General features: G+C 35.4%; 2 protein-coding genes across 3 annotated transcripts; both read left to right on the forward strand.

Annotated features, from left to right (window-relative positions):
* The first annotated feature begins 22,485 nt into the window (after nucleotides 1–22,485).
* AXR4 (alpha/beta-Hydrolases superfamily protein) lies at nucleotides 22,486–24,728 on the forward strand. The gene is made up of 2 exons (XM_079020171.1): nucleotides 22,486–23,803; nucleotides 24,330–24,728. Exons 1-2 carry the CDS (start codon nucleotides 22,625–22,627, stop codon nucleotides 24,552–24,554), a joined length of 1,404 nt encoding a protein of 467 aa, XP_078876297.1. The 5' UTR covers nucleotides 22,486–22,624; the 3' UTR covers nucleotides 24,555–24,728.
* Nucleotides 24,729–25,515: 787 nt separating this feature from the next.
* Nucleotides 25,516–27,741, forward strand: LOC145076901 (uncharacterized). Of its 2 annotated transcripts, none has more exons than XM_079022698.1 (5): nucleotides 25,516–25,694; nucleotides 26,096–26,403; nucleotides 26,865–26,913; nucleotides 27,087–27,140; nucleotides 27,214–27,741. In XM_079022698.1, the coding sequence occupies exons 2-5, from the start codon at nucleotides 26,177–26,179 to the stop codon at nucleotides 27,469–27,471; spliced, it is 588 nt and encodes a 195-aa protein (XP_078878824.1). In that variant the 5' UTR covers nucleotides 25,516–25,694; nucleotides 26,096–26,176; the 3' UTR covers nucleotides 27,472–27,741. The 2 variants fall into 2 exon arrangements, with proteins under 2 accessions (XP_078878824.1, XP_078878823.1); XM_079022697.1 differs by having other exon boundaries at nucleotides 25,517–25,694; nucleotides 26,865–26,914; nucleotides 27,082–27,140.
* Nucleotides 27,742–72,089: the final 44,348 nt, after the last annotated feature.

A 72,089-nucleotide genomic window follows, 5' to 3' on the forward strand; every position in this document is an offset into this window, starting at 1 on the left:
ACGCAACTAGTCCACAAGCAAGAAACCTACTCTCCTATTCGATGAAGCTACGTTCCAAGCTGCAGTCTCGGCAGCCGTAGCAGCTGTCATGGCTCACCTGAATGCTAACAACGCCAATGTTAGCAAGGGCCTTATCGGGATTTCCGATCCTAGCAATGGACAGCAGCAACCAACACCTGCATACCCAGCCGCCCACGAACCTCACTCAAATCCACTGAAGAGAAAGATCAAGATCGAGGAGGGAAGTACCTCGGCTCAAGGACCTTCCGAAGGGCAACGAGTTGAGACAGTCAGTATCCCTGCCAACCCTTCCATCCCTACACCTAGGAGACCATACTTAGGAAACCTTCCCCACTGCAGCAAGTGCAGCTACCATCATCATGGTGTATGTCGGGAGCTCTATTGTGCTAGGTGCCACATGTTGGGGCATACTGCTCGTGTCTGCAGAACCCCGGTTGAGTTTATTATATCAACCACCAATGTGACGGCCAATACAGTTTGCCATCTATGTGGTGATATTGGACACTTCAAAAGAGATTGCCCAACTGAAGGAAACAACAAGGACACAGGAGGATCCTAACTCTACTGCTTAGGGAGGAGCATCAAGGAACCCGAAAGATTTTGGTACGTCTCCCGATCTCAGATAACTAAACTAAAAACATTAAAAGGCTAATTAAAATGTAAATACTTCCCCATTAAGGCGAAAGTCGCAGCACTGTTATAAATTTTAAAATTCATTAGGTAAAACTATAATGGCTAAACATATACGTTACGACCATGTATAGTTAAGATGGATAGACCTAGAGTGAGTGAATGCCGCCTCATTTCCTGTTCCTCGTTTGGTTGTGGATTTAGGGCGGAGTCGCTCAGTCAACAGTCCTCCCCACCTTAATTATACATGACTAGTATATGTTAGGCGATTATAGAAATGCCTCGTGAGAATCCATTCCTGAAAAGGTACTCTACTCAGAAACACTTAGAACACTTTATAGTTCCGCGTTGACTCTATCGGTCCGAGTATCCGCGACGGTGATACACAGGACGAAACCCAAGACGCCTAGAACGTGTGTTCTCGTTCGGCACATGACTCTATCGATCCTCGTTTTATATCATGTCGAAGTATGCCAACTTCGACGACTCTATTGATCATGGTCCGAATTCGTGCAACCATGTGTACATCCTTAGTGCTGTGTAAAAAGAACTTTCTCCGTAGCCATGTCGGCAAATAAAGGTTCTTCCTAACCTAAAACATAATACAAATAAACAAACCTAATGCGATCCTTCAGTCGTCCCTCTTATCTCAAACCTTCTGAAGTACCCAGGAGAAGGGTACCGCGTGCTGTTGACCGACCCCTCTTAGTCATATGGAAACCGAAGCGAAGGACACTGCAAGATACTCCAGAAGACAATGACCATCTGAAGCATACTCCGTAGATCCCCCAGAAAGACCCTTCGCACCTCGCACACTAGGTTCGTGAACCCAGAGGATAGAACTCATGGGACTGGCCACTATAACTAGGTATATGCATAAAGGTGGTATATAGTTGAGATCAAAAAGATTTAAGATGTGTGCTTCCTCCCTACTCCCTGTTCCTCGTTGGGTTGTGGGTCTGGTGTGGAGTCACACAACTGAACATCCTGCCGATGTCAATTATATACGGCCTACATACACCAAGTATTAGTGGTTAAGCCAAGTATGAGCTCTACCACGAACCTCTTAGTAAAGCCCTTCATCCTATTCCATAAAATAGGAGCTGGAGTCAAGAGAACCGATGCGGGTTGAGCTACTATAATGACCACAAATCCGAAATTTGTTGTCATGTCGGTTAAGCCAACACAGTAGCTAACACCCTCAGTTAGTAAAGAGATTAAAGTTCCGAGTGATGGGAACCTATACTCACTAGATTTGACCTAGACCGAGAAAACTCAGAACCTTCGGAAGAGTAGTTGCAGTAGATGCCCGCACTACTCAGGCACTTCGTCCACCCTGTTACAGACAAGTAGTGCCTATAACCCTCCACCCTCTCGTATGGAGGAAATCGTCGTCGCCCCGTAGACGATAGAATTCATTCCCCGAAGTAAACACTAGAATACCGAGAACCATAGGATAACCTCTGCAGCCAGGAATACTTGATCAAAGTGCGAAAGTAGTTGCGTTAAGCCTCATGACCCATATCCCGAAGAGATTATAGACTCGACACCAGCCTTGGTGTTAGTCGAGGGGTTATGCAGGAGCATGCGCTTTCGGCACTAGAATAAACCAAAGACTTTGAGATTCAATGGACTATTAGGTGTTCCACGAATACTATCTCGCGTAGAAATAGTAGAACCACCTCCCGAGATAGTCGAACACTCGTCTGGTGAAACCCTATCTCCCCGACCCTGAGGGTTTCCGTATCTCAAGATTCGTTAGTGCAGGTTCATTTTGCACGAGCTTGAGATAGACACTCTAAAAGCCAATCGACAGGAAACGCAAAACCAAAGAAAACTCGAGCTTCCTAAGAACCAACCTGAAGGACTACACTGTCAGTATGAGAGAGAACGTTAGGAACTTCGGGATGACGATCACGCCAATGATGATCTTGCCATAGCAGTACACTATGTTCTAAGTACTGAAAAGCTCTACCCTTCCGAGAGCTTAGGACCACCCTTCGTATCCCACTCATCTTGATAGAAACCATTGAGAACCCTAACCTCGTAGATACACCAGTCGGAACCTACTAACTACACGAGACGAAATCCGCATCCCGTAGGTGAAGGTTTGTTGGAACGACAAACACAGGCCAGAGTTCACTTGGGAGTGCGAGGACAAACCGAATAGGAAGTACCCTCCTGCCTCTACTCGGTCATTCATACCTATTACCTTGCCTAGACCTGAATTTCGGGACGAAATTCCCTCTAATGGGGGGATGATGTGACAACCCAAAGTTTATTCCGTTACATTACCCCGTTTCCGTTAATGGAATATTCCACTGTATAAAAGTTCCGTTAATAAGAGGTCTTCAAATAAATAAATGTTTTATTTATTTATGTTTTATGTCGTGATAGTCGTAATAAAGTAAATGAAAACACTTAAATTACATTTCCATAGTAATTTAGAAAAAGTTAGTTTTTATTATTACGACCACTAAATCGGGTGAGACCAAAAGCCCCGTATAACGGCAGTATTGGGTAGATTTCCACCGAGCTTCAACTCCAACCCCTATATAAGGGAGAGTAAACTCCATTTCCATCTTTTTACTCTCTCTCTACAAATTTTTCCCAAGCCAAAAATCGTCCGTTTCGAGCCCCAAACGAGTAGGTAAACTATCTTAACTTGTTGTATAGCCTATCTAGCATGCAAATTCGTGTTTAAATCATAAAATAGGGACAAAATGATGTGTTTATGGCCCAAGAACACTCTTGGACCGTGAACACCATTTAATGGGGGGGTTTTTAAGCCCCAAAACCCCTCTAAATTGCCCCTAAGGCTTAGATATGACTTTCAGGCTTACATATTCGGACTTAGAACACCTTGAAATGAGTTTTTGAAGAGTAAACATGAGTTTACTGCCCAAGAACATGCTTGGGCCATAAACTCCTCTTCATGGGGAGTAAACTCATATTTGTGTGTTAAAAATGCCCTTAAACACACCAATGGCCTTGGATTAAATTCTAGAATCAACCACCAACAAGCTAGGGACCTTAAACTCAATTAAAACAACTACATAGGGAGTTCACGGCCGTAAACCCCTCATGAAAGGGCACCTGGGCCGTAAACTCCTATAAGGGGGATAAATGGCGCCCTAAACTCCCCATTTGACTTGGAAAAATTCTTAGGACTTTATCCTCTACCATTTAAGACTTCAAAACATCAAAAGAATGAGTGTATAGGATCTTACGGTCGTAAGCTCCCTTGCTTAGGGCCATAAACTCCTCAAATGGTCCAAATGATGCCATAAATCCATTCACACCTTTTATATTTGGACCTAGGAAAATTCTATAATTGATATGAGACATTTTAGCATCCTAGAACACCCTCACCATGAGTTTACGGCCGTAAACTCATGGGAGTTGTCCCAGGGCCGTAAACACTAAGTATAGAGTTTACTCTTGGAGAGTAAACTCCATTCCTAAGCCATTCTAGCCCTTAAATGTTACCCGGGACACCCCAAACACTTAACCAAAGTGTTTTCCGCTCTTTAGGGTGCGTGTACTTATTTAATTAGTATTATATATACTAATTGTATGAAAACATATGTTATCATATGTTAAATAGGTCACTAAGTGTGTCCAAGTCTTTACTTGACACCGGGCACTCAACCGACACCTTCGTCGGATCCACTTACACCAGGTGAGTTCATACCCCTGAATGAACATTTTAAATGCTTTTACATGTTTTATAGGGGGGGAATACAAGTTAAATATGTCAGTTATCATATCAATCACATGTGATTGATAACCCGCATGCACAAGGATTTACCACACTGTAAACTGTTTTACCAAGTAGGATACTATAAATGGTTTTCTAAAAGGTTTTCACTTGTTCAAAAACTCTTACTTATACTGTTTTATCAAAGTTCATTTTAAACTGGTTTATGCAAAGTTTCCAAAGAATTTCTAAAGGTTTTCAAACTTATTTTACCAAATAACACCAAGTTGTGATTTTCTCAAGTAAAAAGGTTTTCTTCCATGTTTTGATACTCCCTCTTAGTTTAAACTCCTACTTGATAACGCTTTCACTTCGTGATGCGTTTATACTTGTTATTGCCTCTATTTCGCTTATACTTGTAGTCGCTTATGCCTATTAGACGCTCTTGCTTCACTTGTTGTCGCTTCTACTTCGTGATACACTTATATTTGGTAACGCTTATACTTCACGATTCGGCTATTCCACAATGTACGCTTATACTTCACAATTCGGTTATTCCACATTGTACACTTATACTTCACGATTTGGTTATTCCACATGATTCGGTTATACGTCACGATTCGGTTATACTTCACGATATGATTCCACTTGTTATACACACTCAAGCGTAGTTAGATGTATGTATGTGCTTGTTTAGATGCATATAAATAATGATTGAAGGACTTAGGAAGGCTTGTCCGTCCTATTTCCTTTTCTTCGTTGAGATGTGGTCTGGTGGGATCGGATGTCCATCCGAAGGTCGTTTGATTCATTAGTTATATATTATGTACACAAGCATAGACATATAGGTTTACATTAGTCAGTTCAGTTAAGAGTCTCTACCACCAGTTCAGCACTTACATTGGAAACCCTCTACCCACTATTTAGGATGCATCTTCGGGACACGGCCTTCTCCGTCGTCTAGTTGGTAACCAGAGTCTCCTGTAGGGAGAGCGGACATTGTGTGTATAGATCTATACGGGATTGACACCCCCGCACCCTGACTGCTAGCTACAGTCCACGGCCTACCAAGCCAAGGGGTGACAAATGTCATATTTTACAGACGCTTGTAGGGCATCAGGTACTCTAGTGTCGGTTAGTATGGTTACGAGTATCCCAGGTTACCTTATAATTCATGGCCTTAAGGTAACGGTATTTCACCAGCAATTTACACTGTATGCTGGAAACCCACTCTCAGAGTCACACTGTTTTTAGACCTTACTAGCTGTATCTTTCATTTGATACGGTCTGCGGTCTGTATCCACTGTTTTTAGACCTTGCTAGCTGTATCTTTCATTTGATACTGTCTGGGGTCTGTATCCACTGTTTTTAGACCTTGCTAGCTGTATCTTTCATTTGATACTGTCTGGGGTATGTATTCACTGTTTTTAGACCTTACTAGCTGTACCTTTCATTTGGTACCGTCTGGGGTCTGTGTCTCTTTTTGTTAGACTGAGCCAGGCATGTCGTTCATTCGATACCCTCCTGATGTCTATGATTCTTTTGCCTTAGTCAGCAGTCCTCACTGTTGAGGCATATGTTATTTTCCCTGATATTCTCCGACTTTCTTAAAAAGCAAATCCCGTATTTTGATAATCAAAGTGTTTAAGGGAAAACTACTTTTTACCACATAACTCTGACCAGTCTTGGTAGAAGACTACTTTTTAATTAGAAAATATAGGATTTTCTGGAAAGGACTCTATTTCACTATATTCTTGAAAACTACCACTTACATAAAGTATTTGATTAAAATGTCACTAAATGCTTATGAACTCACCAGTATTTGTAAAAATGCTGATACTCGCTTTTCAAATAACTTGGTTAATTAAAATTTTTCCCGTGCCGCGGGTACTGGTGGTCTGAGTGCCGACCTACATCCCTATGATGTAGTCCTGGTAATCAAGGTAGGAGTGTGAGTATCGGAAAAGGCCATAAGATGCGAGTCGTTCCTACTACGTTACCTTTATACTGGGAAAGGTTTCACTCTCCGGCCTGGAGAGATTTGAGAACAGTTCGGAACAAAACCGCGAAAAGAGAGGCTTATGAAGGCTTATGGCTAAATATTCTCAATAGAGGTGCGGGGATCCGCTCTAATCGTGTAACTGGCAACGGGAAACGACGATTTTCCTAACACATAGCGTGAGTAGAGTAACCACTAACTCACTAAATTGTATTATTTTAAGGGTGTATTAGCATGACGAACACGAGGAAAAGACACTTCTCGGGTTCCATGTACTGGCTCCCTCTCTGTCTGCCTCGTATCTTTGACTGAAGTCGGCATTGGTTTCCTTTGGGTAGTTACCTAGGACCTTAAGTTTAATTAATCTCTTTTAGTCACAAAACTAATTACCAATTAATTATTGACTAATATTAATTAACCAATATGATTTCTCCTTTAATATATTATTCTCATAATATATTAATAAATCATATTTAATCCTTTCTCTCCATAATTCATCCTATCAAGTTGCTTTGGTGAAGGCAACCCAAAAGGACCATGCACCATCGGGTCAAGTACATACCAAAATAGTTATGGACTTAGACACTAATCCAACACACATTTCCAATCATACTCATTTCACAACTCCCAATCCTTATCATAAGTATAAGAATATCAAATTCTTGTTACTTATGCTAGATTCTAACATTTTATGCAATGATTCTTTCGTAAAGTCATAGCTCAAAATCATCAAGACTTGGCCAATCTCTATCAGAAACAATTCTATAGATATGATGTCTCTCACTCAAAGTACATTCCTTTGAACATCCTTCTTGCATAAAAGTTTCTAATCTAGACATAGATTCTCAATATCCAACTCCCAATATGGAAACAATTCCATATTTTCCATATGACAATTCATTCTTAATAGAATCTTATCTATTCATAATAATGTCGATATGGTCCATCCAATACCATACTTTCAACTACTCACAAGCAACCAATCCTCAGCGAGCTTTGGATCGTCTTTTGATTATCTTAGTTAAAAACTGATTCTTGTCCTTTTTCCCTCTTAATGCACTAGACATTTGGAAATTTTTAGAATGGTGAAATTTTATAGCATCTACAATCGATCCTTTACCCGAAGCGTATGGGATATGATGCATAATGTCTTACATGCTATGTATCCTTGACTAAATTTATTAACATTCCACAACCTAATCCTTTAGATTTGAAATGAAGCATAATATTCTCTCCCTTAATTATAGCAAAACAACTTTTCAACCCTTACGACTTTGCAAAGTATGACTTTTGTTTTCTATAATTAATATTGCTAACTTGCAATACTTGCCTTAATAATCATACAAGCACAAATTTTATGCTCCCACTATCATGATGATTATTATCATATAAGCATAACACTTATGCTCCCACTAGCTTTGACATGTATTTAGAAAATAGCTTAACTTTCAGAAAACAATGCCTATTGAATTTCTTAAGTTCATATTTCTAATACCTAATGCTTTGATAATCCTTTATCTAAGTTTCTCAAACTTATACACCTTTGCCTTAGATAGCTCATATGTGTGTCTAAACAATTCAGACTAATTGCCAAATCTCACAATTTGAATCATGGAAAGGGATACCGTCACCATAATCGAATTCGAGAATACAATTTCACAATCACTATCTTCTTAAAATCTCTCTTAGTGAAAGCATTTCCTCACAATCATCTTCATGAAGGAGGGAATCTTATGAAACTTAGATTTTAATGGTGTATGTGTTCCTATCCATGCGAATTTGTCAAAACCAAAGTTTGCGACAAATCCAAACTCATATGGACCGAACTTTCTCAATCTTGATTTCTTGCCTTATGGTAACATGAGTGCCCACCATGTCTTCCAAGTAGTTAAGCAGCTCACCCTTTCCTATCAATGTACTTTTCATTGATCAAGGTGCTTACCTTTTACGTGTTCAAATGAGAACTCATAGAACTCACATGCATAATTAACTCAATTGGAATGGCACATAAACAAAATAGCGTCAACATGATAGGTTGTAAACCTCAAGTCGTGTGCTAGTGATGATCGATAAGGTTTATTCTTGATTTGTTCTTGAAACCTTTCAAGACCTTTGAGACTCCCACTGACTCCTTGACATATAAGATTCTCTTGTCAAGAAACATTCCTTGACAAGACAAATATTCAAGGGTTAGTGTAGTTCTTATCAAAACACTTCACATAATTGGTCCTAGTTGGTCTTTGTCTTATCCAAGACATCACAACTTTCCAATTTCAAATGTACAAGAGTAAGAAAACCTTTTCAAATTCCACATTTGATGAATGTTATAAACCTTCTTAAGACTTGTCACTCAATTCACATTCTTAACTCTTAGACTTGTTTTTGGAACGAAGTATGATTGACTTCTTGATTTAACCATTTCTTCAATTCTTGATTCCTCTTCTCAGACATACAATTGCACTAAGACTCGTTTTAGAGGATCAATTGAGATATGGTTCTTAATCATTAAGACCTATCATAAAACATAATAAAAGGTACTCTCCCTTCTTCTTAGAATAGAGAAACTTTTATCTTTCTGCCTACTTGATTCTCCTTTATTCGTTCTACTATTTATTGAAACTCTTTCAATCAACTGAGAATTACACTTAATCTCATAAGTATAATCATATTTACTTAACCTTAGTAAATCATGACGAATATCTTTGTTACTCTTTTTGTGGACTTGATCAACACACAACCTTGTGTACTCGATCTCCTAGTCCTTCACTTGACACTTTGTCAACGAATTAGTCTAATTTCCAAATATGAAATTTCTCGTTCATCATGCAACCAAGTTGTATGATTTCAAGTTTCTGTCCAATTGAAACTTGGGCAATGAGAAACTTTCCCTATTTGGTAAATTCTTGACCTTTCCACAAATAACATAATTAAGAATCAAATCCATTATTGCTAATAATAGAAACTTACAAACATCAATTTTCATACACGCCATTGCAAGGATAAATAAATAATATAAAATCAAAATTTATTTTATTGCGGAAAAATTTGTCCTTACAATGCAATTCAATTGAAAAACTATGTTAATACATATTTCTTAGCAATCTTATTCTAACTCCATGTAGTAGCTCAATATTCTAATCTTCAAGTAATGCGATCGAAACCCATTTCTTCACGATTAGATTCCGCTCACTTCTTCCCTTAAGCTTCCTCTCTTTTCTTGATCCTACAAAACATCGAAATGTAATCTTATCACATCATGTATTAAGAATCTAGAATAGGAACTTAAAAGAGTTAGTTAATAGATTTTACCTATTGTAGAGTCATACGTTTTAACTCTCCCATCTCTTAGATCTCTTAGGTAAATAGGGCTGCTTCGTCTCCAATGCCCCTTCTCTTGGCAATAAAAGCAAATTGACTCTTTTGGAACAACACACAGAACTACTTCTGACTTTGTCTTTCTCTTATGATCAAACTTTTCCGATCATGGCATGCCTTTCGTTGCCATTGCCTATATCCATAGAGGTCTGGAAGGCAGATCCACCAATCAACTTTGTTTTTCTAGTGCGCCAAATCATTGCTGATTCAGTAGTAATAAGCATATAGGTGAGATCAATGAGGGTTACGTCGTGGTTCATCATATAGTACTCTTACGAACTCACTATATGAGTCAGGAAGTGACTGAAGAACCCAGTCAATAACCAGCCCCTCACAGACAACAAATCCCAACATTCTTAATCTATCAATGTGTGACTTCATCTCTAGGATGTGTGCACACACTGACTTTCCTTCTTCATGTTTACTTGCCAAAAGGGCTTGAGTGAGTTATAACTTTTCAATCTTTTGAACTTGTGGGTTAGGGAGAATAATAGGAGGAGGTGGAGGAAGTGAAGCATGATCTCGTGTTCCTCGATCGAATCGTGGAATATCATCTTCATGTGAAAAGCTTGTTCCACGGGATTTGGGAAGACCATAGTTGTCATACTTTGACATCTACAAAACGGGAGAAAAATTAAATTCAATTTAGTTGATTGATTGAGTCCTTAATAAATCACGCAAATGAGATATTAAGGCTAGGACCCAACACAATACTCTACAACCTAGAAAAGGGATGCCGTAATCTAGTTGCAGAATATTTGAAGGTAAGTGAATGACGATTCACTAATTTCCACCATGAAAAACGAAAAACATATTAAGTTTCAAATCTATTGAAAATTCCTAGATCTTTTGATTTTCATTGAACTTTTCAATGGCATGTTTAAATCTCGATATGCCCCTCTAGTTTGTGATTGGGATACCGAGGATCACAAAGCGGGTATGAATAACCATGCAAACTTACATGGTGCCCCCACATGTTATAGTCATCTATTCGATGTGCCGGTTAACCACACACGCTCCACCGAACTATGACAAACATTGAGTCACCCTTTGCTACCTTTGCTTAGAGCCATTTAGTGTGTCGATTAACCACACACGCTCCACTAACGTCTTCACAAGGGCACAAAGTGTAATTTCATGGAATTGCATCAATTCACTTTTGCCTAAAGTAACTAAGATTGGGAATTTGTAAAAGCATTTAGTTACTTTTGTACTTCATTATACTTATAATGGAAGGTTTCTGTCCTATCCTACCCGTTCGGCTAACGACCCTCCACTAGTCAAGAGTGTGGTGGGTAAGAGTGAATACCCATTCAATCGCCATTTTATAGGCAATTTCCTTAAACACCCCTTATAGACTAGCTTTGTGAATAAGGCCTACTAACGGTAAGACTGACTTTTACTCACACATATATATTAGACTTTTAATGTTATATATAGTATAGGGTGTATTTTACACTTTTAAAATACAAGGTGGTCAAATTTAATAATTATACTTTTAATTTAATTAAATTTTAAACCAAAACTTTTATGGATTTATTAAATCTCTCTTAATTATACACTTTAATTAATTAATAAAACCATAAGGGTGTGATTTGAACTTTTCAAAACAATACTAGGGTTTTAGAATTTAACATTTCTAAATTAAACTTTTAATCAACTTTTAAATTCCAAAACTTGAGGGAAAGTTTTGAAACATTTCAAAACATTAGGGTTTCAACTATTTAAATTTCAAAACAAAACCTTTAAGTTCAAATTTAAACCATAAAACTTGCATGGGCACAAATAAAACTTTTTCACAACACAAGGATCAAATAACAAATAATAGAAATTAAACAATTAATTTTGTCATTATCTATATTTGACCTAATTTCAATTTCTTGCAAGATAAGTTACCCAATTAATACAAATAATCAATCTTTAATCATATAAGGAAGTTATTATCTAATCAATTGGTAATTATCTCTTGTTTAATCAAGGATATACTCAAATATAAGATAAAATTCGAATATTAAAGACCCAAAACAGTTAAGGCAAGTATCCTCAAGCAAAACAGCAAGAAATCCCGAAATATGCTCTTACTGACGCTCGAACTCGCCGAGTCCACATTGGAACTCGCCGAGTTCATCAGTCATGGAGCAAAAAAAAAAACGATTTTGAAGCTTGAACAAATAACCAAGGCATCAACACAATAGAAACCAATCAAGGCTCTGATACCACTAATGGGTTTTAGCCATAAGAACATCCTATGTGCTCATGTAAACCCTAATGCTTGGATCTAGGTTTCTCTATTGTACATGCAATTAATCCAATACTTTAAACCCTAGTTCTAGCATACAATTAATCATATTAACATGTGAAAGGGTTTTTAGATCTTACCTTGATTTTTATGTAGTAATAACAATCTCAAATCCTCCTTGTAATGACTTTAGAAAGCTTAGAGTCACAAGTGTCACTCCTCTAATGGTTCACAAACACCAAGAGCAAGAGGATGAAGAATAAGAAGAGAGGAGGTTGCCCAAGAATGTCCAAAACCCTAGAGGAACTCTTCTCCACGTTTTTGGGGCTTAAGGGTACTATATATACATGTAGGCTATTAGGGGTTTCAACTAGGAAACCCTAATTTGACTGCTTAAGCCCTAAGCAACCCATGGACTCTTTTAGAATATCCCTTGGACGATTTCTAATGGGTTTCCCCATAGAATTCATCCAACCTATTATACCAAGGTGATCCATAGCCCAAATGCAATTATCTTATAATTACAGTTCCAGTCTCTTAAGTTTAATTAATCTCTTTTAGTCACAAATTAATTATCAATTAATTCTTGACTAATATTAATTAAACAATATGATTTCTTCTTTAGTATATTATTGTCATAATATATTAATAAATCATAATTAATCTTCTCTCTCTATAATTCATCCTATCAAGTTGCTTTGGTGAAGGCAACCCAAAAGGACCATGCACCATCGGGTCAAGTACATACCAAAATAGTTATGGAATTAGACACTAATCCAACACTATCTCCACGACTGGATCAATGACAGGACTGTTGGATTAATGTCTAAGTCCATAACTATATTTGGTAAGACTTGACCCGACCCGGCATGGTCCATTTGGGTTGCATACCATCATGCACTTGAATGAGAGAAATAAGACACTTATGGTTATTAATATATTATAAGTTCTAGTATATTAATAATAAGAATAATAAGATTATTCAATTAGTATTGATCAAGAATTAATCTAGGATTAATTAAGTGATCAAAAGAAGACTAATTAAATATATGGGTTGATTGTGTAAATCATCCATACTTGTATAGTGGGCTAATGCTCCATGGATAATCAAGTTGGGCTAAACCCATAGGATGGTCCATGGATGCTCCATGGTGTATTTGTACCCATGGATCCAAGGAAATGGAAAGCCATGACAATTAAGAGTGTACCCTAATTGTGTAACTATATAAGCATCTTATTATTGAGGAAAAATCGGCCACTAGAGATAGTGAAGAAAGGGCTAGCCGATTTTGATGAGTGTAGAATTCTCTCAAGTCATTCCAAGTGTTTTGATGATTGTGATTCCATTTGAGGTGTCACACTTGGGGCACTAAGCACTCAAGCTTCATGAAGACTTACTACACCAAAAAGGTATGTATTCTATCCTACTATATCCATTGTTTTATATGCTAGATTAGGATAATACCTTGGAAGTTCTTATTTGCATGTATAATAGAGAAAACATAGATCCAAGGTATTTAGGGTTGCATGTACACTTAGGAAGTGTTAGAATGCTAAAAACCCAACAGTGGTATCAGAGCCAGGTTGTTTTCTGTTATATTGATGCAAATATTTTATTTTCAAAGTTGGAAAAAAAAAAAAGAAAAAAAAAACATGAAGTTTGTCAAATTTTAAGATAATTACTTGTTCTTGTGAAAAACTAATTATTTGTAAAATTTGAATAATTTGCTTTATGAGTTGAATTAGGTCAAATTTAATAAAAGATAAAAATAATATGATTATTTTATTAGTTTTAAAAGTTTGATCTAAAAAGTTTTATTTTTTTGAAACCTCCATAAGTTATGGATTTGAAAAGGTTTTTTAAAAAAAAAAATTGATTCAAAGTTTTTTTTTGGAGTTACAAAATTTGGTGTTAATGTTTTAAAGGATTACATAACTTAAGAATAAGTTATGGATCACCAAAAGTTTTTTGTGTTATCTTGTTTTATGAGTGAATTTGGATTAATGATGAAAAATTAGGTGATAGTTGGTTTTAATCCAAATTAATCTAAGAATTGATTCTAAAATGTGTTTTTGTAACTTGTCCTCAAGTTATATGAAAAGTCACATTTAAGAATCATAAAACTCATAAAAATTGGCAAAGGTTACAAAATGAAGAGTCTAGTTCTAATTAAATGGTTTTATGACTCCATAACTTGTCCTCAAGTTATGGAGGACCAAGAGTCTCTTCATTTAATAAAATAAAATAAAATAAAAAAAGGTGTAACCTTAATTAATTCCATAAGTTATAAAATAAAGAAAAGTTAATTCTTTTATTAGTTTAAAGTCTTCCATAACTTGTCCTCAAGTTATGGAACTTGAAGAGTTTTTGGATTAAAACTACTTTAAACACATAAGTTATGGAATTAATTAGTTTTGAATAGTTTCAAAACTTGCCCTCAAGTTTTGGAATTTGTAAAGTTTTCTCTAATGAATACTTTAATTCCAAGTTAGCCCTTAGAATTTTAAAAGTTAAAATTCAACCCTTATACTTTATAATATTATAAGTTAATAATATATATATGTATAAGAGTAAAGTCAGTCTTACCGCTAGTACGCCTCATTCACGAAGCCGGTCTATAAGGTGGGTATAAGGTTGTTGCCTATAAAATGGCAACTTAATGGGTGTCCACTCTCACCCACCGCTTGCTTGACTGGTGGAGGGTCGTTAGCCGAACGGGTTTGATAGGACTTGAATTCTCCCTTCATTAAAAGTATTAATGAAAAAAATACTAAGTAACTAAACTCTTAATAATACCCAATCTTAGTTACTTAGGAAAAATGTGAATAAGGTGCTAACCCATGAAATTACACTTTACACTTTGTCTAAGTCGTTAGTGGAGCGTGTGTGGTTAACCGGCACACTAACTTGGACTTAACAAGGTAGGTAAAGGGTGACTTAATATTTATCATAGTATCGATGGAGCGTGTGTGGTTAACCGGCACATCGATTGAGGGGTAATTTATTAAGGGTACCAAGTGATTTGCATGGTTACTTCACACCTTGTTTTGTGATCCTCGGCATCCCAGTCACAAAACCTGAAGGGCACACTCGAGATTGAAACATGCCTTTGAAAAGTTCAATGAATCTCAAAGATCTAGGAGTTTCAAAACCAATTAAAACCTAATTATACATTTCGTTTATCTTGGTGGAAATTGGTGAATCGTCATTCACCTACCTTCAAATATTCTATAGCTTGGATTACGGCATACCTCTTCTAAGTTATAAAATAGTTTGTTGGGTTCTAGCCTTAATATTTCATATTGGGTGTTATATTAAGGACTTTAAATCAACTATCTTGAATATCTCCCAAAAGATGTCTGGTTTAGACACCTATGATCTTCCCAAATCTCTTGAAACAAGGTTTCCTAATGAAGATGATGTCCCATGGATATCATACTTCTTTCTCCTCCTCCAATTATTCTCCCTAACCCACAAGTTCTTGAAAAGTTTAAGGTCACTCAAGCCCTATTGGCAAGGCAAGGTCTAGGTGTGATCACATCTTGGAGATGTAGTCACATATTGACAAGCCGGGAGAGTTGGGTGTCAAATTCTTGAGAAAGTTGGTGGTTCAATCACTTTCTAAGTCACATAGTGAGTTCCTTTGGGACACCTATGAAACAGACTATGACAAGACCCTTAATGATCTTATCTATTTGCTAAGATCAACTTCCTAAAACTTTATGGACATTGACAATGATGACATTGGATATCCAGTAAAGCATTCTCTTCCCAATGGAAAGGGATCGGCTATAGTCAACTCGGTTGACCAAATGGTAAAGAGAAAAAGCTAAGTCTGTGATAGTCCTGTGTACCATTATCAAAGGGTCCATATGTTTGTATTGCCAAAGAAAGGGCATTGGTTGCGAAGCTGCCAAATTTACCTAAGGATGTTAAAGTCAATAAGTTTGACTCTACTTCAGGTAAAATCCACTATCTAACTGTGTTAAGTTTCTATTATGAGATTCTTGATACATGATGTGACCGGGTCGCATGGTGATGGTTTAAGAATCAAAGGAAAGTGAAGAAACTTAAAGGAAGGATATGCTGAATCTGATCGCATAGATGGATTTCTATCGCATAGTTTGAAAAATCGGATTCTTGAGCTACTTCTTAGGAGTTATGAGATATTGCTTAGGAATAGATAACAACAAGTTTTCATATGGATTGTAAGGATAGTTTTTCCGCAAAGTTTTAAAATAAAAGGAAATTTTTGATTTTATTTATTTTAAAATATCCTTACAATGGCATCTGTGGAAAATTTTGTTACTTATAAGATTCCATTAGTAGCAAGAGTGGAAGTATGAAGTTGATTCTTTCATTTGTGGTAATGTCTAAATTTACCAAATAAGGAAAGATTCTCATCACCCAAGTTTCAATTGGACCGGAACTTGGAATCATGCAAGTTGTATAGCATGATGAATGAGAACTTTCAAGTTTTGGAAAATTAAGACTAATTACTTGTTCACATGGATGTGTGAGTCAAGTAAAGGACTTAGGGATCGAGTACACATTCTTGTGCACTGATTAAGTCCACCACTAAAGATCGATAAGAAGAATCAAATAAGGCAGAAGGATAAAAGTTTCTCAAATCTGAAAAGATGGGAGAGTACTTTAGTATCAGTTTTGTGATCATCTTAATGGTTAAGAAACCATATCAAAATTAGTTCTCTAAGGAAATCTTAGTGCATTCTTATGACTAAGAAGAGGAACTTGAATTGTTGAAATGGTTAAATCAAGAAGATAAGTCATACTTCGTTCCAATACAAGTCTTAGAGTCATACTCCAAGATTGTCATTTGAGTGACATGTCTTAAAGAAGGTTTAAAACACTTGTCAAATGTAAGAGTAAAAGTTTTCTACTCTTGTACATTTGAAATTGGTAAGTTGTGATGTTTTGGATAAAACAAAGACCAACTTAGGCCAATTGGGTAAAGTGTTTTTCTTGATTAGAATCCGCACTATCTCTTGGATGTTTGACAAGGGAGTCTTATATGTCAAGAGGACAGTGGGAGTCTTAAAGGTCTTGAAAGTCTCAAGAAATAATCAAGAATAAAACCTCAAGTTCTTCACTAGCACACGACTTGAGGTTTATAACCTATCGTGTTGACATATCTGTGCCCATTCCAGTTAAAGTTGGATTTGCATATGAGTTCTTAGAGTTCTCAGTTTGTTGCATAACAACTTGGAAGCAATGGCAGGCCCTTGAGCTGCCAGGTGGCAAGAAGTTAAGATTGAGTTCAATCCATATGGTTTTGGATTTGTCATTATCTTTGTCTTGTGATTATGGTTTGACAAATTCATATGGGTAGGAACTCATACACCATATAAATCTAAGTGTCATAAGGTTTCTCTCCGATTCATGAAAATGATGGTGAGGAAACGCTTTCACTAAGTAGATTTTACGAAGATATCAATTGTGTTATTTGCATTTTCAAAAGTCGTTAGTGGAGCACGTGTGGTTAACCGGCACACTAACATGGACTTGTGAGAAATGGCAAATGCCTAAGCAATTGAGACCATGATTACGGTATCCCTTTTCATGGTTCTTGAAATTGCTTAGACACACAGGTGAGCTATCTACGGAAAGGGTGTATGAATCTAAATTTCAGACTGTCTAGCTGATTTCTGAGTACATGTCAAAGCTAGTGGGAGCATAAGTGTTATGCTAATAATCATCATGTTAGTGGGAGCATGATAATTATGATAAGTATTGCAAGTTAGCAATGTTAATTATAGAAAACAAAAGTTTCAATTGGGAAAAAGTTGTTTTGCTATAATTAAGGGAGAGGAAATTATGCTTCATCTCAAATCTATAAGCTTAGATCGTGAGGTTTTAATCATTTAGTCAAGGATATATATGAATTTCATGTTGGAATGGCTCAACATAAGGAAATTTTGTATATGGGTCCATTATTTGCGTTCTAAAATTCGATTATGATTACGACATCCCTTTTCATAATCTGAATTATGAGAACTTGGCAAATTGAAATGGAAATATTATAGCAAAAGACTGGTTTAGTCTTTATGTAAGACATCATGAATCGTGTCCCATATGCTTCGGATATAGGATCGATTACATGTGCTATATTCATCCGTTCTAAAATTTTCAAATGCCTGGGGCATTAAGAAGGGAAAAGGTTTAGAACTGGATATGACTAAAAGGATTAAACAATTGTCGAGGACAATCTAAGGTTTACCAAAGATTGGTTGCTCAAGGACAATTGGAAGTATAGTGATAATTCTGGAAGGACCATATTGACATAGTCTGTAAGGAGGCAACTCTTGTTCAGAAGTGATAGTCAAAATGGAATCTGGAAATGTTTCAAAGTTAGAATTTTCAATCTGTTTAAGATTAGGAAACTTAATGCAAGAAGGATGTTTCCAAGGAGCTGATCTCCTTTGGAATACTCTGTAATGATTGTTGTCAAGTCTTTCTGACTTTGTGCATAATCATTACAAGAGGATCAATGCATATAAGTTTAGAATCTAACAGATTTCAGTAAATGGCATGAATTTGGAATTCTTGCATTTGCAGTAAGGATTTGGGGGTGTGAAAAGAGAATCATTGAAGTTATGATCAATTGATCTAGTTCACAAAGTAAAGATCATAGAAAAACATAGTATGCATACTTGGTGTGTGGCATGACTAGTGTTTAAGAAAACATAGTGTACATGCTTGGAGCATGGGACAACTATTGTTTTAAATTCAAGAATAAAGTTGATAGCTGAAACAGTATACAATGAATAATGTGTAATCATATGGTGATAAATAAAAGGTGTTTTATTTATGTTCAAAGGGTTGATACCATATTGGATTCAATTATTATTGTGTTTCACTTTGCATGTTTTGACTTCCCGAATAAACTGGGTTATTCTTCCAGAATGACTAAGTTATTCAAACCATCCACAGTCGGTCATATTTTGGAAGTAGATATGAATTAAGACTGTCATGATGGGTTGTAGAGGTCTAAGGTGTTGGACAAGGCTACAACAATCATGAGTGCTCATAAGTTCTGAGTATTGGATTCAACCCGCGCTCATTGGAATCACTTCATGGATTTTATCACGAGTGATCATGAGACGATAATATCTTATATTCTTCAAACCTAGAGATATGAGTTGTTACTATGAGTTGATAGTACATTGATTGCACGAAACCGCATTTGGTAACTCTGTGCTATAAAACGTGCCTTTGTGTATGATTCAACAAGTAGTAGAACAAGCCATATGAGTCGAAGTTTATCCGTTCCTTTTACCTTCGGGATAAAAGCGATATCTGTGGGCCCCTCGATGATTTGATGATGACAAATGGAAGTGCTCGGCCGGGCCAGGACTGATTTGATTTGTTCAATTAGTCAATTGTCATAAATCGGAAATCGGGAAACAACAAATGGACAGAGAGAATGATTATAATCCATGTCTCAGTCCATATGATATCTAGAATGGAGGAATATATGATCCCTTATCTAATGGACAAGTCACTGACAAAGGTCAGAGTTCATCTACAAGGTCAGAGTTCGACAGAAGCTTTTGAGAGCTACGATTGCCAGTTGGTTCCTGAAGTCATACGCAATAATAGTTTTAGACTTATCCAAGTGGGAGACTGTTGGATTAATGTCTAAGTCCATAACTATATTTGGTAAGACTTGACCCGACCCGGCATGGTCCATTTGGGTTGCATACCATCATGCACTTGAATGAGAGAAATAAGACACTTATGGTTATTAATATATTATAAGTTCTAGTATATTAATAATAAGAATAATAAGATTATTCAATTAGTATTGATCAAGAATTAATCTAGGATTAATTAAGTGATCAAAAGAAGACTAATTAAATATATGGGTTGATTGTGTAAATCATCCATACTTGTATAGTGGGCTAATGCTCCATGGATAATCAAGTTGGGCTAAACCCATAGGATGGTCCATGGATGCTCCATGGTGTATTTGTACCCATGGATCCAAGGAAATGGAAAGCCATGACAATTAAGAGTGTACCCTAATTGTGTAACTATATAAGCATCTTATTATTGAGGAAAAATCGGCCACTAGAGATAGTGAAGAAAGGGCTAGCCGATTTTGATGAGTGTAGAATTCTCTCAAGTCATTCCAAGTGTTTTGATGATTGTGATTCCATTTGAGGTGTCACACTTGGGGCACTAAGCACTCAAGCTTCATGAAGACTTACTACACCAAAAAGGTATGTATTCTATCCTACTATATCCATTGTTTTATATGCTAGATTAGGATAATACCTTGGAAGTTCTTATTTGCATGTATAATAGAGAAAACATAGATCCAAGGTATTTAGGGTTGCATGTACACTTAGGAAGTGTTAGAATGCTAAAAACCCAACAAGGACGACGACTCTTCGTCTTTTTCGGTAGCAGAACGACGACGGTGGATGTTCCGGTGCTTCTTTGGTGGTTTGCGACCTCAATAGCGGTGATGGCGGCGCCGTAAATCGTAGAAGTGAGGGTTACAGGACAAAGGTGACGAGTTATATGCATCCGTCCAATCTCAAACATTTTTCCATATTGACGCTTTCAGCCCCTCCCTCTCTTTTCCTTTCAATTAAAATCCAGATTTAACCAAATAGCCCCCCCCCCCTCTACAAAATATTTTCAACTTAAGTCGATATATTACCCTTCAGCCCTCAACATTCCAAAATCCTTTCAATTTAAGTCCAATATTTACCAAACACCCCTGCCTTCTGAAAATCTTTACGAAGCCAATCTGCATTTACACTTTTAATCCCCAAAATCTCAATTATGACATATTCAACCGTTCCTTCTCTAATCATTACCACCGAAATCCCCATTTTACTCTTTAGCCCCCGCTTCCCATAATTTATTACAATTCAAGTCCACATATTACAATAAAGATCCTAATTTACAAAAATTATGTCATTTAGCTCCTTATGACTAACACTGATAACTTACTACAAATTTAGGGTTACTATTCGTTTACTAATTTTATCCATTTATTTATTTAATAAACAGGATGTTACATCTTAACTCCATTACTAAACACAAGCTCAAAAAAATTAATCTTGGAGACATGCAACATTTGTCCATTTTCATGATTGGATTTAGCCTTTTTGATGCTTAGCTTCCTTCTTTCCTTTAGATCCTACAAGACCATGCAAATGTGATCACTACATCATGCATCAAGGAACCACAAATTGAATGTATTTGGAGTTTGACTATTCAAGTACTTTATGTGGAGTTAAACATTTGACTTTACCATCTCCAAGATCTTCAAAGTACTTAGGGCAACTTCGTTTCATATGACCTTTGTCTCTGCATTAATTGTAACTTGCTTCATTTGAATCATGGTTGCATGGAATAGAGGACACACCAATTTCATTCCTTCATAATGAAAAGTTCCAACCGAAACCGTTCATTTCCATTTAGGATTTGAACATTTCCTCTTCTTTCCACCAACATTTAGAAAGGCGATAAGAAATCTAATTCCTTTCCAGTTTTCTCAGTTTGGAAAAGGCTTAAGAATCCCATCAATATTTTCCTACATACTCATATGATAAATCAAGTTGAAGTCATCATAAGAACTAATTAAAGATCCAAGCGCAAGTTCTATAGCAAGACTCTTGTCAAAGGTAACATTGAGATTCTCGAGTTTGTCTATGTAATTGTCATTGATTACATACAAAACTCTTTTCTTCAATTTGCATGCTATTAGGCACTTTTGATATTTTTCAAATCACTCTTGCCATGCCTTTTGGTGACACATTTTACTCAATTGCAAATTCATTTCATATGTTCACATGCTTATAAAATCCTTTTGGAACATCCAAGACATAAACATAATGATGCAAGAGGCCTTATTTGACAAATCTTCATTTTATGGGAAAAACAACTTATCTAAAGTTGACACATTATTGATTTGAGGGAGATGCTCATCATGAACATCTTTCCCAATATTAAAATTGAGGAAAATCCCAAAACAAATGAGTCATTCCCTTTAAAGAACAAATAGAAGTTAGAATTTTGAAAGCGTACAAGGAGGTGGGAGATGATTTCATTTAACCTAAGATAGAAAGTTTAATATGAATCGATTCAATCCTTAATTATTAACCAAATTTTGAATTAAGTCTATGATCCATATATACGATTCGTAACATGAAGAGGGATGTCATAATTACATCGCAAACTACACTTTTGGTATATTCCAAAACCAACTTTTTAATTTACTCTTAAAAATTTAAAGACTTAATCACCATGATTTAAACTTTAATTACATAATTTTAAGATTTCAATTATTAATAAAGTCAATATTCATAGTGTGTTTTCATGTAATTTAGAAAAAAATAGATATTCAAATATATCAATAATAAAAGTAGAACGCCTTTGCCAAAAGAACAAACCAAAAATTGAATGAGTAAAAAGATTATTGATCAAAGTGAATTCACTTTTTATATTTGGGAAGCGCAAAAGAATTGAGGATCCAGTCTCCTTTAACTTTCCCAATTCCTTTCACTATTTCAGCATCAACCTTATTTTGATACCCTTCTCCGCATCTACAGCCCTCGTTTCACTATACACTGAACTGACTCCCCTCAAATTCCTTCGTTTTGCACGTTCGGACACCCATCAATGGCGATCATAACAGAGGAACAAGATTCATCAAACTCTTCTGCAAAAAGACCGACCAAAAAACCCAGGCTGAAACCACCTTCTACTGCACCCATATCATCAAATCCAAACCCTTTCACTTTCTGGTTCTACTTAACCATCTCAGTCTCTCTTGTAACAGTTATTTTCGTCACAATTTCCTCTCTTTCCACGCATCAAGACCCGAAAACATGGTTCCTTGCACTACCCGCAAATCTCAGGCACCATTACTCTAATGGCAGAATTATAAAAGTCCAAGCGACTCCTCACAGTGATTCAATTGAAGTCTTCACTGTCCGAGATGGCCCAAAAGATTCGTCACATAATGTGCTAATTGTACATGGGTTAGGTTGTAGTTCATACATTTTCAGTAACGTTGTAAAGTCCCTAGGCAAAAAGGGAGTCCATGCTGTAGCCCTAGATCTCCCTGGTTCTGGGTTTTCCGATAAGTTCGTAACGGTGGTAGAACATAAGCCGATGGGGGGTTTCGGGAGGCTCGTTGAGATGTACAATGAGATCAAAGAAAAAGGCGTCTTTTGGGGTTTTGATCAATTAGTCGAGCAAGGGTATGTAAACTACGATCACGAAGAAAATGAGATCCGTATGTCGAAAGTAGAACATCTGAATGCGATTGAATTAGGTCCTGAAGAGATGGGTAGAGTTTTGCGACAAGTAATCGACACAATGGGTTTGAAACCAGTTGATTTAGTTCTTCACGATTCAGCATTCGGATTAGGAGCAAATTGGGTGGCTAAAAATCTAGGGTTTGTAAGCAGTGTAACCCTTCTTGATAGCACATCAAATCAAACTGCTTTTCCTTTATGGGTTTTGAAATGGCCAGTTGTTAGAGAGGTTGTTTTGGGTTTTGGTTTCGTTTTTCAGAAGGTTATTCAAACCTGTTGTTTGAAATCAGGTGGTGGGTCTGATTCAGATAGCCATAGACTTCTTTTGAAGGGTAGAAATGGAAGGAAATCGGTTGTTGGAATGGGGAAGAAGATGAATTCTAGTTTTGAAATTGCAGAATGGGGTGAACTTGAAGGTGTGAAAGATTTACCAATGCAAGTGCTTTGGTCGGAAGAGTGGGTGGAACAGGGGCGGCAAGTCGCCGGAGTTCTTTCTCAGGCGACTTTTGTCACACATTCTGGTGGTCGCTGGCCACAGGTGAGGATACCACAGTTTTCCTTTCAATTTTTTTTAAACTTTTCAATAGAATTAAGAATCCAATCGCAATTTCTCAAATCTGTTGTTTAAGTGAATATCTGGTAAAATGCGACAATCTTTAAAATCAAATTAGCGTTTTTGATTACATTTTTAGTGTTGTACACAGCTAAAATGGTATGATCTTTCACTATTAATTTCTTTAACCACTAAACTGTTATTTTTTTTTTATTGATTTAGCCACTCATCTATTATTTTTCATCAATTTTAGCCATTGAACTATTAGTACAATAATCATAAGCAAAACAATAGTTTCAATGGCTAAATCGATAAAATGCTGAAACTATTAATACAATAATCATAAGCAAAAAAATGTTTTTTCTTTTTTTCTTTTTACCATTTTATAAAACAGTGTTTTACTTTTGTACCAATTTATGCAACTAACATGTAATGGAAACAGCATCTTTGTTCCTAAAATAAAGTGTTATTGTTTTCCTTCTAACTTTGACAATACTTGATGAGAGTGCAGGAAGATACTGCTGAACAACTGGCTGAAAGTATTCATGAATTTGTATCCAAAATACCAAAGCCCATCAAAGTCACTGAGAAAAAAGAGCCAATTCCAGAACATATTCAAGAAATACTTGATGAAGCAATATCCAATGTTCACCATGGGTTCAGTAGCCATGACCATGGTCATGGTCATGATCATGGATATCCAAGTGGTTATGGGCCTGGTCATGAATACAGTTAAGATTTTGAATAGTTTGTCATTGGTATGAGTGTTTATTTGGTTTTGTTTATTGTTGTATAAGAATTGATAGCATTTAGTTATAAGTGTAGTGTGTATGGATTTGAAATCTTGTAAGAATGTTGTTGCCATTTTTTTTGTTGGCACTTTGAATGATGATAGGGTAATTGACCTGAATGTTAGATTTTTTAATGGATATATGATCTTGGATGCTAAACGAACTCTGCTATTCAGAAATGAAAATTTCAATAGTGGTAACTTTGAAAGCACTCAAGTTTTTCTCCAAACAACTTTGTTTTATTTCATAGAATCAATGATTCTTTTGTAGACAGTATTACATATGATACAACAAATAGATTAACTATTGTTAGTCAATGACACTTATGATATTTATTATTACAGATGACATGTATCTAATTATTGTTAGTCTATAATAATACAAACACTTATTACACATGCATATTTCACTTATTATCACCTATGACATGTATCTAACTATTGCTAGTCTATAATAATACAAACACTTATTACACATGTATATTTCTAGGATACGTACAACATCTATTATTTACATGATGACAAAAAATCACCATCATGGGTCGTATTTATCTCTTTAAAGCTTGATAATTGTATCAAATAACTCGTTATTATATGATTGCCTTCAAACGTCATTGTTTACGGTTGCCTGAATGTTGCTTATTTGTCCATCGTGGGTCCTAATTATCTCTTTAACAATAAACTCAAAAAGAAATACATATATAATAAAATTATTTTAAAAAATTAATAAGGGCATGATAGTTTTTTTTAGATGGGTCAAAGACCAAACACGCAATAAAAACATACGATAAGGACCAAACATGTAATTTACCCAAACCACTGGACCATTGTGTAATTGTTTTTTTTTTTTTTTTTTTTTTTTTTTTTTTTTAATTTGCCCTTTTTACGTTGATTCAAAGTCTCAACTTCTGTCTGTGTACATAGCTAATTGCAAATCGACGTCGTTTCCTATCAGCCCTAAATCCTAAGTCATTGTTCATCGTTATTGAAGGCAGCCCACTGAAGGGCGCCATCGTCGTCGTCGTTTCCTAGAGCGACGTTCATCTTCTTACCGATTTTACGAATTCAGGGCAAGGAGCAACACAGGTAACAGTAACTTCACTTGCTTATTCACATTCATATCGACCCTTTTGTAAAATTTGTGCACCATAAATCATACAAATAAGATGATCTGTCTATTATGCATAATGAGTTCCTCGTGTATAGGGCAGAATTCACAGATTTTTACCCAGCCTTGTATATTGGGCATAATTTTCAGAAATTGCAACATGACAATGTCACCTCATAGTGGTATTTAGGCCACTCTGCCGTAGGTTATAAGCTAAATATGGCCAACATTGTCATTCACAGATATCTTGCTCACCTTCACATCTGCCAATCGATCATCTGTATGTGGATGGATCTAGATTGCAATCTTCTATGGCATTTTCTTCTTTTTTAGAGTTTTATGTTATGTTTTCAGTTAGGACCTTTCTTTTATGTGTTAGGTGGCATCATTGCATTGAGGCACAAAAGAGTTGATACATGAAAGGACAATTCTGCTGCTTCTTCCACTTTCTTTTTAAAAAATGATGCTGAGAATGAGAAAGATTGCTGGAAGTGGAACATTATCAAAAAGATTTAAGCTTTTTGGCAACAAACAACTGCACATTGAAGCAAACAATAATGGAGAAGGAGAAAAAAAGATGGATGGATCTTTAACTCACCATGACTCTTATCGAGACCTGGATAAGCTTGATTTCATGTCAGCTGCCAAGATTCTCTTCACCACTCCCCCTAAACACAACAAATTCGGGTATCATTTTTCTCTTTTATTCCCACATTTTTATATGAAGCTCATCTTATTCACTTTATAAAAAATATATCTTTTTATTATAATTATATTTGGGTTTCATTCAGCTTTTGTTATGTTAAAGGTTGTGTTTGGCTCGCCTAAGCTAGCTTATTTTTCGAGCTTTGTCAAGACAAAATATGTAGCTGATAAGATAAGCTAGCTTTTTTAAAAACTACTTCGACTGTTTTTTTTTCCCCAACATACCCTTAATTAGTTAAAAAACATATTCTACTAAATGTCCTTTTATATCAGCTAGTTTTTACTACAACGTCATGTTTTGTCAGCTAGTCTACTAGATTGTTTATTTTTTGTAAATTAAATTACATAAATTCTCACTATATGTTGTAGAAATGTGAATAATATTGATCTTTACCTAATGTACTACAATATACTTATTAGTGTCTTTCTGATGATATTCTCAGGCTTGATTTTCATCTGGTTCAACTCTTCTTCGTTTGCTTACCTTCACTTGGTATATATATATATATATATATATATATATATATATATATATATATATATATATATATATATATATATATATATATATATATATATATATATATATATATATATATATATCTTATCTCACTAACTTCAAAATTACACATTATTAATTAATTAATTTCTATCTTTTAGTGTCGGCTGTCTATTTGGTTGCACAATATGCACGTCATGAAATGAAGAAAATGGACGCAGTAAGATTCTTTTGCCCTTTTTTGACCGAATATTCATTTTTTTTTTAATTAATATTATGAAAATGAGTTGCAGGAATTAGAGAAGAGACAAATTGAAGAGGTGAAGAAGATGAAGGAAAAAGAAGGGGAAGTATTCAACTCTAATCCACAGTTAATGGAGATGAAAGAGAGACTCGATAGCTTGGAAAAAACTGTTAAGGAAATCAAATTCCAACCACGTGTAAAAGTTCAGAAGAAAATCGCGGTTTCAATAAATGAGAAAAAAGAAGCCAGAGGGGAATTAAATTTCTGTGGTTGTGGGTTTTGTTTTGAGTGTTATGTTATGGAGTAGAGTTTTAGTTACTGTTGTAATTATTTATGCACCCACATATGATATGCGTTGTAGGAGAAAGGTTTTTATATTTTACCCTTATTTCAAGGAGTAACTTTTGTGAGTTGACACACATTCGGAGAGAATTTATTTTATTCGGGATTTCACGATTTCATTACATGATATGTGTTTGGGTGTTTGGTTTTGGGGAATTTGGGAGAATATGGATGTAATTACAAAGTGTGTTTGTTTTCATCTATTCTTTTTTATAATGATGCCAAGTTTTGCTTATTGGTCCATTTATGATTAATCATACGAAATGCGTTAAATTACCGACACTGGAATCAATTTTGACAATATTTGATTTTGTTCGAAGAAAAAAATAATTTTTTTAAACTGGTCCGGATCGAAGTAAAAATCCATTTTGGGCCCCTTCATGACCATTTATTCTTTCTTTTGTTTTTTTTAATTGTTTTTGAAAATCTAGTATAAAAAATAAAACGTAAATAGTTTTTACCCTAAATTTTTATTTGACTATAAACTACATACACAAAAAAAACTTAATATTCTTTGAAAGCACTATGAATATCTGTTTTATTTGTCATGGATATTGTGGTCATCTTCTTCTTCGATATTATTATCGTTTTCATACTTGATTTAGTCGTGAATGTATTACAAAAGTGTTTTAGTCTTAGTCTTAGCAGCTGGTTGGTAGTATTTGAGTTTTTAAGAAGGTCTGAATTTTTAACATGTTCTTTGGTTTTAAACTCTGAATTGATGCGCTAAATTATAAAATAACTATTTTATCATTCTGAAGTATTTTTGTTGAATTCAATGTTTTTGTTTATAAAATAACTTAATCAACTTCTTGAATATATATATATATATATATATATATATATATATATATATATATATATATATATATATATAAACACCATACAAAAGAATATAAACAATATACTCTTAAGATTATAATTGTAAAACTAGAAAATATATATATCTTTATCATATAAAAATTAATGAAATAATGTATACCAATACAATAATATATGTCCTTGAACATGGGAATGGAAAAATATTGCTAATGTAAAGACCATAATAACAACTTGAAGTCAATCAATTAAACCAATCCAAGAATAATCATCTAATGACGAAAATCTATTATTTGAAAATCCACTACCACATTCACGACTAGTTTTCTAGGGCATAAACATTTTCCATTTTAGTAGTTTCATATATGCATCACATAAAACCTAGTCTTAAACTCACTTTCTCTTTCTTAGTTCAACATTATTTGACATAGACAAACTAGAAAAGGAAATGCAGTTAGATTCTTTTTGTGCTTCAAAGTCTATATTCAAACTATTAATCAAATCTCCATAACACGGTTCTAACCAAATCTCCATAACACGGTTCTGAGGACAAGAAACATTACAACTTTTATCCACATCAGATTACTCAAGTGTCCTGGATAAAAGGATCATCAAATAAAAAAATGAGTAATCCATTGATTTCTCAAAATCTCCAACCTTAATGACATCTTGAAACACATACCTACTTATCAGACCCCAGCTAATTAACACTAAATTCTGAAGCTTTTGAGGACAAGAATCATTACAAGTTTCATTAACTGTATATATAAACACAACTATACACAAATTCATCAATCAAACTTTAAATTTCAAAAACTTTTTAGCAAAATCAGTAACGCTGATTTCAATAGACCTGGCAAAATCTGGCACGACATGACAACCCGGCACGAACCCAACACGAAGTTAGCGGGTTAGGGTCAGAGATTTCGACCCGTTTATGTACACGAGTTGACACGACACGAAACAATAACTAAACGGGTAGGGTTAGGGTCAAGACTTTCAACTCGAAGATGACCCGTTTAATTATATATATATATATATATATATATATATATATATATATATATCATATTTTTATAAATATTTTCAATATTATACATTTCTAGTGGCCCAAATTCAAGAATTAAAAGTAAAACTCAAACTTTTAAAGTGACTTAATTTTACTCATCCTCACTACCAATCTCATTTGCTTCCTAACTCTTAACTCTTTCCATTTTGCTTTCTAAACTTATTACTACATCCACACCATATTTATTGTCCAATTTTGATTGTTGAAGTATTTATTCTTCAAATTTGACTTTAAATATTTTTGTTTTTAATATATAACACTTAATGCAAAATATATGAATGGATTGTGTTTTAAATGACTTTTTATTTTTATAAATTTTATCGAGTAATTTATAGCACAAATAAAACTATTTAAGGTCAAAGCAGAAACTTCAAAAGTAAAAAATAACAATAAATATGAGACGGAGGGAGTATATTTTTTTTTTCCTCCATGACTCTTACTTTTCAATCTTTAAAATGTTTCAATCCGACATAAAACAATATATTTATAAGGTTTAAACCTTAACCCGAAACCCGACACGAAATCGACACGAAAATAAATGGGTTGACACGACACGACATGATAATTAAACGGGTCGGGTTAGGGTCAAACACTCTCAACCCGTTTAATGTCTTGACACAACACGAACCCGACACGACATGACACGTTTGTCAGGTCTAGATTTCAATAAGAAGTTGCTGATTTTATCGAATGCCTGGGGGGGGGGGGGATTAATTTTTAGAGGAAGAACGAACCACATACGATTTCAACATAAAAAACTAAAAATCTACACCTACAAACGAAAATCATATTTTAGAAAAAAAAAGGCCAAAATAGCCCTAATATATTGAACTCGATTTTCAGAGGAAAAAGAAATGAAAACAACATATGATTTCAAATGAACTATAAATAAGCATGGGTTGTTAATAATCCATGTGATGCTACTTCTAGTATCTCATCTTCAGTGTTCTAAATCTCCCCCTCGAGTGATATGAGGTGATGTATTTGTTCTATTCCATCCATTTATTTTTTTAAACCAATGCAAAGTTCCACCAATTTTTGTGTAAGACCCGTTCAATAAGTGGATTTCAAATCTACTATTATGTAGGTTTTGTTCACATGTTTGAAATATTCATTTCGAAGTGTCTAACATCATCGTTTTTTCATCAAAATGTCACAATTTAAGCATGTGTATCTTATATACTTCCAATTTTCTATATTCTAAACCTTTTTATTAGATTTTAATAAAAACCAAAATATTTTTTTTTCAAATTTCCAAAATAATTTATCGGATTTCAGACTTGTTATTGAAATTCCTTATTTTTTGTTCTAAATCCGGAATATACTTTTGTAATAAAAATTACTTTTGATTTGATATAAAATAGTATGGATCATCTGGAAAAACTTGGCTATTTAACAAAAAAAAACTAGATTATTTTCTTATATTTTAAAGACAAAATTTCACAGATGGGTCCTTAAGCGTTTCCGTTTGTCCCTAAAAATAGTACATGTGAAACAATTTTTGCATGGATGGTCCCTACGAAGAAAACCTTATACATAAATGGTCATTCTAGTTTTAAATTTGTCCAACTACAGGTCCTTTTAATTAACTCTATTAATATTTTCAATTAACCCCATGTGAAACTTATTGGATTAGGTGTCTAAGCCCATAAATATAATTGGTATGTACTTGATTTGATAGTAACATGGTTATTTTGGGTTGCCTTCACTCATATAACTTGACAGAATGACAAGTGGAGAGAGAGTAGGATTTATTATATGAATAATAAATTGGTACTCAAATTGGTTTTATTAATATATTATAAGATTAATATATTATTTGGAAATCATTATATTAATTAGTAATTAATCAGAAATTAACTTAATATTAATTTAGGATTAAAGGAACTGATTAATAATAGAAGGGTTGTTTTGCAAATCATTGATAGTTGCAAAACTGGGCTATTGGACTCCTTAATTAGGAGTGGACGAAATCTTATAGTAAGGCCCTATAGATTTCGTCCATGGCTTAATGAGGAGGAGTCTATTGGCTGCTTAGGCCTTAAGCAAGGAATTAGGGTTTCCACCTGAAAACCCTAGCAGCCACAACTATAAATAGACTCTCATACTTGGTAAAATCGACCCCACGCTTATGAAACCCTAGAGTAGCCGATTTTCACCTCTCTCCATCTTCATCCTTTGCATTGGGTGTTTGTGATTCCATTAGAGGTGCAACACTTGGGGAACTAGGCTTTCAGAAGTTAAGATCAAGCAATGATTGTTCTTGTTATTACTACATAACAAGTGAGGTAATGATCAAACCCTAATTTTATATATGAATTTCGAATTGTATATGCTAGATCTAGGGTTATTGCTTTGCAGTTTGTATTTGCATGTTCAATAGAGAAAAACTTAGATCCAAAGCATTGCATGATCACATAGGAATATAGATATGCTCAAAACCTATTAGTGGTATCAAAGCCTAGGATATTTTTCAATTGAATTGATGCAAGAGTGAACTGTCCAAAGAACAAGAAATCGAATTTTTGGCTGTCTGACACATGAACTCGACGAGTCCATGATGAACTCAACGAGTTCAGAGCCCAACTCGACGAGTTGACTCGTCTGTTACCTAAAATTTCGATTTTCAGATCAGATTTTGATTTGGATAATTACCATATTTCATTTGGGTCCTAGCCTTAATATTTCATTTGGGGTGTTATATTAAGGGTTAAATCAACACACTTGAATTTCTCCCTTTTTGTAGATGTCTAGTTCTGACAACTATGGTCTTCCTTATCCTATTGGAAAAAGCTTTCCTCATGAAGATGATATCCCATGTATCGATCAAGGTAAAAGATCAACCCCTTCTTCGTGCAATGGTGGAACTAGAAATCATACTTCTCTTCCTCCACATCCTCTAGTGATTCTCCATGACCCACGTTTTCATCGACTTGAAAAGTTCAAGATCACTCAAGCCCTATTGGCATGTAAGCATTGAGATGGAAGTTCTATGTGTACACACGTCCTCGAGATGAAGTCGCACATTGACAGACTGGGAATGTTGGGTGTCGTTTACCCAAGGAAGCTGGTTGTTGACTTGGTTCTTGAATCGCTTACTAATTCATATATTAAGTTCATTAAAGACTACTATATGACATACCACGATGTGACCCTTATTGATCTGACATATTTGCTAATTGCTGCTGAATAAGAAATGATTTGGCACACTGGTAAAGCAAATTGATTGGAAGATCTACCTCCCAAATTTCCATGGACATAGGCAATGAAAACGATAGTCCAGAAATGATTTCTTCTCCTAAGGGAAAGAAATTGGCCATGGTCAAAAGGTTTGACCATAAGAGAAAGGAAAGTTCTGAGATAGTTCCACGTGTCGCTTCTAAAGAGTCCATCTGTTTCTGTTGAAAATTGAAGGGACATTGGAAGCGAAGCTGCCCTGACTACCTGAGAGATCTAAGAGATGGTAAAATCAAATTATATGGTTCTACTTCAGGTAAGTTCACTATCTAACTCTATTAAGTTCCTATTTATAGATTCTTAATACATGATGTGATAAGATTGCATTTTGATGTTTTGTAGAATCTAAAAGAAAGAAGGAAGCTTAGGGAAAGTAAAAGCTAATTCTGGTCGTGAAGAGATGGAATTCGATCGCATGGTTCGATGATCAAGATTTGGAGCTGCTACTTAGGAGTTATGATAGATTACTTAGGAATATTTAGAAACATAGTTTTCATACGGATTTGCGTTGTAAGGACAAGTTTTTCTGCATTTTTATAAATAAAGTAAAATTTGATTTTATCTTATTTTACGTTTCCTTGCAATGGCCTTTGTGAAAATTGGTGTTTATATTTCTATTATTAGTAACGTTAAAAAATGGATTTGATTCTTAGTTATACCGTTTGTGGTAAAATCATACTTTAACAAGTGAGGAAGGATTTTCATCACCCAAGTTTCAATTGGACAGAAACTTGGAGTTATGTGATTTGAATTGTGTGATGTATGAGAATCTTGATATTTGGTAAATTAAGACCGATTCCTTATTCACATGTGAATGTGAGTCAAGTGAATGAGTAAAGGATCTAGTACACATCGATGTGTACTGGTCAGATCCACCATAAAGGACGATAAAGTCTATTTGTCATGATTTACTAATGGTTCAGTGAATATGATTATACTTATAAGATTAAGTGTAATTCTGATGCATTGAAAAGTTTCAATGTATAGCAGAACGAATAAAAAGAATCAAATTGGGCCAAAGATAAAAGTTTCTCCAATATGAAAGGAAAGGATAGTACTTTAGTATCATGTTTTATGATCATCATAATGATTACAGAACCATGTCACAATTGATCCTTTGAGGACACCTTAGTGCATTTGTATGGCTGAGAAGAGGAATCGAGAATTGTTAAAATGGTTAATTCAAGAAAATGAGTCATACTTGGATCCAAAATCAAGTTTTAGAGTCATACTCTAAGTTACTCCAAGTTGTACCTTAAGTAACATGTTCTAAGTAGGTTTGTAACACCTCATGAAATGTGGAGTAGCAATGTCTTCTTACTCTTGTACATTTGAAATTGGTAGTTGTGATGTTTTAGGTTAAAACAACGACCAACTAAGTGTTGGATTATTGTCTAAGCCCGTAACCATATTTGTCAAGTACTTGACCCGATTGTGCATGGTCCTTTTGGGTTGCCTTCACCAAAGCAACTTGACTGGAGAAATAATAGAGAAAGAGGTTATTATGATTTATTAATATGTTATAAGAATAATATATTAAAGGAGAAATCATATTTGTTTAATTAATATTGGTAAATAATTAATTAAGAATTAATTTAGTGATCAAGTGTAATTAATTAAATTAGAGGGGCTGAATTGTAATTATGTGATGGTTACAAAATATGGTAATGGTTATCCTAGATATAGGCTGGACGAATTCAAGGGATAAGATATCCTTGAAATCGTCCAAAGGATAAGGATAAGGGTTTTCAAGGCTTATCCTATGGTTACTTGGTGGGCAAGCAACTAGATAAGGATAAGGACTGAAACCCTAATCTCTACACCTATATAAAGACCCCTAAGGCCATAAGAATTCGTCCATGCCTTGTATAGGGTTCCTAGGGACGAATTTCATACCTCTTCTCTCTCTCTCTCTCTCTCTCTCTCTCTCTTGTCTCTCCATTTTCTCTTGGTGTTTGTGAGCCATTAGAGGTACTACACTTGTGGTACTTGCTTTCAAGACTTAGGGTTTGAAGATTTGAGTTGTTATTGCAATATAACAACAAGAGGTATGTGATCTAACCTTCTATGTGTATTTCGAAAATACTAGGGCATATTAGGGTTTCTATACGTGTTCATAATGTTGTGTATCTAATAATGAAAACATAGATCCAATTCTAGGGTTGCATGCACACATAGGGTTGTTTGTACAAAACCCATCAGTGGTATCAGAGACTTTGGTTAACTTGTTTTCAATTAGTATTATACAATTGTATGAACTTGACATACTAGGGTTTATATCCAATAAACCCTAGGAGGCTAGAAATTTCGAGATTAGGGTTTCTATACCCTAATTTGCGAAAATTTGAAAGGGTTTTCAAATCCTTTCCTTAAGCCTCAAGATTTCGAAATCTAGGGTTTGAAAAACCCCATGATTTTCGAAATCAAACTCCTCCCCAAGATAAGATCCTAAATTTTAGGGATTTGGATTATCCTATATCTTGTAATTATCCTTTAATGGTTATATATGGTAATTAAAGATTTTGAATTATCCTATCCCATGATTTTCGAAATATAGAGGGATTAAAAGGATTAGGATAAATTAATTGTTTAATTGGTAATTATCCTTTATGATTTAGATAATCCCTTATGATTTAATAATTTAAATTAATAGTTTAATTCAAGATAATTATTAAATCAAGAGTTTTAATATTTAAAATTTTAATTTAAATAGTCTTAAATTCGAAATTTTTTTGAAAAGTTTCAAAACCTGCCCTCAAGTTTTGGAATTTAAATTGTTAGAAGTTTAATTTTGAAAAAAAAATGTTAAATTCTAAAACCCTAAATTTGAAAAGTTCAAATTACACCCTTATGGTTTTATTAAATTAATTAAGTGTATGATTAAAAGAGAGTTAATAAATCCATAATGATAAGGTTTATATTTTAAGTGTAATTTATAAAATTTAAACCACCTAGTATTTTAAAAGTGTAAAATACACCCTTATACTATGTATAACATTAAAAGTCTAATATTATATATGTATAACTAAAATGCTAGTCTTACCGTTAGTAGGCCTCATTCACGAAGCCGATATATAAGGGGGGGGGTATAAGGTTATGGCTAAACGGGTATCCACTCTTACCCACCGCTTCCTTGATTGGTGGAGGGTCGTTAGCCGAACGGGTAGGATAGGGCAATCATTTATTCATTAATAAGTATAATGAATCTATGTAAAGTAACTAAACGCTTTTACAAATTCCCAATCCTAGTTACTTTAGGAAAAGGTGAAATTGATGCAATCCCATGAAATTACACTATGTACCCTTGCTAAGACGTTAGTGGAGCGCGCGTGGTTAACCGGCACACTAATTGGGCTCTAAGCAAAGGTAGCAAAGGGTGACTCAGTGTTTGTCATAGTTCGATGGAGCGTGTGTGGTTTACCAGCACATCGAATAGGTGACTGTAACAATGAGGACACCATGTAGATTTGCATGGTTATTCACACCCACTTTGTGATCCTCGGCATCCTAGTCACAAACAAGAGGGGCATATCGAGATTTAAACATGCCATTGAAAAGTTCAATGAATCTCAAAAGAAATCTAGGAATTATTAATACATTTAAACTTAAGCCTTTATGTTTTTCATGATGAAGAATTAGTGAATCGTCATTCACTTACCTCCGAATTATTTGCATGTTGGATTACGACATCCCTCTTCTAATGTGTAAATATTGTTGTTGGATCCTAGCCTTAATGTCTCATTTGGGTGTTTCATTAAGGATTCAATCAACTAACTTGAAATTCCTGTTTTGTAGATGTCTGATTCTAACTGTGGTCTTCCCGAATCCCAAGGAAAAGGTATTCCTGTTGAAAGTGAAAGCTTGTTCCAAAGTGAAGGATCAATGTGGACTAGCTTGATTTCACTCCCTCCTCCTCCTCCCGTTGTTCTCCCCGACCCACAAGATCGAAGATTTGAAAAGTTCAAGATCACTGAAACCCTATTGGAAATGGAACATGAAGATGGTAAACCCATGTGTGCTCACGTCCTAGGGATGAAATCACACATTGATAGGTTGATTATGTTGGGTGCGTCTTTCCCCAATAAGTTGGCTATGGACTGGATTCTTCAGTCACTCCCTAAATCATATGATAAGTTCGTAAGAGAGTATTATATGATGGATCTTGACGCGACCCTCATTGACTTAACTTACATGCTTTTTTCTGCTGAATCAGAAATGATTTGGCGAAGCAATGGAAGATATTTGTCTGATAATTCAACCAACCATGCTTCCGTGGACACTCTAGAAGAACCCACCTATTTCTGCTGCCAAGAGAAGGGGAAATGGATATGAAGCTGCCCAAAGGACCTGAAGAGTCTAAGAGATGGGAGAGTCAAGAAGTATGGCTCTACTTCAGGTATAAAATCCACTATCTAACTCCATTAAATTCTTATTCTTTATACATAATGTGATAAGATTACATTTGCATGTTTTGTAGGATTAGAGAAAAGAGAGGAAGTTTGATGGAAGAGCAAGATGAGTCTGATCACGAAGAAATGGATTACGATCGCATGGATTCGAAGATCAGATTTTGAGCTTAGGAAGTCATGATAGATTTGTTAGGAGTATTTGATTACATAGTTTTTCGGTTAAATTTTGGATTGTAAGGACATGTTTTCCGCTGATTTTATGAATAAAATAAATTTTGGTTTTGTCTTATTTGTTTATCCTTACAATGGCGTATATGAAAAATTGATGTTTGTATACTTCTATTAGTAGCAAAATGGATTTGATTCTTGATTAGGTTATTTGTGGAAGTGTCAAGAATTTATCAAATAGGAAAAGTTTCTCATCGCCCAAGTTTCAAGTGGATAGGAACTTGGAATCGTGCAACAAGTATCATATGATGAATGAGAACTTTCATATTTGGGAAATTTAGACTAATTTTTTACAAAGTGTCAAATTAAGGACTAAGAGATCGAGTACACTAGGTCGTATGTTGATCAAGTCTACCACAAAAGTGACAAAGACATTCGTCATGATTTACCAAAGTTTAGTGAATATGATTATACTTATAAGATTGAGTATAATTCTGGGTTGATTAAAAGAGTTTCAATCAATAGCAGAACGAATAAGAAGAATCAATGAGGCAGAAAGATAAAAGTTTCTCTATTCTAAGAAGAAAGGAGAGTACATTTTATTATGTTTTATGATAAGTCTTAATGATTAAGAACCTTATCTCAATTGATACTCTAAGTGAGTCTTAGTACAATTTGTATGTCTAAAAAGAGGAATCGAGAATTATGGAAATGGTTAAATCAAGAAGTCAATCATACTTCGTTCCAATATCAAGTCTTAGAGTAATACTCCAAGATTGTGAATTGAGTGACAAGTCTTAAGAAGGTTTATAACATTCATCAAATGTGGAATTTGGGAAAAGGTTTTCTTATTCTTGCACATTTGAAATTGGTAAGTTGTGATGTCTTGGATAAGACAAAGACCAACTAGGACCAATCATGTGAAATGTTTTGTATTGATAAAACTACACTAACTCTTGAATATTTGTTTGTCAAGAAATGGTTCTTGACAAGAGAACATTATATGTCAAGGAGTCAGTGGGAGTCTTAATGGTCGTGAAAGGTTTCAAGAACAAATAAAAAATAAACCTTATCAATCATCACTAGCACACGACTTGAGGTTTACAACCTATTGTGTTGACATTAATTTTGTTTCTGTGCCATTCCAATTGAGTTAATTATGCATGTGAGTTATACAAGTTCTCAATGGGTTGTATAGGGGCAAGACACCTTGTTCAATGGAAAATACATTGAAATAAAGGGGTGGGCTGTTCAGTAACTTGGAAGTAGTGGTGGGACCCTTGATGGCAAGAAATTAAGAAGAACAAGTTCTATCCATAAGAAGTTTGAATTTGTCACTAACATTATCTTGTAATTATGGTTATGACGAATTCACATGGATGGGAATGTATACACCACAAAATCTAAGTGTCATAAGATTTCTCTCATTCATGAAAATGGTTGTGAGGAAACGCTTTCACTAAGAGAGATTTTGAAGATAGCATTATGTGATTTGGGTTTCTCAAATTCAACTATGATTACTGCATACCTCTTCATAGTTCGAATTGTGGGAAATGGCAAATTGGTCTGAACATTTTAGACTTGTTGATATGAGTCCTAGAATCGTTTAGACATATACATATGAGCTGTCCAAGGAAAAGTGTATGAGTTTGAGAGGCTTAGATAAAGTCTTATCAAAGCATCTAGTATTAGAATATGAACTTAAGAAATTGTTTTCTAGAAGTTCAGCTGATTTCTGAATACATGTCGAAGCTAGTGGGAGAATAAGTGTTATGCTGGTAAAGAAATAATCACCATGTAAGTGGGAGCATGATTATTATGGTAAGTATTGCTAGTTAGCAATATTAATTATAGAAAACAAGAGTTATACTTTACAAAGTCGTAAGGGTTGAAAAGTTGTTTTGCTATAATTAAGGGAGAGAATATTATACTTCGTTCAAAATCTAAAGCTTAGATTGAGAAATTTTAATAAATTTAGTCAAAGGATACATAGTATGTTCTTAAATTTCAATTATGATTACGGTATCCCTCTTCATAGTTTGAATTGTAAGAACGTGACACATAAAATATTATGACAGAAGATTGATAGAGTATCGTATCTTTATGTAAGACATTATGCATCGTGTCCCGTACGCTTCGGGTAAAGGATCGATTGCAAGTGCTATAATATTTGACCATTCTAAAATTTTCCAAATGTCTAGTGCATTATGAAGGGAAAAGGACAAGAATTGGCATTGACTAAGATAATTAAACAACTATCAAAGGACGATCTAAAGTTCGCTGAGGATTGGTCACTTGTGAGTAGTTGGAAGTATGGTATTGAATGGACCATATCGACATTATTATGAATAAATAAGATTCTATTAAGAATGAGTTGTCATATGGTAAATATGGAAATGTTTCCATAATTGGGAGTTGAAAATTAAGAGTTTATGTCTAGATTAGAAAATTTTATGCAAAAGGATGTTCAAAGGAATGTACTTTGAGTGAGAAACATCACATCTATAAAATTGTTCTGTAACAATTTTGATAGAGTAACTTGTGATTTCGTTGGCCAAGTCTTTGTGATTTTTGTGCCGTGACTTCACAAGAGGATCATTGCATAAATATTAGAATTTGACATATTCTAAAAGGTGGCAAGAATTTGGTATTCTTACACTAATTCTAAGGATTGGGGATTGTGAAATGAGTTGCATTTGAAAAGTTTCAATTGATCTATTTCACAAAGTATGGACCATGGGAAACCAAAGTGTGCATGCTTTGAGCATGGGACAATTGTGGTTATGATTCGAGTTATAAAGTTGATTATCTTAAACATTAAACGATGGATAATGAGTAATCGATATGGTGATAAATAAAAGGTGTTTTATTCATACTCAAAGGTTTGGGACCATATAGGATTAGTATTATTCTTGTGTTTCACTTTGCATGTTTTGACTTCCTGAATAATTAATTATTTCAGAATAATCAAATTATTCGAATGGTCCACAGTCGTTCATATGTTGGAAGTAGGTATGAATGAATACTATCATGAATTGGTTTGTGGATTGTCTAAGGTGTATTAGACATAGCAAAGGTTTGCTGCAACGTTCATGAGTGCTTATGAATATGATTTTTAGCATTGGATTAAACCCACGCTCACTTGGATCGCTTCATGGATTTTATCACGAGCGATTGGTGAGACGATAATATCTTATATTCTTGAAACCGAGATGTGTGAGTTGTATCTTGCGAATCGGTTACACATTGATAATATGTAAACGCACCAGTAAATTGGTGTTATAAAACTTATTGTTGTGTTTGATTTGGTGAGTGAGTGCAAACAAACATTGAGTCGAAGTTTATCCGTTCCTTTTACCCAAAGTGGGATAAAAGTGATATCTGTGGACCCCTCTATGATTTAGTGATGAAAAACGTAAATGCTCGGTCGGGCTAGGGCTAATTTGATTTGTTCAATTAGTCAGTCGTCGTAAATCGGAAATCGGGAAACAACACATAGACTGAGAGAATGATTTCAATCCATGTCTCACGTCTATACGATATCTAGAATGGAGGAATATATGATCCCTTATCTAAAGGACAGGTTACTGATAAGATCAGAGTTCGACAGCGTCTTTGAGAGCTACGATTGCTAATCGAGTTGTACTTGAATTTGTGGTTACTAGAATTATCCAAGTGGGAGACTGTTGGATTAGTGTCTAAGCCCGTAACCATATTTGTCAAGTACTTGACCCGATTGTGCATGGTCCTTTTGGGTTGCCTTCACCAAAGCAACTTGACTGGAGAAATAATATAGAAAGAGGTTATTATGATTTATTAATATGTTATAAGAATAATATATTAAAGGAGAAATCATATTTGTTTAATTAATATTGGTAAATAATTAATTAAGAATTAATTTAGTGATCAAGTGTAATTAATTAAATTAGAGGGGCTGAATTGTAATTATGTGATGGTTACAAAATATGGTAATGGTTATCCTAGATATAGGCTGGACGAATTCAAGGGATAAGATATCCTTGAAATCGTCCAAAGGATAAGGATAAGGGTTTTCAAGGCTTATCCTATGGTTACTTGGTGGGCAAGCAACTAGATAAGGATAAGGACTGAAACCCTAATCTCTACACCTATATAAAGACCCCTAAGGCCATAAGAATTCGTCCATGCCTTGTATAGGGTTCCTAGGGACGAATTTCATACCTCTTCTCTCTCTCTCTCTCTCTCTATCTCTCTTTCTCTTGTCTCTCCATTTTCTCTTGGTGTTTGTGAGCCATTAGAGGTACTACACTTGTGGTACTTGCTTTCAAGACTTAGGGTTTGAAGATTTGAGTTGTTATTGCAATATAACAACAAGAGGTATGTGATCTAACCTTCTATGTGTATTTCGAAAATACTAGGGTATATTAGGGTTTCTATATGTGTTCATAATGTTGTGTATCTAATAGTGAAAACATAGATCCAATTCTAGGGTTTCATGCACACATAGGATTGTTTGTACAAAACCCATCACTATGACCAATTAGATGAAGTGTTTTCTTGATAAGAACCCACACTAACCCTTGAATATTTGTTTGTCGAGAAATGTTCCTTGATAGAGAATCTTATATGTCAAAAGGTTAGTGGGAGTCTTAATGATCTTGAATAGTTTCAGGAGCTACTCAAGAATAAACCTTTTAGTTAACACTAGCACACGACCTGAGGTTGATAACATATCGTGTTGACATATTCTTGTTTCTATGTCAATTTGAGTTAAGTTGACTATGCATGTGAGTTATATGAGTTCTCATTTGAATGAATAAGGCAAAGCACCTTGATCAGTGAAAGTACGTTGATATGTATGGGTGAGCTGCTCAATGACTTAGAAGCAATGGTAGGCCCTTGTGCTGCCGGATGGCAAGAAATTGAGATTAAGTAAGTTCAATCCATATAAGTTTGAATTTTTCATAAACATTGTCTTATGATAGTGGTTGGAAATGACAAATTCACATGGATAGGAACACATACACCATAAAATCTAAGTGGCAAAAGGTTTCTCTCTACTTCATGAAAATGATTGTGAGGAAACGCTTTCACTGGTAGATTTTAATGAATTGATTAAAGTCATTAGAGTTAGCAGTTGTGACAATTTTGTTCTCAAATTCGAGTATGATTACGACATCCCTCTTCATAGTTCGAATTGTGAGAAATGGCAAATGGTTTGAACATTCGGACTTACTGCTATAAGTTCTGAAAAGGTTCAAACACACACATAAGCTATCTAATGGATGGTGTATGAGCTTGAGAAGTCTAGATAAAGACTTATCCAAAGCACCACGTATCAGAAATATGAACTTTGGTAAGAAAATCAATAAGTATTGATTTCTAGAAGTGTAGCTGATTTCTGAGTACATGTCATAGCTAGTGGGATCATAATTGTTATGTTGGCAAGAGTATAATTGTTATGCTAGTGGGAGCATAATTAGACATAGTGTTACAAGTAGGCAATGCTATTCATAGGAAACAAAAGTTACAAATTTGCAAAGTTGCAAGTTTGGATGTTGTTTCGCTATATAAAGTTATAGGGAGAAGATACTCATACTTCATTTCGTATCTAAAAGCTTAGATTGAAATTTTAATGGAATTTAGTCATGGACATATATGAATATCGTGTTGAAGTAATTCAACATTGGAAATTCTATATGTGGAAATATTATAGCTAAAGACTGGTCAAGTATCATGTCTTTATGTATGACATTATGTATTGAATCCCACATGCTTCGAGTATAGGATTGATCACATATGATATAATATTCACTGGTTCTGATTTTCCAAATGCCTATGGCATTAAGAGGGAAAAAGGACCAGAATTGGATATGACTAAAGTTGTTCAACAACTGTCAAGGATAATCTGAGATTTACCAAAGATTGGTCACTTGAGGACAGTAAGAAGTATAGTATAATGTTGGATGGACCATATTGACATGTTCTAAGAAGAGGTAACTCTTGTTCAGAATTGATAGTCATATGGGAATATGGAAATGTTTCCATAGTGGAAGTTGGTTATAAAGATATGTGTGTAATATTAATAACTTTAATGCAAGAAGGATGTTCAAGGAATGCTCCTTGAACGTGAGACTTCACTTCCATGGAATTGTTTTTAATCAATCTCTAGTGGAATGCTTTGTAATATCATTGGAAAAGTCTTTGTGACTTTGGTGACTTGACATTACAAAAGGATCATTGCATGTAAGTTTAGATATGATAGATTCCAGTAGTGGTAAGAATTAGCATTCTTACACTTACGATAAGGATTTGGAATTGTGAAATGAGCATCATTGTAAATGTGTTCAACTGATCTATTTCACTAAGAAAGAACCGTAGATAAACATAGTGTGCATGCTTGGAGCATGGGATGACTATTGTTTTAATTCAAGTATTGAGTTGATTAGTCGAAACGTTAAACAATGAGTAAGTTCTAATTAATATGGTGATTAAAGAATAAGTGTTTTATTTATATTTAAAAGAGACCATATTGGATTAGATTATTCTTGTGTTTCAATTTGCATGTTTTACTTCCCGAATAATAAGATTATTCAAACATCAACAGTCGATCATACTTTGGAAGTAAGTAGTGAATTAAGACTGTCATGAATGCAACTGTAGATTGTCTAAGTGCTTAGACATAGCAAATGTTTGTTGCACTGTTCATCAATACTCCTGAAATAGGAATTTAAGTATTGGATTAAACCCACGCTCATTTGAATCACTTCATGGAATTTATCACGAGTGATTGTGAGACGATAGTATCTTATATTCTTGAAACAGAGACATATGAGTTATTGTTTACAAGTCAGTTGTGCATTGATAATACGTAAACATATCAGTAACTTGATGTTATAAAACGTATTTTTGTGTGTGATTGGATGATTAAATTGTGCAAGCATATGAGTCGAAGTTTATTCGTTCCTTTTACCCTAAGTGGGATAAAAGAGATATCTGTGGGCCCCTCGACGATTTAGTTATGACATATGAAGCGCTTGGCCAAGCCTGGACTAAGTTGATGTGTTCAATTGCAGTCTGAAGTCAGTCGTCATAAATCGGAAATCGGGAAACAAATCTTGGACAGAGAGATTGATTATAATCCATATCTCGTGTGAATACGATATCATATAGAACGGTGGGATATTTGATCACTTATCTAAAGGACGTATCATTGATAAGATCAGAGTTCAACAATGGCTTTTGAAAGCTACGATTGCTAAACATATTCTGAACTCATACTTACAATAATAGTTATTAGACTTATCCAAGTGGGAGACTGTGGATTAGGTGTCTAAGCCCATAATTATTAATGGTATGTACTTGATTTGATAGTAGCACGGTAATTTTGAGTCGCCTTCACTCATGCAACTTGACAGGTGACAAGTGGAGAGAGAGTAGGATTTATTATATGAATAATAAATTAGTACTCAAAATGGTTTTATTAATATATTATAGGATTAATATATTATTTGGAAATCATATTATTAGTTAGTAATTAATCAGAAATTAATTTAATATTAATTTTGGGATTAAAGGAACTGATTAATAATAGAGGGGTTGTTTTGCAAATCATTGATAGATGCGAAACTGGGCTATTAGACTCCTTAATTAGGAGTGGAGGAAATATTATAGTAAGGCCCTATATATTTCGTCCAAGGCCTAATGAGGAGGATTACATGGGATGCTTAGGCCTTAAGCAAGGAATTAGGGTTTCCACCTGAAAACCCTAGCAACCACATCTATAAATAGACCCTCATACTTGGTAGAATCGGCCCCATGCTTATGAAACCCTAGAGTAGCCGATTTTCACCTCTCTCCATGTTCATCCTTTGCATTGGGTGTTTGTGACTCCATTAGAGGTGCAACACTTAGGGCACTAGGTTTCAGAAGTTAAGATCAAGCAAGGATTATTCTTGTTATTACTACATAACAAGTGAGGTAATGATCAAACCCTAATTTTATATATGAATTTAGAATTGTATATGCTAGATCTAGGTTTATTGGTTTGGAGTTTGTATTTTCATGTTCAATAGGGAAAACTTAGATCTAAAATAATTAGGGTTGCACGATCACATAAGAATGTATATATGCTCAAAACCCATCAAAACTATTAATATACACTTACGATTTTTTTGTGAAGTGAAGGGAAGAAAAGAACATATTTGAACACATATCCTTCCACTTCAATTCCAATGACATCTGTTTATTCTCTAATTTTCCATCCTCATTAACAAAAAAGCTTAAGGACCAATTGTGAAATTTTATCTATTTTAAATTTAAAATTTGTAGTTTTGTAAATATCTTTTTTTTGTAAGTTTTTTAATTACTAATTTTTCTTGTGGGTCAAGTTGGATTAAATTGGCTTGGGCATTAAATTTAGGCTATTTTGTTCCATCGTATATTATTTTAGCTTTGTAATTTGCGAACAACCTAAACATTTTCCCTTTGTCATCTTCAATCACTAACTTGCACTTCTCTCAATTTCTTTAGTTCATGCTTTCTCATTCTATTTCATCTTCAACTTCTTGAATTCTTGTGGTTAGTTTCTCTACGTTTTCAACCTAACATGTTATATTTCTGTCAATTATATTGAAAATGTCATGACCCTAATCCCAAATTACAATCGCAAGAGAGACGATAAGTATATTTGTTTTATATGCTTTCTTAATGAAGTTGTTCATGCATATCATGTTTAGTTAGTAACTCTATTTTGTTTCGACTGTTAAGTGGAAATTATCCCTCTTTTCATTCAGAAAGAATTTTAAAAAGTTTTATGTCGTCATTACAAAGTTTTACTTCATTTTGTATTAGAGGACACATGTGAAATTTCTTATATAAATTTATGATTTTGTCATGTGGTATCAACTATCAACCACCATGGGTGATGAGAAAACAAAGCCTTTGAATTACGTATCAGAGATTGTATTGAAGAAAAGGAAAAGCAATGAGGATTAGGAAAATAGAAGGAAAGGACAATTGGAGCAAAGAGTGAAGAAGTCTAAAGGTGATAATTTCGTTATCAAGAAGCCCAAACAGAATATAGAGAATTCCATGATAATGTAAACATTTTTCCCATTTTAAATTCTCATAATTGATTAATATCACCACACTAATTCTTTCTTTTCTTAAATTCTTCCCAATTTTAGTTGAATCAACAGAGATTTTTTATAATTTTCCCAAGGAGGCTGATCTTATCAAAATGAAATATCGTGGAAAAAAACCAATAAAAGAATCCAAATCTCCAAAGTCAAAGCTCATTTTCATCATATGTATATTTATATCATATAATCCATATGCAAGACCCTACAATTCTAGCATACCATGACACCTAGTGTCCAACTATGCATATACATAACAAGGAATCATCCTAGTCAACTAACATACCCATACTCCAAAAATACCATGATCCTAACATACAAAGGATATACAATTTCAAACGTGGCATAGTGAGAAGACTCACATGTACCTAAGAACCAAAGAAGCACAAAAACACTCTTCCCCCCTTATACTGATCAATCCCATGAACCAACTAACACCAATGACAGACCAATCCTCAATAAATGACCCAAATCCTTCAAGTTTGACCCAAGGTCAAACTAGACAAAAGTCAATGATTAATGGTTAACAAAGTCAACGGTCAACCAAGTCAACAACCACCACGATGTGGAGACCTCTTAGCTACGTCATGTGCAAGTTGGGACAGAACAACCGACATGCAAGGTATCACCATGAAGTGGACCCTCCTTGGCCACGTCGTAGGAATGTCAGGACAAAACCATTATGAAGTCAGGACTCCACCACAACGTGGGTCCTCTTTAGCCATGTCGTGGGCACTTCCAAAATCCACTTTCTCCCATTAAGGACTTAATTTGTTAAGTACTTTGCCCAAACTTTCCGGAAGACTTCCTTGCTCTCAGATAAACCATAAAAATCCTTACTTATGGATATGCATGTCTCTCCAAAAACTAGGTCAAAAGGGGGAAAGAAACGGACTCAAAACTCCATGCATGACACCAATCAACGTAAAAGTCAAGATCCAGAACATATAATTACCTAGGGACGTGAAGGAGTGACAAAGTTGGCAACTTTATCAAAACCATCCATTCAAAACAACATACCATAAATAAAATGAGCTAAAAACCAAGATCCATAAAGGATGACCCATAAAGGTAAGGACTTGGAGGCTTACAAAGGTCTAGAAGATGTGCCAAGGGATGGAAATGAGTTTGCTAGCTGATCCTTGGCCCCACAAAAGCTTCCGTCAATCTTCAAGTGACAAAATACCAACAAAGAGCTCACAAAACAATAGAGTAGGCTAGAGTTTTCAAAGAGGAGGATAGATTCTGAAGAGGATGCCCTAATCTTGGGGTTAATGGATTTAAATATGGGAGAAAACCTAAAAATCATGGGCTTGGGCAGCAACAGTCGCCACGCCGTGGCAACCTTCATGCCACATCGTGGCATCCATTAGTACATACAATCACTTAAGTGCTATGCCACGTCGTAGTCATCCATGCACCACGTCGTGGTATAGGGTTTTCTCCAAAAACCCTATTAAACCAGTAGTCGCACCCGATTTAAACAAATAAAATAATCACTGGTGGCTGCACTAAAAATATAGCACAAGAAAGCTTGGTCAAATTTTCAGGGACACAGCCTAATGATCAATGCCTTTTTGCATCAGGAACATTCTAGTCAAAATAGAAATATAAGGGGGGGGGGTTGAATTAACTCAGCTCTGCTGCGACTTTCCTAATCATGCAATAAATTCAGATCTGGTTAAGATGCGTTCTATCTAAGCTGGTACGGAGAAAAACTAAAAAGCTCTAGTATAATCTATTTTACCTAATTTAGTTAACTAAAACAAGCTCTTTGAATTAACCCAAACTTTTTACTGTTCAATTAAACAAGCTCTTAATTAAATCAGAAAAATTACATTAAGTTCTGTGTAAAATGCCCAACAATACTCAATAATTCTCACAAGCTCGGAAGCATAAATATATGATTTTTACTGTTTATATCAGAGTTAAATCCCAAAATAGAACCAATCTGATACTTGTTACTTTTTACCAGTTGACAAGAATAATTACAGATTCTATTAACTGATTAAGTGGAATGATAAAAACTCTATCTAAGTGATCAAACTAACAAGAATTTAAAACCAAACATTCATTAAGTTCAAGACGGAAAAATCTAGATAGATACAATAAAAAAAAGATATGAAAGCTAATCACATGAAAAGTACTAGTCTATGTAGAATTGAAAACTAAGGTTTAGCCATACATGGCTAAAAACAAAACTAAACTAGATAAAAGAAACATTTACTGATAAATCTTCTAGACTAAGTGAATGAGATGATTCGCAGTCTTTAGATCTCCAAAAGTCACTGAAAGGTATCATAAATCTTCTTCAAAAGGGTATTCTACCGTCTTGAATCGTCTTTATCCCAGATATGATAATGAGGGTCGTATTTATAAGCGAGACAGAAACTTCCAAAGAAAGAAACTTCCAGGGAAAGAAACCAAAAAATGCGATTGTAGGTTTTTAAATTTTTTCCAGATTTGCCCATAAATGATGCACGATGCTATTTTTGACGTTTTCGGGACTTTGGGCCATTTATGCTATCGTAGGTATGCTATATGCGATTGCAGGTTTTGGGTTTTTTCTTCAGATGACTTCCTGATAACCCCTGGGAAACTTCGTGGCAAAAATGCGATCACAAAAAAAAAAACATGCGATCACATTTTTAGCCTATGTAATCACACTTTTAGCCTTTTACACAAATATTAAAGTCATCCGAAACTTTGTCTAATTTTCAGATATATTTGGATCTCATCAATCGGAGTTACGGTTCATGAGATATGGTTAAAATACTGACATGGGGTCAAAGCTGCCAGCAACATCCTTTAGCTTCATATTGTAGCAATATATCTTCGTATGATCAATTTGATCGAATGTTTCTTGGCCAAATCTTATTTCAAGAATTCCTCAACGTCCTTCATAAGTTCCAAACTCCAACTCACTCCAACGCTCCATCAAACGCATCCAAAGCTGCTCCCAATGTACTACTTCACTCGAACTATCTGAAATTGACACAAAATGCTAGGAGTACAAGAATTCTGATAAAAGACATGATATGAACATTATTTAAACAAATAACATGCAAATGTACAAAATATGGTGCTAAATGATAATAATAACTACCCTAAAAGATGCATAAAAGGGCATCTATCAAACCCCATCTTTGATTCCTTTAAGTCTTCGACTCATCCACTGCCGAACTCTGATTCAACTCAGTTATTGGCCCTAAGATAAGTAATCAACTATTCCTTTGTTCTTCAAGATATCGTATGAACACAAGACATGGATCAGAATCAATCATATTTTCTAAAATTATGTTTTCCGATTTCCCTATTTGTAAAGACATGATTAAACTTCAAATAGAACACATCAATTAGTCCTGGCTGGGCCCGACACTATATAGTCAACATCAATGATATCACTTTTTCTTGTTAGGGCAAAAGGAATAAATTACTTTGACTATATAGTTATAAAATTCACACATCAAATCACACATGGAATAACCCTTTATTACACCCAGTTACGAGATGCGTTTGAGTAAACCAAAACTGATCTGTAAACTATTAACTATATATGTTTGTTTAAGAATAGAATATATTATCGTCTTAGTATTACTCATGAAAAGATCCATGAAGTAATATCTAAGCGTGAGTTTATCCAATACTTAAAATCTCTCTTTTCAAAGTACTCATGAATATTGTAGCAACTCCAATTGCAATGTCTTAACCTCAATCAACAATCTACAATTAATTCATGGCAGTCTTAATTCACTACTTACTTCCAAAAGTATGAACGACTGTGGAATTTTGAACAAGATATAAATTAATCAGGGAAGTAAAACATACAAAGTGAAACACAATAATAAATTAATTAACTATGACATCATACCCACTGATCATAAATAAATCTCTATTATTTAATCACCATAACAATTACAAATTTATTTATTGTATAATGTTTCAAGTAATCAACTAACCACTTGAATTAGATAACATCAATCATGCCATGTCATGAACATGAATATTATGTCTCTCGATGGTGCTTCCTTTATGAATAGATCGATTAGACATTAGTCCAATGATGCTCAATTCATGATTCTAAATTCTCATATCTATCCAAGCTGTGATGGAACTCCAACTTTACATGCATTAATTTCTTGTGATATTGAGATTCTAAAGTCTCAAAGGCTGAGTCATCGATATTATAACATGTTCCACTGGAAATTTTTTACTAGAAACAATTCCATGGTAATTAGGTCTCAAATTGGTACACTCCCTAAACACCTTTCTTACATTAAAGTTTCTAACTCACATGTAGATTTTATAGCTAACTCTTATTATGGATACATTTCGATATACCCATTGCTCATTATGGAAGCATTTCCATATGCCCAAATGACCATCAATTTAGAATAAGAATCATCTCGATCCAAAACATGCCATTATGGTTCTTCCAAAACAATACCATACTTCCAACTTTCCACAAACAACCAATCTTTAGTACAACTTGTTTAATAAGTCTAGTCACTTAAAATTCTAGTATTTTTTCTCAAAATTCTTAGAGCATTTGAAAAATTAGAATAAACAAATATTATAGCACATGTAATCGATCCTATATCCAAAGCATATTGGAATCGATTCAATATTAGAAGGGTCTAATATTTGTTCAATTTCTTGCTATAATATTTCCATATATATAATCTAAATGTTGAAGCATTTCAACATGCTATTCATATGTGCCTTTGACTAAGTTCTATTAAACTATAGAATCTAAACCTTTAGATACGTAATGAAGTATAAGTGCCATCTTCCTTATGTCCACTATAGCGTAACAGTTCCCAACTTTTTCAAGTTGTACATTAGAGACATTTTTCCCTATTGATAGTATTGTCAACATCCAATACCAGACATAACAATTATTCTCCCACTAGCTTTGATAGGTGCTTAGAAATCAACTGTACTTCTAGAAATTAATACCATTTGACTTTCTCATGGAAGTAAAATTTCCTATTTCGTGATGTTTTATTATACCTCTAATTAGGCTTCTTAAGCTTATACACTTTTTATGGATAGTGTAACACTTGATTTTGGATTTGCTTCATTATTTGGGGCTGCAGCCCAATCAGCAGTCGTCATGTAGTTTAGGGTCTTGGGGAAGGAAGGATTTGGCCCTTTTTGGAAGTGGGTATGATGGTTTAAGTGATCCAAGTGTTCGATAGTATTTCCAGAGCTCAAGGGTATAATCTTAATTTGATAACTCAGCCTTTTATGGATTTTGGGTTTTGTTCGGACATTTTAAGGCCATGGTGTGTTGTTAGGAGCGTATGGCTTCTTTCCACCTTTCCGTAGATATAAAGAACATCAAAAACGGAGTTGAAACGAAGAAGTTATGGCCGTTTTAAGTAGGAGCGGTTCGGGTGAGTGATCGTTGACTTGTTGACCAAGCTCATTTAAGGCTCACGACGTGAGCATTAAGTGTTCACGACGTGAGAAGCACCTGATGCTCTAGAAACCTTATTTTTGGGGTATTTAAAGGTATGGGATGATTAGGGTTGCTTCTTCTTAGCCTTTTTCACCTCCAAGACCTCTGTAAACCCTAATCTCAGCCCCCATTGAAGTCCTTGGTCATTCTTGGTGTTATTCAAGAGTTTTTGGGTCCTAGAATCTCACTAAGCGAAAACAATATCATTGTGGTGCATTTGTTGGCACCATTGCTTCATCATCAGCTAGTTGTGGAGCTTTTGGACCTTTGTAAGTCCTCAAGCTCATGCCTTTCCTTTCCTTGCTTACTAGATCTAAGTTTCCATGGATTTTATGGCTTTTAATATTGGTTAGCATGCATGGGATCCATAAAGTTGGCAACTTTATGGATCATGATGGTATCTTAAGTCTTATAAGTCTCAGATCTGGATTTTGGTCATGGTTTTGGACTCCAAGTTTGAGTCTTGGTCCCTTTTCCTTCATTTTGACCTAAATTGGTGTTTGAGTCATGTATTGGACATACATGACTAAAAAGCTTCGATTTTTATGGCCGTTGGGGTCAAGGAAGACCCTCTAGACTGTCCCATGTTAAAGCTTAATGGATTAGGAGCTTAATGGTCATTTTTTTTGTTAAATCCGGCCTCACGACGTGAGGAATAAGACCTCACGATGTGTGATCGTGTTCGAGGGTGTTTCTGGGAAAGAGCCTCGACCTCACAAAGTGAGCATAAGGTGCTCACGACGTGAGATCCTCCTATGCAAGTTTGGACTCTTTGATTGTTGGCTAGCTTGGTCTTGGACTTATCCTTTGGTTTGGGCTTATATTGGACTAAGGATTTTCGAGTAATGGACTTCTGTTTGGGCTTGCCTTTCTAGGTTTGCCCTAATTGCCTTTCTGGGTCTTGAATGGTGAATTGGGCTTTAGTGGGCCTAATGGAGTTGGGCCTTGATTGGGCCCAATGGGATTTAGCTAATTGTGGACTTGGTTAGTTGGGTCAGTATTGGGCCTAGTACTTAGGTTTAGACATGTGTATTGATGGAGTTTAGTTTTGAGGTTATGGTTCAGTGGTTGGAGCTGGATCGTAGCAGAAGTACTTGTAGGGTTCATCCTTCTTTTGAGGTGAGTTACCTTCCCTGTATCAGTGGGTCGAAGGCACCAATGCCGACCCATTAGTAGTTTTTTATAGTAAAGATGATTGTCTTTGTGATAATTGTCTGGTATGCCACTATCTGTTGTGATTTATGTGCTTATTGGATATGTTATTATTCTTGGATTAGTGTCTAAGTCCATAACTATAATTGGTAAGACTTGACCCGACTCGGCATGGTCCATTTGGGTTGCATGGCATCGAGACATTTGGATAGACCGTTTGTGAGAAGAGGACATTTGTGACATATTAATATATTATAAGTTCTAATATATTAATATAAAATTATGTTATTTAACTAGTATTGATCAAGAATAAATTTGGACTTAATTTATTGATCAAAAGAGACTAATTAAATATATGGGGATTGATTGTATAAATCATTCATTCTTATATGTGGGCTTATGATCCAAGATTCCTTATGTTGGGTTTAACCCATGTGGTTGTCCATGGATACTCCATGGAGGTTAAAACCCATGGAGCATAAGGAATGGGTAAAGTCATGGGTTACATGGTGTAACCCTAATGTGCACACTATATAAGGACCCATTTAGCTCAAGAAATTGACACAAGTAATACACATATGAGGGCTAGTCAGTTTGAGCTTGGAGTGTCTTCTTCTCATGGTTATTCCAAGTGTTCATGATGTTGTGTGAACCATTTGAGGTGTCACACTTGGGGCACTAGGCTCTCAAGCTTCATGGAGTCAAGCAACAACAACAAGGTATGTCTTCTTCTCATGGTTATTCGAAGTGTTCATGATTTTGTATGAACCATTTGAGGTGTCACACTTGGGGCACTAGGCTCTCAAGCTTCATGGAGTCAAGCAACAACAACAAGGTATGTATTCTATTTATTTTATTACCCAAGTATATGATATTTGTATGCTAGTATAGGGTAATATCTTGGAAACTTCATATTTGCATGTATAATAGAGAAAACATAGATCCAAGGTATTTAGGGTTGTATGTGCACCATAGGATGTTGTAATATACTAAAACCCAACAGTGGTATCAAAGCCATGGGTTGTTTTCTGTTATATTGATGCAAATGTTTTATTTTCAAAGTTGAAAAAAAAGGAAAAAATGACGTTTGTCAAATTTTAAGATAATTACTTGTTTTTGTGAAAAACTAATTATTTGTAAAATTTGAATCATTTGCTATATGAGTTGAATTAGGTCAAATTTAGTAAAAGATAAAATGATATGATTATTTTATTAGTTTTAAAAGTTTGATCTAAAGAGTTTTTTGAAACCTCCATAAGTTATGAATATGAAATAATTTTAAAAAAAAATTGATTCAAAATTTTTTATGGAGTTACAAAACTTGGTCTTATTGTTTTAAAGAATTCCATAACTTGTTCTTAAGTTATGGAACATGAAAAGTTTCATCATAAAACAAAACATTAAACTCCATAAGTTATGGAATCCAAAAGTTTTTTTTTTGTTTTTTTTTTTTTTTGTGTTTCCTTGATTTATGAGTTGGTTTAGATTAATGGAAAAAAAATCGTGTTTTAGTTGTTTTCAATCCTAATTAATCTAGAGGTAGTTCATAAAGTGTGTTTTTCTAACTTGTCCTCAAGTTACATAAAAGGTCACATTTATGAATCTTAAAACTCATAAAAGTGTCATAGGTTACATAAAAAAAATGAAGAGTCTTTTTCATTAAATAGTATTATGACTCCATAACTTGTCCTCAAGTTATGGATGTTTAAGAGTCACTTCTTTAAAAGTGTTATTAAAGAATAAGAGGTTACATAAAAATGAAGAGTATTCATTTTAATGAACCATTAAACTCATAAGTTATGAAATTAGAAATTTTTAATAGTTTCAAAAACTTGCCCTCAAATTTTGGAATTTGTAAAGTTTTCCCATGAATACTTTAATTCCAAGTTAAGCCCTTAGAATTTTAAAAGTTAAAATTCAACCCTTATACTTTATAATATTATAAGTTAATATATATATATATATATATATATATATACATATATATATATATATATATATATATATATATATATATATATATGTATGTAGGTATAAGAGCAAGTCGTCTTACCATTAGTAGGCCTCATTCACGAAACCGATCTATAAGGGGGTATAAGGTTACTGCCTATAAAATGGCAGTTTAATGGGTGTCCACTCTCACCCACCGCTTCCTTGACTGGTGGGGGGTCCTTAGCCGAACGAGTAGGACAAGGACTATAATTCTCCCTTCATTAAAAGTATTAATGATAAATATAAAGTAACTAAATGTTTTTTATAATTCCAATCTTAGTTACTTTAGGAAAATGTGAATAAGGTGCTAATCCATGAAATTACACTTTGCACTTTGTTTAAGTCGGTTAGTGGAGCGTGTATGGTTAACCGGCACACTAACTCGTATTTAACAAGGTAGGAAAAGGGTAACTTAATAGTTATCATAGTATCGATGGAGCGTGTGTGGTTAACCAGCACATCGATTGAGGGGTAAATATTAAGGGTACCAAGTATATTTGCATGGTTATTCACACCTTGTTTTGTGATCCTCGGCATCCCAGTCACAAAACCTGAAGGGCACATTCGAGATTGAAAGATGCCATTGAAAAGTTCAATGAATCTCAAAAGAACCTAGGAGTTTCAAAACCAATTAAAACCTAATAATACATTTCGTTTATCTTGGTGGAAATTGGTGAATCGTCATTCACCTACCTTCAAATATTTCATAGCTTGGATTACGACATCCCTCTTCCAAGTTATAAAATAGTTTGTAGGGTCCTAGCCTTAATATTTTATATTGGGTGTTATATTAAGGACTTTAGATCAACTATCTTGAATATCTCCCAAAAGATGTCTAGTTCAGACATCTATGATCCTACCAAATCTCTTGGAACTTCACTTCCTCCACCTCCTCCAATTATTCTCCCTATCCCACAAGTGCAAGGTCACTCTAGCCCTATTGGCAAGCAAAGTCTATGTGTGATTGCATCTTGGAGATAAAGTCACATATTGACAAGCCGGGAGAGTTGGGTGTTAAAGTCTTGAGAAAGTTGGATGTCCAATCACTTTCTAAGTCACATAGCGAGTTCCTTTGGGACTCCTATGAAACAGACTATGACAAGACCCTTAATGATCTTATCTATTTGCTAATATCAACTTTCCAAAACTTTATGGACACTGACAATGATGACACTGGAAATCCAGAAAAAGCATTCTCTTCCCAATGGAAAGGGATCAGCCATAGTCAATTCAGTTGACCAAATGGTAAAGAGAAAGGCTAAGTCTGAGATAGTCACATGTACCATTACTAAAGGGTCCATATGGTTATATTGCCAAAGTAAGGGACATTAATTGCGAACCAACCTATTTACCTAAGGATGTTAAAGTCAATAAGTTTGACTCTACTTCAGGTAAAGTCCATTATCTAACTCTGTTAAGTTTCTATTATGAGATTCTTGTTACATGATGTGACTGGGTCACATGTTGATGTTTTAAGAATCATAGAAAAGTGAAGAAACTTAAAAGAAGAGTATGTTGAATCTAATTGCGAAGATGGATTTCTATCGCTTGGTTGAAGATCAGATTCTTGAGCTACTCCTTAGGAGTTATGATAGATTGCTAGGAAACATGTAATAGCATAGTTTTCATTTTATGTTGCATTGTAAGGAAAAGTTTTTTCTGCATTTTAAAATAAATAAAAGTTTGTTTTACTTTATTTTTATCTCCTTACAATGGCATTCATGAAAACTTGATGTTTGTATGTTTAGAGCAATATTGGATATATGAATTTGATTCTTTCATTTGTGGTAGTGTCAAAATCTCCCAAATAAGGAAAGATTCTCATCACCCAAGTTTCTATTGGACCGAAACTTGGAATCATACAAGGCGTTTAGTGTGATGTATGAGAATTTTCAACTTTGGAAAATTAAGACTAGTTCCGTGTTCACATGTATATGTGACTCAAGGGAAGGACTAAGGGATCAAGTACACATTCTTGTGCACATGCCAAAGTTCACCACAAAAAATGGATAAGACTATTCGTTATGATTTACTAAGGTTTAGTAAATATGATTATACTTACAAGCTTAAGTATAATTCTGAAACATTGGAAAAGTTTCAATGTATGACATAACGAATAAGAAGAATCAAATTAGGCAGAAGGATAAAAGTTTCTCAAATCTGAAAAGATGGGAAAGTACTTTAGTATCATGTTTTAAGACCATCTTGATGATTTTGAGACCTTATCACAATTCATCCTCTAAGTGCATTCTGATAGTTAAGAAGAGGAGTTATGAATTGTTGAAGTGGTTAAATCAAGAAGATGATTCATACTTTGTTCCAAAAAAAACAATTCTTAGAGTTATACTCTAAGATTGTAACTTGAGTGACATGTCTTAAAGAAGGTTTAAAACACTTGTCAAATGTAAGAGTAAAAGTTTTCTACTCTTGTACATTTGAAATTGGTAAGTTGTGATGTTTTGGACAAAACAAAGACCAACTAAGGCCAATTGTGTAAAGTGTTTGTCTTGATAAAGAATCCAAACTATCTCTTGAATATTTGGCAAGTGAGCCTTATGTGTCAAGAGGATAGTGGGAGTCTTAAAGATCCTGAAAGGATAATCAAGAATAAAAACCTGTAAGTTTATCACTAGCACACGACTTGAGGTTTATAACCTATCATGTTGACATATTTTGTGCTCATTCCAGTTAAAGTTGGCTTTGCATATGAGGAGCTGCCAGATGGCAAGAAATTAAGATTGAGTTCAGTACATATGAGTTTGGATTTGTCATTATCCTTGTCTTGTGACTATGGTTTTGACAATTCACATGGATAAGAACACATACACCATTAAACCTAAGTGTCATAAGGTTTCTCTCCGATTCATGAAAATGATGGTGAGGAAACACTTTCACTAAGTAGATTTTAACTCGATAGAAATTGTGATATTTGCATTCACAAAGTCGTTAGTGGAGCGTGTGTGGTTAACCGACACACTAACATGAACTTGTGAGAAGTGACAAAGGTCTAAACAATCGAGACTATGATTATGGCATCCCTTTTCATAGTTCTTAAATTGTTTAGACACACCTGTGAGTTATCTAATGAAAGGTGTATGATTTTGATAAAGTCTTATCAAAGCAATCTAGTACCAGAAAACTGAACTTTGGTAAGAAAGTCAATAAAGTATTGATTTCTAGAAGTCCAGCTGATTTCTGAGTACATGTCAAAGATAGTGGGAGCATAAGTGTTATGCTAATAATCATCATTTTAGTGGGAGCATGATAATTATGATAAGTATCGCAATGTTAATTATAGAAAACAAAAGTTTCAATCCGTGAGTCTGTAGGGGTTGAAAAAGTTGTTTTGCTATAATTAAGGGAGGGGAAATTATACTTCATTTCAATTCTAAAAGCTTAGATTGAGATTTTAATCAAATTTAGTCAAGGATATATATATATATATATATATATATATATATATATATATATATATATATATATATATATATATATATGAATTGCATGTTAGAATGGCTCAACATAAGGAAATTCTATATATGGGTTCATTATTTGCGTTCTAAAATTCGATTATGATTACGACATCCTTTTTCATAATCTGAATTATGAGAACTTGGCAAATAGAAATGGAAATATTATAGCAAAAGACTGGTTTAGTCTTTATGTGAGACATCATGAATCGTGTCCCATATGCTTCAGATATAGGATCGATTACATGTGCTATATTCATCATTTCTAAAATTTTCCAAATGCCTGGGGAATTATGAAGGGAAAAGGTCTAGAGGTGGATATGACTAAAACGATTAAGTAATTGTCGAGGACAATCTATGGTTTACCAAATATTAGTTGCTCAGGGACAATTGGAAGTATAGTGTTAATTGTTGGAAGGATCATATTGACATATTCTGAAAAGAGGCAACTGTTGTTCAAAAGTGATAGTCAAAAGGGGAATGTGGAAATGATCCCATTGGTGGAAGTTGTTCAATAAATCTGTGTAAGATTAGGAAACTTAATGCAAGAAGGATGTTTCCAAGGAGTTGATCTCCTTTCGAATGCTCTGCAATATTTGTTGTCAAGTCTTTGTGATTTTGTGCATAATCATTACAAGAGAATCATTGCATATAAGTTTAGAATTTAATAGATTTCGGTAAAATGGCATGAATTTGGAATTCCCGCATTTTCCATAAGAATTCGGGAGTGTGAAATTAGAATCATTGAAAGTTTGGTCAATTGGTTTATTTCACAAAGTAAGGATCATAGACAAACATAGAGTGCATACTTGGTGTATGGCAAAGCTATTGTTTAGAAAAACATAGTGTACATGCTCGAAGCATGGGACAACTATTGTTTTAATTCAAGAATAAAGTTGATAGCTGAAACAGTATGCAATGAATAATGTGTAATCATATGGTGATAAATAAAAGGTGTTTTATTTATGTTCATAGGTTTTGATACCATATTAGATTCAATTATTCTTGTGTTTCATTTTGCATGTTTTGACTTCCAGAATAAACTAGGTTATTCTTCTGGAATGACTAAGTAATTCAAACCATCCACAGTCGGTCATATGTTGGAAGTAGATATGAATCAAGACTGTCATGGGTTGGGCTTGTAGAGGTCTAAGATGTTAGACAAGGTGGTGCTACAACACTCATGAGTGCTCATAAGTTCTGAGTATTGGATTCAACCCGCGCTCATTGGAATCACTTCATGGATTTTATCACGAGTGATCATGAGACGATAATATCTTATATTCTTCAAACCTAGAGATATGAGTTGTTACTATGAGTTGGTGATACATTTATTGCACGAAAACGCATTGGTAACTCGATGTTATAAAACGTGCCTTTGTGTATGATTTAACAAGTAGTAGAACAAGCCATATGAGTCGAAGTTTATCCATTCCTTTTACCTTTAGGATAAACTTGATATCTGTGGGCCCCTCGATGATTTAATGATGACACATGTGAGTGCTTAGCCAAGCCAGGACTGATTTGATCTGTTCAATCAGTCAGTCGTCATAAATCGGAAATCGGGAAACAACAAATGGGCAGAGAGAATCATTTTAATCCATGTCTCAGTCCATATGATATCTAGAATGGAGGAATATATGATCCCTTATCTAATGGACACAAGTCATTGACAAAGGTCAGAGTTCATCGACAAGGTCAGAGTTCGACAACAGCTTTTGAGAGCTACGATTGCCAGTTAGGTTTGAAGTCATACGCAATAATAGTTTTAGACTTATCCAAGTGGGAGACTCTTGGATTAGTGTTTAAGTCCATAACTATAATTGGTAAGACTTGACCCGACTCGGCATGGTCCATTTAGGTTGCATGGCATCGGGACATTTGGATAGACCGTTTGTGAGAAGAGGACATTTGTGACATATTAATATATTATAAGTTCTAATATATTAATATAAAATTATGTTATTTAATTAGTATTGATCAAGAATAAATTTGGACTTAATTTATTGATCAAAAGAGACTAATTAAATATATGGGGATTGATTGTGTAAATCATTCATTCTTATATATGTGGGCTTATGATCCAAGATTCCTTATGTTGGGTTTAACCCATGTGGTTGTCCATGGATACTCCATGGAGGCTAAAACCCATGGATCATAAGGAATGGGTAAAGTCATGGGTTACATGGTGTAACCCTAATGTGCACACTATATAAGGACCCATTTAGCTCAAGAAATTGACACAAGTAATACATATATGAGGGCTAGTCAGTTTGAGCTTGGAGTGTCTTCTTCTTATGGTTATTCCAAGTGTTCATGATGTTGTGTGAACCATTTGAGGTGTTACACTTGGGGCACTAGGCTCTCAAGCTTCATGGAGCCAAGCAACAACAACAAGGTATGTATTCTATTTATTTTATTACCCAAGTATATGATATTTGTATGCTAGTATAGGGTAATATCTTGGAAACTTCATATTTGCATGTATAATAGATAAAACATAGATCCAAGGTATTTAGGGTTGTATGTGCACCATAGGATGTTGTAGTATACTAAAACCCAACAATTATGTGGTAGTGGTAGGGGTGAAATAGACCCCGTAACCGGTTGAAATAAACCGGAGGGTAGGTCGGGCACCCAAATGTGCCTGACAATATGTTTATGTATGTTGTTATGTGGTAGTGGTAGGGGTGAAATAGACCTCGTTACCGGTTGAAATAAATTGGAGGGTAGGTCGGGCACCCAAATATGCCTGACAGGGTAGGTCGGGCACCCAAATATGCCTGATAGGGTATGTCGAGCACCCATATATGCTCGACAGGGTAGGTTGGCCACCCATATATGCCTGACAGTATGCTTGTGCTATATATGTTATGTAGGGGGAACTCACTAAGCTTTGTGCTTGCGGTTTTCAGTTTGTGTTTCAGGTTCTTTGGTTTTCAAACAATGGAGCTACGGATGATTGCAAGGCACGCACCACATGTTTCCGCATTTTATAATTTACTATGATTTGAAATAATACTCATACACTTTCTTTGTTAAACTTGTATGGATAATGTTTCGAACATTGTTTTTATTTGATTAAAAATGAAATTTTATGGCCTTATTTTTGGGACGTTACAGATAGTGTATGTGTTCAACCTCTTTCAAGACGTGATAAACATATCTCCTGGAATTTTAAACAATTCCTTGCCATTCCTCTCAATTTGAAATACGAAGAGGGATGATGTAATCATATTGTGAATTTAAGAATGCAATTAACAGAACCAATATCCATGTTGATCTTTATTAGATCCTTAAAATCTATCAACGAAAGTGTTTCCTCATAATCATTTTCATGAAGTAGAGTGAAACCTTGTGTCACCAAGATTCGAAGGTGCATATGTTCCCCTCCATATAGAACTTTATTTTCCAACCTACAGTCATAAGACAAGGTTTAAGACAAACCAAAATCACATTTAGTTCTCCTTCATGGATTGAACTTCGCTTAATCTAAAATTCTTGCCTTATGGTAGCTTAAAAGCCCACTAGTGCTTCCATGTTGTTAGCAACTCACCCATATTGATCAATGTACTTTCACTGACCAATGTGCTTAGCCTTTTGTAGTTAAATGAATAACATAGAACTCATAGGGGTTACCAACTCAAATGGAAGTGCACATAAATTAAAATGTGTTAGTAAATACTGTTGGAATAGTGTCTAAGCCCGTAACTATATTTGGTATGTACTTGACCCGGTTGTGCATGGTCCTTTTGGGTTGCCTTCACCAGAGCAACATGACAATGTAATTTAAGGAGAAAGAGAGAATATTATGGCTTATTAATATATTATAAGAATAATATATTAAAGGAGAAATCATACTTATTTAATTAGTATTGGTCATAAATTAATTTGGAATTAATTTGGTGACCAAAAGAGATTTATTGAATAAAGGGGTATAAACTGTCAAATGTATGATAGTTGATTTTTGGGTTAAGGAAACCTAATGGACTTAAGGGGGAACGAAATTATGATGGGTATCCATCATATTTTTGGCCAAGGCCTTATTCCAGAAGGTTCCTTGGGCTGCTTGGTGGCTAAGTTGTCCATTAGGGTTTAAACTGAAACCCTAGTAACCTGTAAGTATAAATAAGACCCCTAGGGCATTGAAATCGGCTACCACTTGATTCTAAGAGAACCCTAGGCCGATTTCTAGCATCTCTCACTTTTCTCATATAGTTGCCTTCTTGCTTGTGGTGTTTGTAAGCCATTAGAGGAGTTACATTTGTGACTCTAAGCTAAAGAGAAGAAAAGAAGAAGATCTAAGCCAATATTTGAAGAGGTAAACATCTAGATCTCATTCTATATATTGTTTTTGTTATTTGTATGCTATATTAGGGTTTGTAAGTCTTGGAATAAAAGCATGTTCAATAGAGAAACCTAGATCTAAGTATTAGGGTTTGTATGAGCACATAGAAATGTTTCTTATGCCTAAAACCCATCAGTGGTATCAGAGCCTTGATTGGTTTCAATTGTATGTGATGCTTAATTGTTTTGTTTACTAAAAATCGAGTTTTTTTGCCTCTGCCCGACACAACTCGGTGAGTCAGTATCTGGACTCGGCGAGCTGGCCCTACTCGGCGAGTCCAGGTCTGACTCGGCGAGTTTGTGCGTCAGACAGAGGGTATTTCGGGATTTAGCTGCTGTTTTGACTTGGATTTGATGCTTAAATTGTTTTATGAAGTTAAAATCCGAATTTTATCTTAATTAAATGATTATCCTTGCCAAAACAATAGATAATTTCAAATCTTTTAAATATTGGTTGTTTATATGATAATATGGATTATTTAAAGTTATTTGGTAATTCTCTAATGACTAAAATAAGATTAGGTCAAATATAGATAATTATGAAATTAATTGTTTAATTTGAATTATTTGTTATTTGATCCCTTGTGTTTTGAAAAGCTCAAAACTTGCCCTCAAGTTTTGAAATTTGAATTTTGTGATTAAAAGTTTAATTTTGAATAATTTAAATTTCAAACCCTTAGAATTTTACAAGTTTAAAATTCAACCCTATGCTATTATATATTATTACAAGCTTAATTATTGTATATATGTATAACTTAAAATGCTAGTCTTACCGTTAGTAGGACTCATTCACGAAGCCAGTCTATAAGGTGGGTATAAGGTTGCTGTCTATAAAATGGCGCTTAATGGGTGTACACTCACACCTACCGCTTGCTTGACTGGTGGAGGGTCGTTAGTCGAACGGGTAGGATAGGGCAACCCTCTCCTCATTAAAAGTATAATGTAAGATACAAAGTAACTACATGTTTTTCAAATTCCCAATCTTAGTTACTTTAGGGTAAAATGTGAAAATGATGCTAATCCATGGAATTACACTTTGTACCCTTGTCAAACGTTGATGGAGCGCATGTGGTTAACCGGCACATCAATTTGGGAATGACATTGGTAGCGAAGGGTGACTCGATGTTTGTCATAGATCAATAGAGCGTGTGTGGTTTACCAGCACATTGATTAGGTGATAGAGACATTGAGTGCACCATGTTGATTGACATGGTTATTCACAATTTGTTTGCGATCCTCGGCATCCCAGTCGCAAATTTGAAATGCATATCGAGATTTAACATGCCATTGAAAAGTTCTAGGAATCTCAAAGATCTAGGAGTTTTCTATACATTTAAAACCTAAATTGGCTTTTTGTTTTTCATGGTGAGAATTAGTGAATCGTCATTCACTTACCTTCAAATTATTTACTTTTAGAGTACGGCATCCCTTTCTAAGTTGTAAATAATGTTGTTGGATCCTAGCCCTAATTTCTCATTTGGGTGTTTAATTAGGGATTCATTTCTAATCAAACTTTGTTCCTTTCTTTTTCAGATGTCTGCAAACAACAACAACAACGCTTCTGGGTCATTCTCGTTGATGAACCTGTGTCAGAAAATGACATTTGATGGGTCAAACTTCAACGAGTGGATGAGGTATATTCGCATGATCACACACTACGAGGACAAAGAATATGTCCTTGATGAAAAGCTTGAGAAGATCATCCCAGATGTTGCTACTCCTGAAGAGTTGGCCGCCTTTGAGGCCTATGAGCGTGATGCTATGAAAGTTCACTGCATCATGTTGGCCACTATGAACCTCGAACTCCAAAAGTCCTATGAGGACATGTATCCGTATGAAATGCATCAGGATTTGCTGGACAGGTATCACCAGAGCGTGAGGCAAGAGAGCTATGAGATCATTACTAGCATGATCACCGCTAAGATGGGGAGTGGAGAATCCCTAACCTCTCATTTGCAGAAAATGCAGAGGTATGTTGATCGTCTTCTCAAACTTAATGTTAAGTTTGATGAGGATTTGGCTATCGACATAATCCTCCACTCCTTGCCCTCCCGCTACAACCAGTTTAGGATGACCTACCACATGAACAAGGAGGAGGTCTCCTTGAGCAAGCTCCAAGGACTCTTGAGGACTGCTGAGAGCAACCTCAAAGGCAAATCCGTTGCACCGTCCCCTGCTGTGGCCGCTCCTGTGATGGAAATAGGTCAAGGAAAGGGTAAAAAGAGGAAGGCTCCATGTTAGAGCCACCATAAGAGGAAACTCCGTGATGGTTCGTCCTCAAGTAGGACCAAAGAAGGCCCTGCTAAACCCTCTTTCGATCCCAAAGAAGCAGAGTCCTTCTGTTGCCACCAAAAGGGCCACTGGAAGCGAAGCTGCCCTCAATATCTGCAAGACATAAGAGATGGGAAGATTAAGCCCACCTTTGCAGGGATGTATTCTATTAAATCTAATAACTCATCATTTGCTACTTCATGGGTTCTTGATACAGGGTGTGGTTACCACATTTGTTCTGATATGCAGGGCCTAAAAAGAAGTAGGGAGGTGGAACATGGAAAGATGAACCTGATTATGGGAAACAGAAGATCGTTGCCTATGACCAAAGTCGGTGTTTATTCTTTAGTGTTAAGCAATGGGTTAGGGATAGATTTAAACAATTTCTGTTATTCGCCAGATATGGCAAGAAACATTATTCCATTTCATGGGTTGTTTAGACAAGGTTTCAAATATTCTTTTGATAATAGTAATGGTTCTATTAACGTTTATTTGAATGGTGTCTTTTATTTCAATGCATTACCTTGTAATGGGATTTATGAATCTATGATGGTTGTTGATAATTTAGGAGATAATGTTTTGAATATTGATTCGTCTACTAGTCTAGACAAAGCATGCTTGTGGCATTGTAGCCTTGGCCATGTCAACAAGAAATGCATAGCCCAACTCCAAAAGGATGGAGTGTTGGAGTCATTATGACCAAGTCACCCTTTACCGGCACTTGTGAAAGGGGTGAGGGTTTATTGGATCTCATACACACCGATGTGCGTGGGCCCTTTAGATCCACCACAAGGGATGCTTGCCGCTTCTACGTGACTTTTATAGATGATTATAGCAGATATGGATATATCTACTTAATCAAGCAAAAGTCAGAAACCTTTGAAAAAGTTCAAAGAGTTTAAGAATGAAGTGGAGAATTAGTTGGGCAGGAAAATCAAGATTCTTCGGTCAGACCGAGGAGGAGAGTACCTAAGTCTTGAGTTTCACGACTATCCAAAAGAATGCGGAATTGTTTCGCAATTCATGCCTCCGAGGATGCCACAATTGAATGGTGTGGCTGAGAGACGTAATCGGACCTTATTGGACATGGTTCGTTCTATGATGAGTCGGACTTTATTACCAATAGCTTTCTGGGGGTATGCCTTAGAGACTGCCTGTCACACCCCCGAAAACCGAAGGCGGAAACATTTCCGGGGTTGACTCCATGTTGAGTATCAAATCCAATGTACATAGTAAGTAAAGTGAAACAAACATTACATTACATATTAAAAGTTTTACAATTTGTTTCAAAAGACATTGTTTATACAATTGTGATACATAGTATAGATATGAACAAAACGAACGAGCCTTTCACGCACACCGTCCTGGATCAATTAAGTCTTCGGGTACCTGTACTATCGTTGACCTGAGAACACAAGCGGTTTGAAAATCAGCATAACGCTGGTGAGTTCATAAGTAGTTTTGTTTTGTGAAAATGTTTATGTTTCCTTCCTGTTTTTGAAAATGCAACACACGCCAAGAAAATCCCACATTTTCTTAAAAGTTGGTTGTTGTTTCACAAAAGTAAAGTATAGTTTGGTTATCCAAATTCGTTGTTCTATTTCGTTTATGTACTAGTGTATTCCCAGGAAAGTACCATACTTTCCTGAATGTTAGTTGTTGTAAAAGATGTAATGTTATTCAGTTTGTTACACTTTTCTAGTTATGTATATGTTACCCAGGAATGCCCCATGCCTTCCTGTATGTTGGTTTTCAATGTGAAAGATGTATTCTGCTAGACCTGGTTATGTAGAAAGTTTCCCCAGGAAAGTCCCATACCTTCCTGAATATTGGTTATCATTGTAAAAGATGTATACGTGTTATGTTTGATGTTCTCCCCAGGAAAGTCCCATACTTTCCTAAATGTCGGTTACCTTATGTAAAAGATGTAAAAGATGTAAAGTATGTAAACTGAAACTTGGTTATCTGTAAAGTGTAGTAAGTGGTTCATTATTACTATAAGTAAATCTCTGTTATCCTAGTTGCGAGTTCCATAACCATACTATAGACTGAACCTGTGGCAATAAGTAGTCCACAACCTTGTGGCAATAAGTAGTCCACAATCCTTATGACTTTCGTCACCCTTGAACCATTTCGGTTCGGCTGTAGCTAGCAGCCATGTGTGGGGTAGTCAGCCCCGTATAGCTCTATACACTCAAGTTATGCTCTCTAAATCCCAGAGATTCTGGTTACGGGTGTAGTCCTCCACTCGCGTATCTCTGTGGAGTGTTTGCCGAGGACGTGTCTCCAATCATACAGGAATAACAAATTTACTAGTAATAATAGGATAATCCTCCATTCGCGTATCTCTGTGGAATGTTACCGAGGACAAAACTGTGTACAAATTATATTGTTCATGTGTTCTAATGTCATGCTTTTAACTGATAAAATGTGGATACCATTTGTGAAATATATAAAGCGTAACAGTTTATAAACCCATTTCACAAATAAATGATTATATGATCCGTATGTTCTACCAATTATCAGTTGCGTATATCAGTATTAAAAGCATATAAATTGTGAAACACACACACACGAAAATAAGCTTTGAGCACAAGAACCCTTGTACTTTGCTTGTGTCCCCCCCTGAAAACAGTGAAAATCAGTGAAAAAGGTAGGGGTATGAACTCACCGGACTCGGAAATGTGTCGATTTTGGATACTAGACGTTTGTTCGGGGATTGTTTACTCGTGATGTTCCTATGTAAAATGTAATAATGTCCATATATAACTAATTAGATTTACAATCACTAATTACTTGGGACATTACACTCAAATGAGGTTTAACACCTCAAAACGAGCGTTTGGAGTGACCCGGGTGACATCTACGGACGTGTATTGGCACTAGGGACTTGGGACTTGAGTTTACTCTCCAAAAGTAAACATTTAAATGAGTTTACAACCACAAAACACACCCACACATGAGTTTACGGCCGTAAACTCATGTTGGTGTGATTTTGAGGGTTTAATGGCTTGAATGGACTTGAGGATTGATGGAATGGATTTCTAAAATGCCTTGGAATGGATTAAATGTAATTATACCATTTAAAAGGGAGTTTACGACCACACACTTGGAGTTTACGGCCGTAAACTCACCTATGGCCAAGAATGATTAATTTGAGCTACAAAGGACAATCACATGTGATTCTAACTAATTTTCTAAGGCTTGGTATCAATTTTAGGCTTCATTTAACATCTTCATATGAGTTTACGACCCAGACACAAACTCTCTGGCCGTAAACTCTATTATGGTTAAGGAAAATTAGTTTTTGATGTTTAAAACACTCATATGTATTTCTAGGAATTTTTCCAAGCCTTGTTATGAATTTAGGTTACCATTAAACACATTTTTAGGAGTTTACGGCCTAGAAGCATGTTCTATGGCCGTAAACTCTCCCATACTCATGAAAATTTAGATTTTGGTACACAAAACAATCACATTTGTATTTTAGAAATTTAAGCAAACCATTGGAATGAATTAAATGCATCATTTGACATAGATATATGAGTTTACGGCCAAAGGGCATGTTCCTAGGCCGTAAACTCCTATATGTGGCATTTTTGATGTGTTTCAAACCTCAAAACTATTTTTAGATGGATCAAGAATTTACCACAAAGCTATTGGTTAAGTTACAAGGCATTTGGACATGATTTAAAGCACTAAATCCCCATTTTAGAGGAGTTTACGGCCCAAGAACAAACCTTGGCCGTAAACTCTCTTTTGTCTCATAAAATTCATGTTTAATGTGTTCCAAATCTAGATTTGTAAGCCTCAAGGTCATATCTAAGTCCCAACTATGATTTGGAAGGGTAAGTTTGGCTTAAAAACCCCATTTTGAGGAGTTTACGGCCCAAGCTTGCTCCTTGGCCGTAAACTCATGTTCTTGGTCCCAAAACGTAATTTAATCATCAAATTGAAGGCTAAAGAGGTTGTATAACATGTTAGGGAAGTTACCTCAAAGATTTGAAGCCTTAAACTTGAGATTTGGACCTTTGATTCTAGTTTGAGGAGAGAGGTTGGAAGTGATTATGGAAGAAATGGCCAAAAGCTTCAAATGATAGTTTAGAATCACTTATATAGTGCTCGGGGATTGGACACGACGAAATTTTACCCGATACCGACGTTAGACGAAGCTTTTGGTCATACCCGACCAATTTGTCGTGACCCGATATGGTCGATTCTAGAATTATTCCGATAACTATAATGGGGTGTTACAATGATTCTAATTGACATTAAGACACCCATTAAGTCATTTTGGGTCAACACAAAATAATGACTTAATAAAATGGCGAAATCGGAAACGAATTTGGAAACGACGTTTGGTTGATCGAATTGGATTACAATTGAGTTACAAGATGTGATATGAAATTTCGGGTTGTTACATTATCCCCCCGTTAGAGGGAATTTCGTCCCGAAATTCAAGACAAGATACAAGACAATTACAAATCATGGATTTAGAAAGAGTTGTGGATACTTCTGTTTCATCGAGTCTTCTCGCTCCCAAGTGAACTCCGGTCCCCGCTTGGCATTCCAGCGAACCTTCACCAACGGGATGCGACTTTGTTTCGTACGTTTGACTTCTCTATCCATGATTTCGATTGGTTCCTCCACGAAGTTGAGGTTTTCATCGATCTCAATCTCGTCTAACGGAATCACTAGGGTTTCATCGGATAGGCACTTCTTGAGGTTTGAAATATGAAAGACGGGATGGATGTTACTGAGTTCGTGAGGTAAACGAAGCTTATAGGCTACTGGACCAACCCTGGCGAGGATTTCGAAAGGTCCAATGTACCTCGGATTAAGTTTCCCACGCTTACCAAAGCGTGCAGTGCCTTTCCAGGGCGAGACTTTCAATAGGACACGATCTCCAACCTGGAATTCTAGTGGTTTCCGACGGTTATCAGCGTAACTCTTCTGGCGATCACGTGAAACTTTCAGTCGTTCTCGTATTTGGATGATCTTCTCGGTGGTTTCACGGATGATCTCAGGACCAGTGAGAGCACTATCAGGGACTCGACTCTTGGCTAGCTGTGTATCTCCCACCTCGGCCCAGCACAGAGGGGATCTGCACTTACGACCGTATAGGGCTTCGAACGGGGCAGCCCTAATGCTGGTGTGGTAACTGTTGTTGTATGAGAATTCGATCAAAGGTAGATGTGCGTCCCACGACTTTCCAAAGTCAATGACACATGCCCTAAGCATGTCCTCCAGAGTTTGGATTGTTCTCTCACTTTGTCCATCGGTCTGAGGATGATACGTCGTGCTCATATCTAGTTTGGTTCCAAGAGCTTTCTGAAGAGACTGCCAAAATCGGGAGGTAAACCTGCTATCTCGATCAGAGATAATGGACGTAGGTACACCGTGTAGTCGGACTACCTCCTGGATATAAATCCGAGTGAGTCTTTCCATCTTGTATGATTCTTTGATCGGAACGAAGTGGGCTGACTTTGTCAAACGATCGACAATCACCCAAATGGTATCATACCCACTCGAGCACTTGGGTAGTTTGGTGATGAAATCCATGGTGATCATCTCCCATTTCCATTCAGGTATCTCGGGTTGCTGGAGCAGACCCGAGGGTTTCTGGTGCTCGACTTTTACCTTGGTGCAAGTCAGACACTTGCCCACAAATGTAGCTATCTCAGCCTTCATATTTGGCCACCAATATCGTTTCTTGAGATCTAAGTACATCTTGTCAGAGCCCGGGTGAACAGAGTATCTGGTTCTGTGTGCTTCCTCCATGACTAACTCTCTAAATCTTCCGGACTTGGGAATCCAGATCCGATCCATGAAACAATGGACTCCATCACCTCTGATCTCAAATTTCTTTTCCATTCCTCTCAAAGCTTCATTCGACACATTCTCGGGTTTGAGGGCTTCTAATTGAGCTTCTCGAATTCGCATGGGTAGATTGAAATGGATGGTCATCGACTGGCTCTTCACCTTGTGGCTTGTACTCTCCTTTCGACTAAGGGCATCTGCTACCACATTGGCCTTGCCGGGATGGTAACGGATTTCACACTCATAATCACTGAGTAATTCTACCCATTGCCGTTGTCTCATGTTCAAGTCTTTTTGGTCAAAGATGTGTTGCAGGCTCTTGTGATCAGTGAAGATCGTGCACTTGGTTCCGTAGAGGTAATGCCTCCAAATCTTCAATGCAAAGACTACGGCTCCTAGCTCCAAGTCGTGTGTGGTATAGTTGACCTCGTGTGCTTTCAACTGTCTAGAGGCATAAGCAATTACTTTTCCTCTTTGCATAAGTACACAACCTAAGCCTTGAGTAGACGCATCGCAGTAGACAACAAAGTCCTCTGTCCCTTCGGGTAGGGATAGGACAGGCGCGCTACACAAAGCTTTCTTCAGTGACTGGAATGTGGTTTCTTGTTCATCACTCCAACAAAAGGGTACACCTTTCTGTGTTAGAGTGGTTAGAGGTTTGGCGATTTTGGAAAAGTTCTGGATGAATCTTCGGTAATAGCCAGCTAGACCCAAAAATTGCAGGATTTCTGTGGGTGTCTTCGGTGCTGACCAATTCTCTATCGCCTTTATCTTGGAAGGATCTACATGAATACCTTCTTTGCTTACCACATGACCGAGGAAAGCTACCTTCCGAATCCAGAACTCGCATTTGGAAAATTTCGCGTACAACTTCTCGGATCACAGGGTCTCCAACACTAGCCTCAAGTGTTGTTTGTGGTCTTCTTCACTTCTAGAGTAGACGAGTATGTCATCAATGAACACAATGACGAACTTATCCAGATAAGGATGAGACACCCGGTTCATCAGGTCCATGAACACTGCCAGTGCGTTGGTTAAACCAAAGGGCATCACTACGAACTCGTAGTGTCCATATCGAGTCCTGAAAGCTGTTTTGGACACATCACTTTCATGAACTCGTAGCTGATGGTACCCTGATCGAAGGTCTATCTTAGAGAAGTAATTGGCTCCCTGGAGTTGATCGAAAAGGTCATCTATTCGCGGAAGAGGATATCGATTTTTGATAGTCAACTTGTTCAGCTCGCGA

Source organism: Lactuca serriola, chromosome 9, assembly GCF_051521515.1.
Source record: "Lactuca serriola cultivar US96UC23 chromosome 9, Lser_US96UC23_V15, whole genome shotgun sequence".
Lineage (NCBI taxonomy): Eukaryota > Viridiplantae > Streptophyta > Magnoliopsida > Asterales > Asteraceae > Lactuca > Lactuca serriola.

Excerpts from the sequence above, each read along its gene's own strand:
- AXR4 (XM_079020171.1), top strand. The coding sequence starts at position 22,625 with ATGGCGATCATAACAGAGGAACAAGATTCATCAAACTCTTCTGCAAAA. Across the intron at positions 23,804-24,329 it reads CTGGTGGTCGCTGGCCACAG|GAAGATACTGCTGAACAACT; the intron begins GTGAGGATACCA and ends ATGAGAGTGCAG.
- LOC145076901 (XM_079022697.1), top strand. The coding sequence starts at position 26,177 with ATGATGCTGAGAATGAGAAAGATTGCTGGAAGTGGAACATTATCAAAA. Across the intron at positions 26,404-26,864 it reads CCTAAACACAACAAATTCGG|GCTTGATTTTCATCTGGTTC; the intron begins GTATCATTTTTC and ends TGATATTCTCAG. Across the intron at positions 26,915-27,081 it reads CGTTTGCTTACCTTCACTTG|TGTCGGCTGTCTATTTGGTT; the intron begins GTATATATATAT and ends TCTATCTTTTAG.